The sequence below is a fragment of the Callospermophilus lateralis genome, chromosome 8, assembly GCF_048772815.1.
Source record: "Callospermophilus lateralis isolate mCalLat2 chromosome 8, mCalLat2.hap1, whole genome shotgun sequence".
Taxonomy (NCBI): Eukaryota; Metazoa; Chordata; class Mammalia; order Rodentia; family Sciuridae; genus Callospermophilus; species Callospermophilus lateralis.
Genome location: NC_135312.1, coordinates 113,259,624 through 113,331,416, shown reverse-complemented (window position 1 = coordinate 113,331,416; position 71,793 = coordinate 113,259,624). Strand labels below are relative to the sequence as shown.

The 71,793-nt window shown below is 43.9% G+C and overlaps 1 protein-coding gene across 2 annotated transcripts; it reads right to left on the bottom strand.

Annotated features, from left to right (window-relative positions):
* Positions 1 to 23,866: 23,866 nt before the first annotated feature.
* Positions 23,867 to 66,186, bottom strand: Tmem154 (transmembrane protein 154). 2 transcript variants are annotated; one of them, XM_076864918.2, is made up of 7 exons: positions 66,119 to 66,186; positions 45,768 to 46,019; positions 45,638 to 45,676; positions 39,616 to 39,643; positions 38,398 to 38,483; positions 36,330 to 36,387; positions 23,867 to 25,016 (listed from the first exon to the last, which is right to left on the bottom strand). In XM_076864918.2, exons 1-7 carry the CDS (start codon positions 66,174 to 66,176, stop codon positions 25,001 to 25,003), a joined length of 537 nt encoding a protein of 178 aa, XP_076721033.2. In that variant the 5' UTR covers positions 66,177 to 66,186; the 3' UTR covers positions 23,867 to 25,000. The 2 variants fall into 2 exon arrangements, with proteins under 2 accessions (XP_076721033.2, XP_076721034.2); XM_076864919.2 differs by lacking the exon at positions 66,119 to 66,186 and adding an exon at positions 52,582 to 52,611.
* Positions 66,187 to 71,793: the final 5,607 nt, after the last annotated feature.

The following is a 71,793-nucleotide window of genomic DNA, read 5'->3' as shown; positions in this document are numbered from 1 at the left end:
ACCATGGACTGAACCTATGAAATCATAAGCCCCAAATAAACTCTTCCTCCTCTAAATTATTCTTATCCCACATTTTAGTCACGGCGACAAAAAACTAACGTGCGTCTCTTACTGACCCTTGTGGGCAGTGTAGGCAGGCCAGGCAAGGGGCCTACAGGACAGGCTGCTGCCTAGTGAGTGGATTGTTCCTGGCTCACTCCCTCCTACTTCGGGAAGCCCCTATTAATGGAAAGTTCCTGTATAAATGGGTCTCCAGGCATGACTTGCAGATTCTGTGTTGTGAAAAGGGAGTGCCTTGTCCTTGGGGCCATATTGTCCTTCATTATCCTGCTCTAAGCAAACACCCATCCCTCCTACCTAGCCACCTCACACCTGTGGAACTGCTTACCTCCACATTTGGAGAAGGTTGGGAAGTCGGCTATCATTAGGAGAGGGCCCCTGCAGGGAGGTTGGGGGAACCCCTGGCTGGCAAGAATCCTGCTCTGTGCTTTGCTGTCCCCGGGGCTCACCAGATGCCCAGCCCTCAGTGAAGGTTCAGTACACAAGGACCTCTGTCCTTGTCTCCACCTGCTAATTTCTGCAGGGGCCAACTCTAACTAACAAGGGGGTAGGGTGTCCCTGCAGTGACATTAGAGCTTATACAGAACAGCTCTGGGACAAAGGCTAGAGAGAGGACCCTGGAGGCTTAAAACACTGGGTCCACATCTGTTGGAGCTGCCCTTTCCTCCCCAACCTGCTAAACCTCTGAAGGAGAATGACCCAATCTCTGCAGGGCACAGCTGGCCACAGAGAGGAAAGGCCCAACACCCAGCCCAGGTCCTCTGTCCATTCAGACGGCCCACACTGCTCCTGCAGGCTAGCCGGAGGTCCAGGCTCCCGCTGTGAAGGATGGCCTGTGGCAACCAAGGATGACATTCCAAGCCACTTCATTTTCAAAAGGGCAAAAACAAATCAACAGCCCTTCCTTTTATCTGGCAGGGCATTTTCTTCTCGCAGCGGCTCTTAGCAACGGCTCCATCCCTCCTGATTAGTGCTGCCATTAGAGAAATGATTCCTCAGCACAGTGAGTCATCTCAGCGCCTGACAACTGCAACCATTCCAGATGGCGAGAACATCAGTGACCATAATGGCCCTTCCTGTCAGGGCTCGCTGCAGATTGTTCTCGGAACCACAGGGGACAGACGCGGGCTTGTAGCCTGGAGAGATTTACAAAGTAATGCCACTCGCTCCGCAAGCCACACGTGGAAATCAGTCGCCCTTCTTTACAGTCACAACTGGCACAAGAAGCAGAGAAGGAAAAGACGGGTGCGACCCAGCGAATCGCCAAGTAAGAAATGAGAATCAGGTGCTCAGACTATCCCCAGGACCCAGCTGTCAGCGGGAAAGCCCTGAGTGGGCTTCTTACATGTTGTCACCTAGCGAGACTTGCAGGCCCCGGAGGAACAGAGAGGCGTCCAATGCATATGTCATTCAGTGCAAAAAAAAAGAAAAAAAAAAGGTGACTTCAGCTGCTCACGGAGATGCTGAAAAGGTCCGGTATCTTTGCATCTGGGATTTTCCAGGAAAGCTCTGCTAAGTCAAAGGAAAACAAAGCCAATTTGTAGGATTTGTGGAAATGACTTCAAGGAGCTGGTTAAATGAAGCCGTTTTCCCCCACCTGAGTATCTGGCTCCTTCAGAGGGCTGTACTAAGCACAGCTGAAATTTATTTTGCCAATTTTGAGGCTTACATTATAAAAAATAATCCTGGGCAAAATCTCATCATCATTATGGCAAAGTGAGGCGCTCATTTCACAACGGTTGTTTAAAGTTAATGGTAAATCAGCTGAGCAGCCACTAAAAAGATGATGTATTGGCTTAATTCCGTGTTGTTACAGAGAAACCATCTGAGTTAATACATACATGGAGATGTTGGCAGACGGCTCCTTTTGGTGATAATATTCATTTTTATGAATGGCTCATTTATTTTTTATATGTTTCTCTTTACCCCTGCCCTCATTTCTCGCCTCTGGGTCCCAGGACTCGGAAGGTGGAAAGGGAAGGATAGTTTTGCATTTTAATGGAAAGAAGGAGAAGCCTGCTGCTTTGGACCTCACCAAAGAGGTGAAAAATTGAGAAGAAGGGGCGGGAGAAAGATCAGAAAAAAAAAACTCAGGGGCAGAAATGAGTTTCAGAGGTGCCAGTCAGCTGGTTGTTTACTGAGTCTACACCTTGTGTGTTGTCCTCGGTGTCTTTGTTTCAAATCCAGGCAGTGAGTTATCTGCTCACCTCCTGCAGGAGGAAACTTTGTATGCATGGGACGTTTTATCCCTTTCATCTAATCAGCTGAAGAATAAGAGCATATTCACTTGAGGGAAAAAAAAAATTACATTTCAGGAAAATATGCCAGACTTTGTGTGTGTGTGTGTGTGTGTGTGTGTGTGTGTGTGTGTGTGTGTGATGGAATCCGGGGCTTTAAGTGTGCTGTGGCACTCTACCTCTGTGCTACACCCCGGCCCTGTAGAGCTTGTCAAAGGGTGGAGGGAAGCTGGCCACGGCTGGATTGCTCATTCCACTTGCCATCGTATGTTTACAGTCAGGTCCCAAAGGGTGTGACTGCCACTGCTTTGCAGTCCCTGTATTTGCTCTGCCCACCAGGCCACCTGGTTTCCCACGGTTTCTGGCTGTCTACTGAGCAGAATGGGTGGGAGCCCATTCTTGTTCATCCCCAGCGCCCTTATTTCCCCAGGGCTATCTCTCCCTCCACACAGCCTTCCTTGAGAAGAAGGTACAAATGGGATAACTGGGAAAAGGATCGTGAATATTTTGGGGGTCACAGGCCACAGCTGAGGGAGGTCTGAGGCCCCTCAAACATATGAGAGGCAGAGGAGCAAAGTGGAAGGGACTTCAGCTCCAGAGGTGAACTGCCCTGCCTGGGACCCTGGGTCTTCTGCCTGCTGGATGTGCGGCCCTCCGTGGGCTACTTAACTTCTTTATGCTTCAGTTTTGGGGAAATGAGTCCAATAAAAATACCCACCTCGTCGTCTGATCATGAGGTTGAAATGGGTGCGTGCAGGTGAATCACCCAGAGCATTGCCTGGGGCTATGTGGCCTGAATGTTTGTTTCTTCCTAAAGTTTATACTGAACCCTAATCACCAAGATGGTGGTATTAGACGATGGCGGGGCCTCAGGAGGGCCCCTCCCTTAGGAAAGGGATTCTGCTCATGCCAGTGGCAACCCCTGGTTTTGCCCGCGTGTTGCTGGTTTCGCGGGCACGCGGTGTGCCAGGGTTATGGAGTCTTGAAGGCTTGTGCTGAGATTCCAGAGGAGAGCCTGGGAGAGCAGGCAGCATGTGGCAGAGGTCGGAGTCACTGCAGGCAGCTCCTGACAGGGCCATGCGTGAAACTGAGAGCGAAGCCGACACTGGAGACTACAGGAAGTTGGAGATGCCAGGAATGGGGAGCGCTGGCCAAGGGGAGCTGCTGGAAGCGAGTAGAGCCAGCCCAAGAGAGTAGCCGCAGACTGCAGCCAGCAAGGCTGTAGCCCTGGGGCTCCCCAGCCCTTTGGAGCTCATCTCTAGCCACCGTGCGCCCCAGATGCTGGACGTGGAACTGCAGGATGGGGGGTTTGCTCTGCTGGGCTTCCATCTTACTCTGATCCGATTCTTCCTTATTGTTTTCCTATTCTAAGCTTTTGGAATGGGAATGTTTACCCTGGGCCATTGTCTCTTGGAAGTGTGTCACTTGTTCTATTCGTTTTTCCAGAGGCTTACAGCTGAGTTTCTCTTGAGTCTCAGAGGACACTTTGGACTTGGACGTTTGAACAACAGCTGGGACTGTTGAGACTTTGGGGACTTCTAGAGATGGGCTGAATGCATTTTGCCTTTTGAGATGAAAATGGGCCTTTGGGGCAGGAGCAGAATGCTGCAGTTTGGATCTGAAATGTCTCCCAGAGGCCCGCGTGTGAAAGGCTTGGTCCCCAACCTGCTGTGATACTGGGAGGTGATAAAACCTTAAAGAAGTGGGGCCTAGGAGCTGGGGATGTGGTTCAGTGGAAAAGTGCTTGCCTGGTATGTGTGAGGCCCTGGGGTGGATCCCTGGTACTATCAAAAAAAAAAGAGAGGTGGGGCCTACTGGGAGGAAGTTAGGTCACGGGTTTATAATCTTGAAAGGGACTATTGAACTCTGGTCCCTTCCTGTCTCTCTTTGCTTCCCAGCTAACATGAGACAAACAGGTCTCTTCTATAATGTATTCCTGCCATGATGTATTGTGCCCCTATAGGCCCAAACAATGGCCAAGTGACCATGAACTGAAACTGTGAGCCAAAATGAACCTTTCCTCCTTTTAAGTTGATTACCGCGGGTATTTTGTCACAGTGACAGAAAGCTTACTACTACAGTGCCCTTATAAAAGAGACCCCTGAGAACTAGTTGCCTCCTTCCACCCTACAAGGAGAAAGCAAGAAGGTACCATTTAAGACACAAATTAAGTTTTACCTACTGATATTATTTCAATGTCCTGTACTCAAGCAGTCCCCAGTTAAAACACTAAAAAAAAAAAAAAAAAGCACAACTGTACCCATCACCCTACACTGTGTTAGAAATAAGAAGACCTCATCAGGGGAAATTAAGCATGTCCACCTCTCCTCAGCTCCATAATGAAGGGGGAAATTGTCCCTAAATACTGAGGGAAAATGGTTGATGAAGGTTTTCCCACTGTTTGAAACTGAAAAGGGCTCCTCTTCCAGGGTTCAAGGTCAACCATGGCTCCACTGAGGGCGGTGTCACATCGAGTCTTTGGGGATTCCGTGGCATTGTGCAGGGGCTGCTCCAAGAGCCCAGTGGGTCACAGCAACTCCACCACTAGGAGACTCACACTTAATGGATGAGACACTCACTCATAGGGAGCAGTCAGATAACACACAAGGCAGCCTCTGATCAGGTTCCCAGCGTGGGGCCGAGAAGGGATTGCACAGAGCGCAAGGAGAGAGGCCATGCAAACAGTTCAGCTCTGCTAATCGCCGAGGTACTTGCCCTTGAACCTCTTTTCTTGAGGATAATAGGGTTCTTTCTTATTTCTTGACCTTCTCCTCCCTGTCTTCCTCATTCTTCTCCCTTTTCTAGAATGTACATGTTCTAGAAGAAGATACAGAATACTGGAGCTGGATAAAAGCTATGAGTGATTTTCTGAAGCTGGGATCCTCAGACTCCCCGGTTGAGAATTACCTGGGGGTTACCCATCAAAAGTGCTGATTCTTCAGCAGAAACCCAGGTGACTGAATCAGCCTCTGGGAAGGTGACCTGGACTTCTTAAGAAGTTGCTTTGTTTTTAAAAGTCATCTTTTTAAGAAGCTGCTCCAATACTTTCCATGTGTACTTTTTGCATGAGGATTATTGACTTGGGAAGAATTTAATCCAGTCTCCTTATTGTACAGAGGGGAAAGCTAAAGCCCCAGAGAAATGAAGCCGCCTTCCCCCAGTCACCCAGCTGGTTGGTGGCAGAAGCCTAACCCCGCAGCAGTGCTCTCACGGCCGAGGGCTTCGGGCTTTCTGGATGTGAAACCTTCACACAGGCCAATACTGAGTTCCGTTTCCTCTCCAGCTGGCGGACAGTCCAGGCTACATCAACTGGGGACTTATTGCCACATTTTACAACAGGCGTAAATCCCACATTTCCAAATAAAACCAGAATCCAGTTTATACCCAATGAAAATAAATTAATTTTAATGAGGATCTCACTTAGAGTGTTTACAGAGTTTTGCAGGTTTCATCTGGTAATTTAAGACTGTTTTACTTTGAATGTTGATATTGAAGGAATGAAGTATTTTTTAAGACAATACGGAAAAGACCATAAATATAACTATATCCTAGTTTTAAAAATTCCACCAAAAAGACTAATTACAACATGAAACCATTTACAGAGGCAAAGACTAAACAATAATAGATAAATGGGAACATGCCAGAGGTAGAGGAGGAAGGGGTGGGGGAGATGCAGATAGAGTACAGTTATCTGTGTTTTCCTTCAAATTTGGATGTCTTTTAAAGTGGCATCAGCATTAGTCATCAAGGTGCCTGTACTTGAAGGCCAGAGCCCATGGCTACTGTCTACTTTAGACTGTCCCTCAGTGGTAAGCTCCCTGCCAGGAATGGGAGAGGGATTTGATGCCCAGAAGGTAGAAGAGGGAGATAAGGGATGTATGAGGACACGTGAAGGTGAGAGGAGGAAAATGAAATCCAGGAGGAAGCCTGCGTCTAGCTATCCTTGATAGGACTGGTGCGCTTAGAAGAGGATCCAATGTCTGGAAGGAGCGTGGTGTGGTTTGGCAGGAAGGCCACAATGAGTCCAAGGAAGTACAGTTGCTTGGAGGGTAAATATGGAAAGCTAGAGTAATGGGTTATAAAGGGACACTAGTGCCTATCTATCCTGTTTTATAGCTGCTACCAAGTGCGTTTGGGTGTGGAATGTCTCCCAAAGGCTCATGGGTTGAAAGATTGGTTGCCAGATGGTGAGGCCTCTTGGAGGTAGAGGAACTTTAAGGAGGGAGGGCCTAGTTGAAAGAGGTGGGTCATTGGGAGTATGCCTTGAAGGGTATACTGTGTCCCTGATCCCTCCTCCCTCCCTTCCCCCCCTCCCAGCTGCCACAATGAGAAACATCATGCTATGCATGGTCTTCTGCCTCACCATAGGCCTGTCAGAACTGGGCAAAGTGACAGTGGATTGGCTGAAACCATGAGCCAAAATAAACCTTTCCTCCTTTACATTGATTTTTCTCAGGCATTTTATCACAGTGATGGTACGTCAACTAACAAGACAAGCAAACAGCAAAACCATCTAAGATGGTCAGTTGCCTGTTCTAATTTCATTCATTCATGTCTCGTATGTTCCCTGATTCAATTGTTTCAGAACTATCTGTTGCTTTCTAAAAATGATAATCGTATGACCACTATTTATGGCCTCTGAACATACTCCACCACTACTCTGTGCCATTCTCCATGACTCAGTGACTGAGGCACATAGAAGCTGTGTGTCCTTGCCCAAGGAGACATAGCTGGGACTCAAACCCTGCTCCATTCCAGACTGTCCTTTGAGTCACTGGAGTGCTCCATAGAGTCAGCCCGTGTTCAGGCATGTTCAGGGGGACAGGCTACAAATCCTCCCCACAGTCTTTTCCATCACTTCATCAAGGTGATGTGAGTCTGGCTTGGGAGGTGATGTCAGCCCAGTCTCTTTGTTTCTATGAGTCAAGTCTCTGTAACAGGAAAAAGGCAAGTGATTGCTGGGATTGCTGGCTGCTCTGAAATTCCTCCTGCCCTGGATCGGACCATTCTTTCTACCTGGGGGAAATCTTTATGTACTTATTTTTTTCATGGTAACATGCTGACTTTTTGTCTATTCCACAAGTTTCTTTGTCTTTTTAAAATGTGTTATTTTTAGATATACACTAGAGTAGAGTGTCTGTTGACGCGTAATACGTGCCTGGAGTAGAGCTTACTCTAATCAGGACCCTGTTCTTGTGGTTGTAATGGACTTTCACTGGTTGTGTATTCACACATGAGCTTGGGAAAGTGATGTCCAATCCATTCTCCTCTCTCTCCCATTCCCCTCCCTCTCTCTTCCCTTTCTCCTTTGTCTAATCCAGTGACCTTTTATTCTTCCCTCCCAGGGGGTACTAGAATAAGCCATTGCCCATGTGATAGCCATTATTTTTAAAAATTTTTTTTAGTTGTTGTGGACTTTATTTTTATGTGGTGCTGAGGATGGAACCCAGTGCCTCATGCATGCTAAGAGAGCGCTCTACCACTGAGCCACACCCCAGGGCCTGATAGCCATTATTTTTTACCAGCAGAATCTCTGAGTTTGTTCAGGGTAGCAATGGATCCTCCTAGAGGATGCATTTTTCAGTTTTCCTTGAAGCAAGATGCACCCCTTTTCTAAGTTTTGGCCAGTGCACTATCAGGCCTTTAGGCAAGTCTATTTCACATTTTCCGTCTCCCTTCCTGCTGCCAGCAATACAGATTTGGTGACGAGACCTCTGGCAGCCATCTTGGGCCAAATAAGACTTTGAGGATAGAATCCACATACTCAGGATGACAGTGTAGAGACAGGATGGTTCTCAGATCACCATAGAGCCACCCTACCAGCCCTTAACTTTCTTTTCCACAAGACAGAAATAAATCCTTTCATATTTAAGTCTATTCTTTGGGGCTTCTTTTTTTTTCTCTACATGCAGACAAACTAATTCTTACTGATGTACCTTCAAACTCTTTCCCTTTCTCTGGCTGTACCATTTCCCTTAAATTGTGGTATTAAATACACTGTGGTCTGCCTGACAAATTGATGACCTGCTGGCGCTTCCAAATCAAAATGTGCAATGCTGCGTTCATAAGCAGCCCTGGAAAATGGTGTGTCCTGTGTTTGCTGTTGCTGTAAATGGCGACACCACTTTTCTTGTCACTAGAGATCAGAAATCTCATATTATCTTTCGATCTCTTATTCAATCAGTTCCCAAACCCTAGGGGTTCTCCATTCATTGATCTAGCATTTGGAGAGTGTATTATCTCCAGAGAGGACTGCGGCCGGAGGTTCAAGGGTAAGCCAAGTAGATATTTATCTGTTCTCATGAAGCTTCCAATCAAGACAGGCGTTCATTAAGTAATCACACAAACCAACATAAAATTGCAACTGTGCCAAGCACTGCAAACAGAGCGCTGAGAACGTATAGGGGGGGTCAAGGAGGACCTCAACTGAGCTGTCACAGGGAGGATGGAGGAGACCCAACGTGACCAAGAGTCGAGGGTGTGGGATGGTGGCTGTCATTTCAGGGAACAGCATGTGAGAAGGAAAAAGAAGGACAGGCAGCATGTTTCCAGGAGTTAAGGAGGATCTTGGCCGAAGCACCAGGAGCCACAAGAGATCCGGGAGACAAAGGAAGGATCCAGATCATGGTAATGATTTTGAGTTTCATTTTAAGAGAAGTGGTGTCGCTTGAGCATCCATGGCTGTGTGTGTGAGCTGTGCGCATCTCAGCCGAGTGAGGGGACAGGTCTGGCACCGCGCTCTGACCGGGCTGTGGGACACGAGAGTGCTTTTCCTCTCGCTCTGCCTCTGATCCCACACAGCACCTGAGATGGGTGTGACTTGTCACGATGTCGATCAATCTGCTGACACAGGACATCACCAAGCAAGACTCCACCCTTGAAACCTTATCCCCTGCCTTATTTGGTGAAGAACATTCTATCAAAACTCCTTTGTTGTTCCCCCTATAAAAATAAAGAGATTCCGGGTGCGCGCTCTCTTTTCCAGCGTGGAAGCTGACCTTTAAGGTCACAGAGCAGTCCTGTCCTCGATGTGAAAATTACTTCTGTGGCCTGTGCTTTTTCCCTGTTTTCTTAGCCTAATGTTGCAGCCAGCTCTTCTGAACCCAGCTCATCTCATCAGCGTGGGTTGCTGGCGAGACAGTGGGAGGGTATTCCAAGGGGGTTCAGTGGTAAAGAGAGGAGGGCAGTGGCCGATCATCTCTGCGGTGCCCTTCTTATTTCTCCTCCCCTCTTCTCTTGGTTCCCTCTGCCGTGGCCTCTGTCCCTGGTAGGTGCCTTCTCTTTCTGAAACTCACTCTCCAAGCACTGAGGATCCTTCTTCCAAATCCCAGCGCTGATCAATTTGTTCCCATTCCCAAAGGCTTTCAAGAACCTCCATTTCCTCCTAAATGAAATCCACCTTCTTGAGCCAGAGTTCAAGGCCTCCACAGTGTGGCCCTGGAAGCCCATGGGACCCTCACCAGATCCCAGCCACCCTCCCTCGCCTGCATGCTTCAGCCAAACCGTGCCACCCTGTGCCGGCCTAGGTCTTTCCTTGTGCTCTTCCTAGGACTGGAATACCATTTTCTTAAATGACCATTTGTCCATGGAGACTCTCTCTGCAAACCAAATTGCCCTCCCCCACCCAGAGTCATTCTTCCTCCTGTGTGTCGCTGAACAGTCTCTGTGCTCCCCAGGGGGAAGCCTGTCTCTTCTTGAAGACTGATCTCCCCGGCTGGGGCTGCAGCTCAGTGGTGGAGCACTTGCCTATCATGCTTTGGGTTTGATTCTTAGCACCACATAAAAAATAAATAAAGGTATTGTGTCCGTCTATAACTAATAAAAATAGCTTCTTGACAAAAAGATCTTGGCTTCCTTTCAGCACCCAACTATTCCTCTCCTTAGAACCGGGGACTCAATCAATGTCAACCAAAGCAAATGAATGATACTCAGATAAGTTGGTGAGTAGCATCCCTGGTCACATTGTATAATTTTTGTTTTTTAAACTGAGGATTGAACCCAGGGATGCTTAACCACTGAGCCAGATCCCTAGCCCTTTTTATTTTTTATTTTGAGACAGGATCTCACTAAGTTGCTCAGGGCCTGGCTAAATTGCTGAGGCTGGCCTTGAACTTGCAATCCTCCTGTCCTCAGTCTCCTGAGCCACTTACATAATTCTTCCATAGTTGATGGATGTCAGTGGTACACTGAAGGTGACCTGGGTAACATGCAAGCTAATTTTGGACATAAACTACTTCAGTTCAAATCCCAGCTCTACCTCGTGCCGTGAACAAGTTACCTCATCTCTCTGTGCCTCAGTTTCTCTGTCTGCACAATGGAGATGACAAGGTGCGTGTAACTTGAGTTAATGCACAGAAAGCATGTTGAAAAGTGCCTGTCCTAGAGTGAGTACTGACTAAAGGTCTTCGTCATCGTCCAGGGTTCCCGTCACTGTGTAAGAATGCCACTGTGACTCAGTCTCTTACTAGGCGGTGCCTGGGGCTGGACTTCTGGGCAGCATGATCTCTGCACAGTGTTCAGTGGAGGAGCTTCCCATCAGCTCTAACAAATGAACTTGTGTCCTTCTTAGTCCACCAGCTTCCTGTGTGTGCTGTGTAAACCAGTGAACTGTGAACTCTGTAGGTGCAGAGACCATAATGATGACAACTGGCACTATGTAGTCCTTACACTTGGCATTTACTGTTCAGAGTATTCATAGAGATTGACTCATGAAGTTTTTTTAAAAAATGTTACAAGGGAACTAGAGCACAGAGAGGTTAGGCAACCTGCCCAGAGGTATACAGCAACCTTTGAACCAGCTCCAGCCCTTATGAACATTTTTTTCTTTTTCTATGCTATTTCTCCTCCTCTCCATATCTCTGACATCTGATACAGAACAGGCACTTGGTTAATGTTTGCTGAGTGATGAATCCCAGTGGCATCTTTAGGGTGGCCTACTAGTACTTTCTTTGTCCATCTTTAGGATGGCCTACTAGTACTTTTTTTTTTTTCCCACAATGTGTTTTTTGACACAATACCTTTATTTTATTTATTCATTTATTTTTATATGGTGCTGAGGATGGAACCCAGTGCCTCACACATGCTAGGCAAGCGCTCTACCCACTGAGCTGCAATCCCAGCCCTGTCCAGGACCTCTGATTGGCTTCCTTGCCCACTGATCCACCTCACCCTCCAATAGCAGCTGGTCAACTGTTTCCGATCCTTTCAGGAAATGCTGCGTGTGTGTGCCCCCACCCCCCTTCAGGAAACACCCCCCTAACACCCAGCTGTGCCCCCCCAGCCAGCCCTCTTCTTACTTTCCCTTCCTTAGAGAGAGAGAGTCAGAGACACTGGGGCACTCTTAAAAATGGAAATTTCTTTGCAGGCTGGTGAAATTAAAAATTGATTTTTAAAATTTTAACCGGACTTTATTTTCAAAAACTTTTTTACTCTGAAAGATGTACATGTTAATTGTAGAGATTTGGCAACTGTAGAAGTGCACTGGGAAAAGAACTGAGTGTAAAGCATATTTTTGCTTCCTATTCAAAATATTCTTTCGTGTTAAATGATCCTTACCAAAAAAAAAAAAAAAAAAAAAAGAAAGGAACTCAAGGGATCAGACCTTATATGTTATGGGGAGAGAAAATATCTCTAATTCTCCCTGCCTCCATCCACCTTCTCAGAGTGTTGACGATTGCCTTAACCTTCTTCTCTCCTGTTCAAAATGTGGAATTGAGCCTCAGTTAAATACAGAGGCACAGAAGCTTCCCCGATTCTCCCATAGTTCCTGAAAGAAAAAGGGCCTACTATATCCAACGCAGCCTGGGTTACAAGAATGCAGGAAGAAAAAAACACACATTCCATAATATGAAGCAAATCTTCAGAGGTTTCCTATATTCCCTTTCCGAATCATTTCTTTTTCCTACCAAAAAAAAAAGTCCTGGTCACATACATACAAATATATTTATTTGTTTTGCAAATAAATTTCAAAAGCATGTATGCCAGAAGAGAATTAGACCTAAAATCAGGATTTTTCTGTTTTGGTTCTTAATTTTCTGTCTGGGGCACTCTTAAAATTAATGTATTTAAATGTAATTAAAATGTATCTACTCTCTTCCTTAAAAAAAATTACAAAGGCAATAGGTGTATACTGTAGAACATTTGAAAAACATTAAAAATATACAGGTTAGAACCAGGTACTGCGGCACACACCTGTAGTCCCAGTGGCTCAGGAAGCTGAGGCAATAGGATCACAAATTCCTGTATCAAAAAAAAAAAAAAAAAATTACAGAAGGAAATGAAAAGCATCAGTAAATCTACCATGCAAAGTACCTGGCCCATTCTCAAATTCTCACTCTCTGGATGTGGATGAATGGGAAGGAAAGGAGGAACATTTGTAGAGATGGGGACCTCTGTGCTTGGCTGGTCCCCAATGCCAGACATCTGCTCATGACATTCTGATTCCCTTTAGAAACAATTCCCCCCACAACCAACCACCCAACCACCTAACCACCTAGCCTTCTAGCCACCCACTCAGCCACCCACTCTTCATGAGGAAAATGTCAGTCCTAGTCAGTTGAATATTCATTTCCCAGGGCTAGGCATTGTCTTAGTGCATTTTCTGTTGCTAAAACAAACTACCAGAAACTGGGTAATTTATAAAGAAAAAGGCTTTATTTTCTTCACAGTTCTGGAGGTCAGGTAGTCCAAAAACATGGTGCCAACATCTGCTTGGCTTCTGGTGATAGCCTCATGCTACTTGCAACATGGTAGAAATGTGAGCACATGCAAAAGAAGTGAAACATGAGTGACAGGCTTGCTTTCCAACACCTCACTCTCAGGTTAGGGTTACATCTAATCCTGCTTGAACAGAAACTCACTCATATAAGAAAAGCATTAATCCATTAATGAGGGCTCCACCCCCAAGACACACACACCTCCTAACATTGCTGCATTGAAGAATTAAGCCTCAATATGAGTTTTGGTGGGGACAAACCATAGGAGGCATAAAACCCAGGTAGTCTAATTGATTTCCTCCCAGGGAACTTTTATCCAATGGATCCAGGGAGAAGGCAGGTCCCTTCTACTCTGGTGGTAAAGATGGAAAGCTCCCTGCGTCTGCTAGATGCTGCCGTAGTTACAGTCATGCAGAGAAAGTCAGTCTCACATTATGAAGAAAAAACAAAACAAAACAAAAACCTAGAGAATCCCTTATTGTGTCTGAGTCTCTAGTCTGGTTGTTCCTTGTTGCAGGTGTGCTGGGTACTGGCTGGAACTTTTAGCCTTTCCCAATTTGGCTACATGAACACATAAGTTTATTAGTTTGAGTTGGACATTTTCTCACTGAAACCAAAACAAATCACCCAGCTGACACGGAAGGAAGAGAAAGTTAGGAAGTGTATTTTTTTAGGAAATACATTTTCTCAAAGGAAAGTGTTGGGCCTTTGGATATGGCCAAAGGTATAGGAGGCAACCCCCCTTACCTCGGGGGACCCCGTTATCTCCCATCCCTTGCAAAGCCCTGGTAGGAGTCAGGAGGGTGCCTTGCTGCTGTGGAAGCATTGGTCCCAGCAAAGGGTCTGTTATCTACGTGTCTTTCTGGAACTGGGTGGCCCAACAAACATGGAGGGTGGGCTACTTTGGCAAGGAGAAGATGCTAGATAAAGTGTCTTCCACCTTTCCACTCTTAGGCTGGGCTGACCACTGTTCCCAGTGCATCCAGCCACCAGCTAAGGCGACTCCAGGTAGCTCAGCTCCATGGAAACCACCCTTTCCAGTCTGCCTCTGTCTAACTCTTGCCTTTAATTTCTGTCCCACAGCTTAACCCCTCTCCTGCCCTCTTGGCTTTAACAACTAATCTTAGTTTTTCCTCTTTTGTCAGAGAACCTCCTAAGAACTCTCATCCTTCCACCCTGGCTCTCCCTGCTCCACTTAGAACATAAATCCTGACCCTTATTCATTTGGCTGCTTCTCCACAATACTCCATTCCAGCTACCTGAAGGCACTGGTTTGGACAGTGCCAGCAAAGACAAAGGACAGAGGTCCATTTGGAATGGAGCCATGGTGAATTATTGTGATAGACGTCTTCCCAATTTGAGCAAATTGTATCTTCCCGTCACCATAAAAACATACCTGAGGAATCAACTTAGAGAAAAGACTTATTTTGTCTCAGTCTCACTGTTTTGGAACTTTTAGGGACTGATTGGCCCCGCTGCTTTGGGCCTGTGGTGAGGCAGTAGGTCATGGCGGGAGCACTTGGCCGAGTGGAACTGCTCATCTCATGCCCAGGAGGCAAAAGCAAGTAAGGAGAGAGGCCAGGGTCCCATCATCCAGATCTTGTGCACATCCTCAATGTCCCAAGACCTTCCTGCCTGGCCCCGCCTCCTAGAGGTCCTGCCACCTCCCAATAGCATCTCCCAGGGGACCAGATCTTTAATACATGGGCCTTTGGGGGCAGTTAAGATCCAAGTTATGAGGGTAAAAAGCAGTCAGTTGTCACTTATAACACTCTGGAGGTATTTCTGTGTAGTTCCACGGAGGTAAGACGTGGGCTTCTGGTTACCACCCCACCCCACCAGCTGGCTTGGTGGCCTTCATGCTACATTCAGTGATGGCTGGGGAACATCTCAGGGACGATTTATGATGTTTTAAAAATTTTACTCATCTTTCTTCTTCCCCAGACAAGAAACAATCCTTGTCTTGTGCTTGTAATCATCACTTTAAATGGATTCTTTTCTCTTCTTTATACTGGGGATTGAACCCAGGGGCACTTAACCACTGAGCCACATCCCCAGCCTTTTTTTTCAGTGTTATGGTTTATATATGGTGTCCCCGAAAAGCTCATGAGTGAGACAATGCAAGAAGACTTGGGAGAGACATGATTGGGTTCTAGCACTAACCTAATCAGTGAATCAACCCTTGATGGGATTAACAGTGCTGACTGGAGGCAGATGGGGTGTGGCTGGAGGGGTGGTTCAGTGGGGAATAGCTATCAGGTATATACTCTGTATCGGAGGACAGTGGAGTTTCTCTCTGCTTACTGATCGCCATATGAGCTGCTTCCCTCTGCCACATTCTTACGCCATGATGTTCTGCCTCACCTCAAGCCGCAAGGAACAGAGCTTGCAGTCTACGGATTGAGACCTCTGAAACCATGAGCCCCTAATTAAACTTCTCCCCCTCTATAGTTGTGCTGGTCGGGTCTTTTAGTCAACAGCAATGAAAGAGCTGACTAAAACAGTATACATATTTAAATTAGAGACAGGGTCTCACTGAGTTGCTTAGGGCCTCGTGAAATTGCTGAGGCTAACTTTGAATTCGTGATCCTCCTGTCTCAGCCTCCCAGGCTGCTAAGATTCTCTTTTTTAAAAATACACCTGTATTTTTTTTTTTTCTCTGTGGACCCTTCATAGGGCAAAAAAAGAGGAGCCCAGACCTGAGATAGAAAGAGCTGCTTCCAGACTTTTAATGACCTTCGGGCTCCTTCCCTAACACTCCTTTACTTTCCAAAGCGGGGCTGCTTTATATCCACCTTCTCTTGCTTGTTAGTTCAATTACCATCATTCTCTGCCTCCTTCCAAATTGTATTTGAGGTGGCTAAAAATAAAACACACACACAATGAGATAAAGATCCATTAGATAGAAGATGAGGAAAATGCAATTAAACCAGGACACTTGGAAGAAAGTTGTGATAGAAAATGTTTGGTTTCTGCAGTCAACAACAGTAATAACTGATTAAGTATTTAGGTAACAGTGACTCTTTGCACTTTATTTATTTATTTTTAAATATTTATTTTTTAGTTTTCGGTAGACACAACATCTTTGTTTGTATGTGGTGCTGAGGATCGAACCTGGGCCGCACGCATGCCAGGCGAGCGTGCTACCACTTGAGCCACATCCCCAGCCCGACTCTTTGCACTTTAAATGGTCCATATCTCCACGGTGATCGCACCCACTAATGTGAAACACTTCAAGGAACAAAGAGGAGTGAAGACCCCACCCTTTTGGTGCTCACGAAAGTCCCCTGCTCCCATTTGAACCTCATGTGCAAAGAGTGCTCATAAATTCCTATGTGTTTGATCCACCTCATTCTGTGCCAAAGTTCATGGCTCATGTAGTTGGTAAACTAGTTATACTGCTTAGCATGTATTATTGGACCAGGGAAGTATGTCCAAGCCAAAGACAGCCACACGGGCATTGGACTCAGAAATCCAGTGGACATCTCAGGTTACTTGATAAGAGATTGCCTAATATGTTTCCTTCATCTTCATGAAGATACACCAATTTTGTCAGATCATACTTTCTAAAGTTGCCTGCAACAACTCCCTGTGGACCTTCACATTCCTCCCATTGACTGGAGGGCTGTATGCCCTCTCCCCTTTGAACCTGGGTAGGACTTGGAAACTCCCTCAAACAACACAGTATGGCAGAGCAATGTTATAGGACTTCTAAGTCTTCTTCCTTGTACTTGGAAGTACAAGCTCTTGGAAACGGGCTCCAATACTCTGAAGATGCCCCAGAGTCCGTGGGGAGAGGATCATATGGTAAGAACCAAAGCCTCTGGCCCACAGACCTGGCTGGGCTCCTATCTGACAACCAGCACATGACAGAGCCATCTGATAGTGCAACCCCAGCCCGAGTCGAGCTGCAGGCTGAAGGCATGTGGAGGAGAATGCCCCATTCCCACTCAACCCCACCCAAACCGCAGATTCATGAGCAAAATAACTGACTTTCGTGGTTTTCAGCTTCAAAGTTTTGAGGTGGTTTGTTAGACGGCAACAGATGGCTGACACGTCAATCCCTTGGCATCTTCCGTCTTGGGAAGTACAAATGCCAGTGCAAACTGGATGCTGTGGTGCACGCCTATAATCTCAGAGGCTAGGAAGGCTGAGGCAGGAGAATGGCAGGTTCAAAGCCAGCCTCAGCAATTTAGCGAGGCACTAAGAAACTTAGGTGCTGTCTCTCTCTAAAAAAAAAAAAAAAAAGGCAGGGAGTGGGGCTGGGGATGTGGCTGAGTGGTTAAGTGCCCCTGAGTTCAATCCTTGGTACCAAAAAAAAAAAAAAAAAAGGTTGGGTTCATCCAGAAATGGGCCACTTGAGCTCAGGCCAAAACAGCTTCTCCTTGTCTCCACAAGTCCTATGTTCATCCCAGGCTCAGGAATTCCGAGAGCCAAAATGACTGTGCTATGAAAGAGGTGCTATTTCATACTACTTTAAATGCTTGAAAATTCTAGCCCTGAACACCTGCTCCTGAGAGCATCTTGGCGTGCCTTGCTGTTGCACTCTTAAAGAGGACAACTCACATCCTCTTTTCTCTGCTCTAGAAATAGGGGATTTTATTTTATTCTTTAAGTATTTATTTTTAAGATGGACACCATATTTTTATTTATTTTATTTGTTTTTATGTGGTGCTGACGATCAAACCCAGTGCCTCACATGTGCAAGGCAAGCACTCTACCGCTGAGCTATAACCCCAGCCCCGCATTTTATTTTTTCCTCCAATCCCCAAAGCCCTCCCTGTACCTAGATCCATAAACTAAGGTGATTGCTTTTCCCCCCTTATTACTGTGACTCCAAATCCTGGTTTTTTTTTTTTTTTTTTTTTGGTCCGGGAAAGGAACGCAGGGGCCCTTGACCACTGAGCCACATCCCCAGCCCTTTTGTGTATTTTACTTAGAGACAGGGTCTCACTGAGTTGCTTAGGGCCTCCCTAAATTGCTAAGGCTGGCTTTGAACTCCTGATCCTCCTGCCTCAGCCTCCTGAGCTGCTGGGATTGCAGGCGTGCACGTGCATCTGGCAAGCCCTGGCTTTTTTCATAGTGTGATCTACCCTTTCTTCGGGCTTGGGGTTCTGCCCTCACTGCCATCTTGCAGCCTCTGTTACTTCTTATCTTAGGCTGTGCCAGCTCCCAGGCCTCCTTGACAAGACCAACACCTACTTAAATGTTTTCCTACAGCTGACTGTTGAGGAGGCAGTGCAGCCCAGTGGTAAGCAGCAGGCGCCTCCCAGTTGGAGAAGCAAGGAACAAGCTCATGCGTTCTCTAAACCTACCTTATAAATATAATGAGGCTTCAGATGAGATGAACTCCATTGGCCAGGATGGCTATCTCATCAGACACCTGCTTTGTGAAACAAGCAGAATCCCTATTGTTGGACATGATCATGCACCAACCTAGAGACCTCTGTTCCCTGCGGTCTTGCAGATCCGTTGGCCAATGACATGTGGGCAGAATTGTTTCACCGGGTTGGAAGAAAATCTCCCTAGAAGCAGCTGACCTAGTTGGGAGGCTCCTCCTTGGGCTCCTCCTTCCCCTTCCTGTGAAAATCATGCTGGAGTGGCAACTACCACCTGGATCATGCGGTGACCCTGAGGACAGAAGCCCTACGCTAATGCAAGTGGGGGATGGTTAGAAGGATCCTAGGTCCAAGGTGGCACGGAACTACCTTGGGATCAGCTCACCTTAGTACTTTTTCATGTGTGAGAAATGTTACTTCAAAAAACTTTATTTTTTGTCTCTAGGATTGGAGGCTGAATTTAATTCCTAATTGAGACATATGATAAATGCTAGTCAAGGGCCGGGGCCGAGGCTCAGTGGTAGAGCGCTCGCCTAGCATGCGTGAGCACTTGGATCCTCAGCACCACATACAAATAAAATTTAAAAATAAAGATATTGTGTCCACCTATAACTAAAAAATAAATAAAAATAAAAAATAAATGCTAGTCAGGATTATTGTTCTCTCTTGGCATCTTTTCTCTATGGGACTGTCCGCTCTTGGAGTCCAGCCATCTCCAGGCTGATGTGTCCCACCAGTTAGTTCTGGTTAAAATAAGAAGGAAACACGCTGCGTGGTAGATTCTAGGGGTATGCTGAAGCCATAACTGATGAGGCTTGTCTTTAGTTGGGACCTGTAGAAGGAATCTCCCTGCCCAATGTCATTGTCAGTGTGCTGGCTGGTCTCTGTGACCTGAGAGAACATGTCCTACTCAAGGACGTCTCCACCTTAACTACATGCCATGAATCTGCCACTCAGCCTTGCTCTGTTATGATGCTGAGTTGTAGAAGATGAAGTTAGAACGAAAAGCACAAAGAAAAGTTAGTGGTTAGGAAAAAGAGAAGCTTTCATCTCTAAGATTTGGTTGTTATTTTTATTTAATTTTATTTTTTGATATTGGAGATTGAACCCAGGGGTGCTTAACCACTGAGTCACATCCTCAGCCCTTTGTAATATTTTATTTAGGGATAGGGTCTCGCTGAGTTGCTTAGGGCCTCACTAAGTTGCTGAGGCTGGCTTTCAATTGGTAATCCTCCTTCCTTGGCCTCCAGAGCTGCTGGGATTATAGGTGTGCACCACCACGCCTGGCTGATTTTGTCATTCTTACTGAAAATATTTTTTAAAACCAAATATAAACAATTACAATTTCAGTCTTCCATTTAATAATGTTTTGTAAGGAAAATAAAGAGAAGAAGAAGAATATCTAGAAATGCAGGAAATTCACTTAATTTTTAGGCTAGAAAATTTTGTATGAAGCAAGTTCAATTCTATATAAATTTTTTGAATTGGTATTGTTTCGTTTACTTAAAAAGGGATATGGATCAAAACAGTGCAATTATGAATGTATCAATTCTTTTTATAATCACAGAAATTAAGTTACGAATTTTCCCTTTGGAAAGATGCATAATTCACCCCTTTTTCTTAGTAAACAAATAGTCAGCAAGTATCTTACCTTCAAATAAACTTTTGTTCTGAATATTGGTATTCATCAATTACAATGAAATGAATGTAGGAGGTATTCTTTCTTCCTATCTTATAGAGCTTTTTCAATTAAATTTAGAAATGGTTTTTAAATTACCATTGCTGAGTGAACAATTTAACATATTAATGTGTATATGATTATTTATTTTGATTTAATCAGTCTTGATATTTGTAAAAATCAGTTCCAATTGTAACCATGGGACAATTCTTGTATGTGGTTCACAGGCTAGAATTTATACATCGCTAGGATTAAGCTAAGGAGCTAATATTACATCTGTTGATCTAACTGACCCTCTGAAGAAATACTTTTTATTGCTTATAAGAGGAAAGAGAAAAACACAGTATTTTTAAACATTATTTTGTTAATCTTAAATGCAAGACATATGTGTATTTTTTTTCTCTACCAGGGATTCAACCCAGCAGTGGTCACCACTGAGCAACATCCCCAGCCCAGTTTTTATTTTTTATTTAGAGACAGGATCTCACTAAGTTGCTTACAGCCTCACTAAATTGAGGAGGCTGGCTTTGAATTTGCAACAGTCCTGACTCAGCCGCCAGAGATGCCAGGTGTGGGCCACCATGTGTATTAAATTCTTACTGATCTACAGGATCTTTCTCAACTTGTTGAATATTTATAAATCCTCTTCTTCTGACACCTGTCATTATTAAACATGTTCCTGCTACTAGTTATAATTTTAGGGGTTTCATCTAAGTCAGAGTAATACAGTGATTACTTTTTTTTTTTAAAGAGCGAGAGCGAGAGAGAGAGAGAGAGAGAATTTTTTTTTAATGTTTATTTTTTAGCCCTCGGCAGACACAACATCCTTGTTTGTATGTGGTGCTGAGGATCGAACCCGGGCCGCACGCATGCCAGGCGAGCGGGCTACCGCTTGAGCCACATCCCCAGCCCCAGTGATTACTTTTAACTGATTTTTACACTGGAAAAGATGTTGCTGACTGTTCATAATAGAAGCATATCATTCGTTCATTAAGTCTTTCAACACAGACAAAAGAAATTACCTCTGTGAAGAATATGCTTTTTGCGAAAGTCACTTATTGATAAGACCAAAAGACAATGATGATGATGCCATGTGAATTGAGAAATACAGTTATCCGAGCCCTCTGCACCAACTGAAGTCCATCCATAAATAAACAAAAAGCCTTTGATCATCTTAAACAGGTCAACACTGTACAACTCGGACATTAAAATCATGTTATCTTAAGCACTTTGGTTTAGGAATTTACCTTCTTAAAATATCATTTCAAAAAGAGCTCAAAGCATGTTTGGAGTTCATAAAAAGCCTAATTATATGAATTGCTATCTCAGGAGCACGACATTGCTATTTAGAAAAGATAATAAGACAAAAAAAAGCAAAACGAAATACCAGGTGCCTACAAACAACAATCCCCAAGAGGGCTAGAAGGAAAACCTAATTTTGATAGCAGACATGACGGTATCAAGGCAATGCCAAAGTGTACATCAAAATGCAAAAACAAAAACGAGGCAGGCAATTGGTGGTTTCGGTTATACAGTTACAAATAACCAACTAGATGGTCCTCACTAATACACAGGAACTCTTGTGGTCATTGTAGGTCACAGAAACGTGGCCATAAGAGAAGCTGCTTTGGACTATGTGTTGTAGCTGTTAAAAGGAAACCCCAGAATTCATGGTGAGTGACTTCTGATTATGATAAAGTCAAGTATTAACTGAATTCAGTATAAATTTTTTATTTGTTCTTTTTAATTCTACATGAGAATAGGGTAGATTTTGACATATCGTACACACATGGAGCATATCAGTAAAATATGCTTCATTTTTGTGGTTGTACATGATGTGGAATTCACTGGTCGTGTATCCTATACTAACTTAGGAAAATTATGTCCAGTTCACTCCACCGTCTTTGCCATTCCCATCCCCCTGAATCCAGTACAAAACTTTGATGTTTTCCCCACAATGAGAATTTCAGGGCTGAGGCTGCGGCTCAGTCGTAGAGCATCTGCCTATTATCAAGTGCAAGGCCCTGGGTTCAATCTCCAGCACTGGAGAGAAAAATTAGAGAATCTCAGCAGTGATTTTCCAGTGGGAAACCATGTCTTATCACTCCAGTAAATTCAGAATATGCACTAATATGCACAAAAGATGAAATTAACATCTATTCAACATAGACCTTTCTCAGAGCTGATCTAAATTGATGGTTCATACAATCAAAATAAAGGAATAAACAGACACAATTTTCTTAAGGCGCCCACTTATGTTGACATAATTTCTGTTGTTAGAGCTGTGGAAGTCGGAAGAGGCCTCTGCTACCTCTGCTATATCAAGGGTGCATTTGGGTACCAAAGTCCTTCCCAGGGGGGAGAATCAGAGTATTGGGACAGGAGTCATATATAGATTTTTTACATATTCATGAAAACAAGTTTCCTGAGGAGTTCAATTAGGCAATGTTGTTAGCATAGTTTGCACAAAATGACCCCAGAATGCTGGAAAACTTACATATCTTTAAAATATTTTAAAGTCAGACTTTGTTCTTATTGGCTATCCAATTAGAGCAAATGAATGACTTTTTTTTTTTTTTACAAGCAATAATCTGAAACATAAAATTAAGTTTGGGGTTAACAGCAATTCTTGGAATTGTTAAGGATACACATTGATTGAATAGTAATAAAGAGATGCAGGGTGCTAGGATTAATGGCTTGAATACTTTACCAGAAGAACCTCTTTTTTAAAAAGTGCCTCACACATTGTGCAATTATAGAGGTCAGTACATTTCTCAGATATACACTCAATTACATGTTGCTGAAGTGTGTATCTTCTGGAATCTGAAGTTATTTAAAATGCCAAATTTTGAGAAGTGTTTTTTATCATCTCATAAGATTTTGCTTCATCCAAGTGAGATTCCAGGATCTGTTATACTTCTCAGAACTTCTCAGTTCATTATTTGATAGGGTTCAATTAAGGTTAGAGGACTGAGGGCCCAGCAAAGATCTTAGATGCCTAAAGAGAGCAAAAAGCAAATTGAATCTCTTCTAAGATTCCAACTGTTCATGAGAAACAAACTTGAAGTAACAACGCTAAGCAGAAAATAGACAAGTTGTGTGATGATCTGGAAAACAGCAATGTTGGCATAAATATCTGAGAATCACCATGGACCATAAGTTGATTATGAGTATGCAAAACAGCAACGAAAACAAAAAGTCACATAGGATGTGCTAATGAGAGGATGACAGACAAATCTATTAAGTTATAACCCACAAAGACTGTCTTTTATCAAGGCACTGCATGGTCCCAGGACACATGACTTCAGTGCTCAAACAAACCAGACACTGGTGCCTCATTGTATAGAGACCTCGCTGGCTTGGAACCCTGCCTTTAAAATTATCTGCATAGGGTTGGGCGAGTTGGTGCACACCTGTATTCCCAGGGGTTCAGGAGGCTGAGGCAGGAGGATCATGAGTTCAAAGTCAGCCTCAGCAACTAAGCAAGACCCTGAGCAACTCAGCAAGACCCTGTCTCTAAATAAAATATAAAAAAGGGCTGGGGATGTGGCTCAGTGTTTAAGTGCCCTGGGTTCCATCCCTGGAACCAAAAGTAAAAATAAAAATCTGCATAGCTCTAAAGGCAAAAAATTTGTTAAAGGAACCCTAAAAGTCAGGTGTGGAGGAGTTTCACTTTGCATTAAGGCAGCCTTTCAGACACAGACCCCAAATTCAGCAGCAAAAGTTTGGTTACCCTCAAATCTCCTTTCAGTTTACATGCTGTTAGCAAAATAAGTAAAGTTTTCATTCTTGGTTTCTTTCCTGGAATAAAATATCAAATGTCCTAGGAGAGCTGAGGCCTCTCAATTTGCTAGATTGCTTTTCAGAGGTCAGAATGAGAACACTAAGGATTAGATGGAGATGATTTTATGTGATGAGGGAATGGCCAATGAGCCCTTCTCCATTTTCCACCATTGCTTTCAGCAACAGGTTGTCCATAAATACCGCCTAGAATGTCATCTCTGAGGGACTGATAGTGACCTCGTGGAGAACGGTGCTGGGGACAGGAGGTTGGTCCCGGCTCAGCAGGAAAGCAGGCTGTGCGCGATGAGTAACACCAGCCTCAGGTACAACTATTTCCTGTTCCTCATCTGTTTGTTTCAAATAACCTCAACGATCTCGGGGAAGAAGAAGGGTGACAGATGTCCCCACCTGCCCATAGATCACAGATAAGGGGGAGAGCTCTAGGGGAACGTTCCAAGTAGAGGTGATCTTAGCTGAGGAGCAAAGTGAGGGTTTGGTTCTTTCTCTGGAGATTCTGAGAAGTTCCCAAGGGTCATTTGGATGTGGCCAAGTCAAGTCTACAAGTCACCTGATGACCATGGACTCTCTCACTGCATCTTCTTGGCAGGTAGAAATGTGCTTTCCAACCCTTGGGACAGTGGAGACATTGAAGCGCTTGCCTGCTGTGTTTGATGTCTTTTCCACGACATAAGTGTCCCTGAGGACAGCTCCTGTTGAACGCCATTGACCTATCAGAGGACTTGAACAATGACAGGACACTATCCAAAGTGGTTAGGTAATAAGGTGACTCAGAAGGAAACCAGAGATAAAGCAGCTTCCTGATGAGAACCCTGAGGGATGAAGCAGACAGGCGAGGAGGACCTAGCAAGGGTGGCCAGAGCGAGGGCAGCTGCAAGCCGGCTGCCAGGAGGGGTGCCCACCCATCAGAAGCCAAGGTGTCACAGGACTCCTCCAGCCCGGGAGCAGGGCTGGACAGCAGCCAGGCCTTTCCCAGCGCCTCTCAATCGTTCTTTCTTCCGTGTCCAGGTGTTGCCATCGTCAGAGGAGTGGGTGGTAAAAGGAACAGCAGAAGGTTCTGCATCTACATCGATGTGAGATTTATTTAAGTTCATCTTCCTCCTTGGTGGGCAGGACGGATGGGCTTCCCCAGTGGCCACTCCTCTTGGACAACATCAGCACCTTTCAGGTTTAGGATTCATTGTCACTGTTAAAATGAAACAAAATAAAGCAGAACTGTAGTATATTTTTAAGAAGCAACGCAAAGGTGCAGAAGTAACTCAAGAGAGCATTAACACCAGGCATGGTGGTGCACACTTGTAATCCCAGCGGCATGGGAGGCAGAGGCAGGAGGATCGTGAGTTCAAAGCCAGCCTCAGCAACTCAGCAAGGCCCTAAGCAACTGAGTAAGACCCTATCAAAATAAAATACAAAAAAAGGTTGGGGACGTGGCTCAGTGGTTAAGCACCCTTGAGTTAAACACCCAGTACCAAAACAAAACAAAACAAAAAACACTCACATTCAGGTAGCCAACATTGTCCAGCTTACAATTTCTGAAACAAAGGTCAGTTTGAATTTTGTATTTGATCCCTGAGGAGGAAATCCATGAATGCCAAGAAATAATCCCCAGCTCTCATTCTAATATCCCTCCCCAGCACTTACGCAGAGAGAACCAGATGGAGTTGGGGTTCCCCCCTTTAATTAAATCTAATCCTATTCTCTATGAATAGATGCCAAAATATCTTTTTTTTTTTCTCTTTAAATTCCATGTGTTGTTTTCCCTCAAGAGTTTGTGGCCCTGGCAGGTTTTCAATAGCCCATTTTGTACACACCCACAGAGGATCTGGAGGTGCCCATTCAGCATCATTTAGAATTCAATCATCGGGTATTTTAGGGTGTGAGTAGATATAAATTATGGAGTTGGTATTTGAACCTGACGGTGTTATTGGCTAATCTGTGCTTTTGTTTCGAACTTGGCTATCTCTGCCAGATATCTGGCTTCTCAGCTTTTTCCCAGCGGGTTCCCAGGAGGACTGCACCTCCACACAAGTCTCCTGGAAAGCAGGCTGAAGTAGCTTCCTCCCCACTTCTTTTTTTTTTTAGTTTTGTACCCCTTCACTCAAATTCTAGCATGTCTCTATTTGAAGTCAACTCTGTCTCCAAGAAAGTACTTGAGCAATAATTATCAACAGAGCTGGTGTCTCCCGAGCTCACAGGTGTGTTTGGCCTGCCATGGATGAGATTGTTCCGACTCCCACTTCAGTGATCCCAGTAAAACACTGAGTGGTAGCCAGGCATGGTGACACAGCTGTGGTCTCAGGTACTCAGGATGCTCACTTGAGCCAAGGAGTTCAATGCCAGTCTAGGCAACATTATGAGACCCCATCACCAATTAAAAAAAAAACAAAATGTTTCCAAAAAGGACTTTAAAACACCAGATCAATTGATGAATTTGATCCTCAGCACCCTTCTCCACCCGAAAACAAATTGTTGTTTTTCTTTTTAATCTGAAGACCAACCCTTTCTTATTTTCTTTACTTCTTATTTTATTTACTGTGGTTTTCAAAGTCACTCTGAACAACTCTTCAATAGGGAAAGGAGGTTTCATTTCTTGGAAACTGGGTGGTAGCAGGATAGTATTTCTAAGATGCAGGAGTACCTCACTGCAGAACAGAAGTTCCTGAATTCTGGGGCCTTATCTTGACATTTCAGCCACTCTAAGCAGAGTTTAGTACAAAGCTGGAAAGCAACCGGTAAAGCCATCTTTTGTCCACATCTCTGATCTCTGTCCAGCTGTTACGATCAAAGTGATTTTTTAATTTAATTACTATAAAACCAGTCCATATTCATTGTTGAAAAATAGAAAATACAAGAAGCAAAATAAAAATACCAACCATGTCATGATAGCTAATACTTGGTATTTATTCTTCCAAACGGTGATAATATATGTAACAGATATATGTATATATGTATATACATAGTCCTTTCGGGTACAAAGTTAAGATCATGTTATTCATATTGTTCTGTAATCTGCTTTTCCTACTTTCATTCACATAAAAATATCTTTGCTTGCTAATCCAACACCTGGGGCTAGAAGTATATGGCTCAGTGGTAAAGTGCTTATCTAACGTGTGCAAAGCCCTGGTCTTGATCCCCAACATCACATTCCATAGTCCTACGACATCCACCCTCACCCCAATATTTTTTTTTGACATTTCCTTAGTGTTAAACTTTTAGGTTATTTTCAATTTTTATTGAAACTACACTCTCAAATACACCTTTTTTAATATTTATTTTTTAATTGTAGGTATAATAAAATTGTACAATACCCTTATTTTATTTTTATGTGGTGCTTAGGATCAAACCCAGTGCTTCGTGCATGCTAGGCAAGCGCTCTACCTCTGAGCCACAACTCTAGTCCCCCAAATACACTTCTAATTATTGCCTTTGCATAAATCTCTAGGAGAGGAACTGCAGGTCAAGGTATGTGCGGTATTTAAGATTTTTATGGCCTTTACTCCCTTCCCTAGAAATTGTGTAAAATTTATATTCTCCCAACACTTCTCTTTAGGGAAATGTCCTTTGCCCCCATCCTCTCCAACACTAGATATTATTATTTTCATTTTCTTAAGTCTAATAAGTGAAATTGGTACTATATCTTCCTTTTCATTACTTTCATTTACTATTTTATTACTAGGAACAATAAATATGTTTTCCATTAGTTGGTAATTTCAATTTCTTTTGCTCACTTGCTTATTAATAGTCTTTGCTCATATTTAAAATAGGACTATTATCTTTTTATTGGTTTGGGTATTAAGAATAATAATTTTCATTCATATAGACTGCAAAACGTTTATATTTTGTTCTTATTTTATTTACTGTGGTTTTCAAAGTACAGAAATTTTGAGTTTTTAATGCAGATAAATCTATTCTTTCCTAAGAAAGCTTTCGACTTACCTGTCATTCTTTCAAACTAATCCCATCCTTTAAGTTATATAAAATTGACCTACTTTTTTTCTGGATTTTTTTCCCTTTTTAACATTTACACTTATCTGTAATTTTAGCATAACATGTAAGGTAGAGTTCCAAATTTTCCCCCAATGTTAGCCATCTCCAGACTATTTAATGTATAACACCGTGAAATGTTATCTTTATGATATATTAAGTGTTTACATATACTTAAGGGGCTGCTTCTGAATTTTCTATTCTATTTCATTAATAATTCTGATTTAGTTCCAGGTAGACACTGTCTTAATTATTGCCATGTTCCTAATGAACCTCCCTGACACTTCCTACTCCATCTCACGATTGCTCTTTTTTTTCTTCTTTTTAGAATCATCTGGCTACTTGTGGGCAGGTATTCTTCTAGATAGGTCCACTGGGATTTTTAAGAGATGAGTTGAATTTAAAATGATAATTTTCACATTGTTATCTTTCATTCAGGGACACAGTATGCCTCTCCATTCATTCAAATTTCTTATGTCCCTCAGTAAAAATTTAAGGGTTGGGGGTGAAGCTCAGGGGCAGAACATGTGCTTAGCATGCACAAGGCCCAGGTTCCATCAGCAGCATAAATAAATAAATAAATACTTAATTTTTTTTTATATTACCCCATGCATTCTGTTACTGTTGTTGTTATCTCTGGGTGGTTCATAAAGTGTGTGGCTTTCGTGATAGTATTAACGTTGGAATGTTAAATAGGTGGCTTTTTTAAGCATGAGAGCACAGGGTCAGATGGCCATGAGATCAGTCACATCGTGCTGTGTGACTTACCCTTAGTTTTCTGGTTTCATCTCATCTGCAAAATAAAACAAGACAAAACAAAACCAAACCTAATAACACCATGCACCCCATAGTGTTGTTAGGATGAATAATGAGGGGTGGGGCGTGGCTTAGTGGTACAGCACTTGTTCAGCACAATCTAAGGCCCTGGGTTCAACCCTCGGCACCACACACACATGCGCAGAGAATAAATGAGGAAATGCCGACCTGACACCCAGCCACATGAACTTGTGCTGGTTATTCTTATTTTTCATGTCTTCCACTAGCAAATGTTTGTGGGTAAAGCATTAGCTTATCAAAGGCCTTAAGAAACCATCTTCCAAAACATGCTTTAAATTTCTAAGGAGAAGTACTTTCTGTGACACTGCTGTTTACTATGGTGCTTACTGATGCAGCTCTGTGGACCATGATCAGAGTGACATGGCCCCAAATGGGTACAGGTTGCTTCATCGTGGTACATCGAGTCACTCCCAGACTGTAGCAACTCTCTCTGGTGGTACGATGGCCATCGTCAGGATTGCTAGTGAGCAGCAGCCTGGAATCTGGCCCAGCACCTGAGTCTGGAGACATTCTCTGTCTCTCTCTCTCTCTCTCTCTCCCTCTCCTTTATTTAGTTAGAGGTGTTCCCCTGCTGTCTTTGTGGTTATTTATCGTCATTTTTAACGCCAGCAGATTCTAGAGTTCCCTGTTAAAAATATCTTGGCAAACCGCCACACAATTGCAACAAATAAAATAAGCCATCCTACTTAAAACCCATGGGACTTGGGTGCTAATGCAGTGCTAATGCAGAGTGGTTTTAGCAACTTATCTATGACAGTGACATTAATGAGTAATTTGTGTAAGAGTGTTATATAGATATTTTAGGAACATGGAACACCTTTTCCAAAAGCCTATACAGTAATAGGCTGACAAACCGTAATAACAAATTGAGTTGATTAGAAAGTATTGCCATGTTATCTTTAGGAAGACATTGAACTGGCAAGCTACCAGTTAAATGAGATCCAACTCAAATACCTTGAGTCATAACTGCTCCTTTGTGGCAGTCAGGATCAGATAAGTCATCTTTGTTCTCCTGACCAGTCTGTCTTGTAACAGTCCTTCTTTATGACCACAGCTAATGTACCCTATCTCCAAAGACGGCAATAAGCCTCCACTCAACCTTTCTCCTGCTGTGAGGCTAACTCCGATTTTGTAGAGTGCACGGTTCACTTTGGCACAAAGTCACATAACAATTAGATCAGGCTCCCTTTCTCATCATCACTATAATGTCCCTTCTCTTTCCCGCAAGAGGCTTGGCTACGGGCAATTAGAGATTGTGCTTCTGGCTACCCTTGGAGCCAGGCTTAGAATGAGTTTAGGACACAGAGATCATGCCCACAGTATAGACATAATCTGGGCTGCTATTCAAGCAATGCTGTGGTTTTCAAACTTTAGTACAACCTCCCTCGCGCCCCCACCTCCCCCACCCCACCCCACCCCACCCCACCCCACATATTTGTACATATGCCCCGCCCCTCAACCCACAGGATAATAAACTGTTACTTTGTATCTCTCACAACACCAAGCTCAGATTTGAGGGAAACTTGTTGGCACTTAATACTTGTTGAAATATACTTTTAAATAATTTTTGAGGGACTAGGGAAGGAAAGAGGAAAGAAACTCATTAAAAAAAACCAAAAAACAAAACCAAAAAACTGGAAGTGCCCTAAGAGATCTACTTGAACAGAGAGGCCAATTTTTTTTTTTTTTTTTTTTGCACAAAACTGCTGTTTTCTCACAATCAGTGGCTAAGTTTCGTTAATGACTATACCCCATGGTTGGACATGTCACTCACCAAATACGGTCATGTGTTCCCCTCAAGGTGGCTGGCTTTATTGCTGCTAAGTGTTCTTTTCTTTAAATCTAGAATTTATCTTTTGATTAATGTAATCCCTTTAATTTTAATTAAGAAAAGAATGAAAACTCAGTTTTAAGAGAAATTCTTCTTTAGATCCAGCTTTATGACAAACTTATATGTGAACATGAACAAGTCACTCAACCCCTTGGAGTTCCAGATTTACTCAGATGATTTTTGTTTTTTGGTAGGGGATTGAACTCAGGGGTGCTTAACCACTCAACCACATCCCCACCCCTTTTTTTGTATTTTATATAGAGACAGGGTCTCACTGAGTTGCTTAGTGCCTCACTAAGTTGCTGAGGTTGGCTTTGAACTTTTGATCCTCTTGTCTTAGTCTCCCAAGCCACCAGGATTATAGTTGTGCACCACCACACCTGGCTTCTGATGATTTCATTTTTAACTGGTTGTCTTGGCACAATGAAGACAGTGTCAGGCATGTATTACCCAGGCCAGCCTTGAACTTATGGGCTCAAATGATCCTCTTTTCTCAGCCTCCAAAGCAGCAGAGGTTAGAGACTTGCACTACCACACCTGGCTTGATCAACAAATATCTTTTGAAAAACTATACAATTGTACTGTTTCAAAAATACACAAAGAGAAGAAATTCACAAAGTCTCTGTTCAACTAACCTGGACTCTTTCTAAAAATGTGTGTGTGTGTGTGTGTGTGTGTGTGTGTGTGTGGCGCTGGGGATTGAACCCAGGGCCTTGTGCATGTGAGGCAAGCACTCTATCAACTGAGCTATATATAGCCCCCCAATTTTTTTTATTAATGAATATTTTATTGTTGAGAGCTTTGGCTTTGGGAATAGGGGGTTATAAACTTGTTTTCTTCTAGAAGTTTAAACAATGAAATATGTTCTTTTCTAAACACTTTAGGTGTCAAACTGTGACTATAGAATTTTAAGAGAACAAAAATTTTTGTTCTGGTTCAAACCTCAACATTGGATGCTTTTTAATTTTTTATTTGTTCTTTTTAGATATACATGAAGGTAGAGTGTATTTTGACATATTCTACATACATGAAATATAACATAGGGTCCCATTCTTGTGGTTGTACATGATGTGGCGTTTCACTGGTCGTGGATTCATATATGAACAGAGGAAAGTTATGTCTGATTCATTCTACTGTCTTTCCTATTTCCATTCCCTCTCCCTTCCCTTCATTCCCCTTTGTCCCTGAGAAATACTGAAGTTAGCTGGGCAAGGTGGTGCACGCCTATAATCCCAGCTGTGATCCCAGCTGAGGAAGGAGGATCATCACAAGTTCAAAGCCAACCTCAGCAACTTAGGCCTTAAGCAATATAGCAAGGCCCTGTCTCTAAATAAAATATAAAAAGGGATTGGGATGTGGCTCAGTGGTTAAATGCTCCTGGGTTCAATCCCAATACCAATAAATAAATAAGTAAATATTGAAGTGACCCATTTTTATAATGCCACTGAATTTAGAAACATGAATAACAGAACAAACAGAATTTTTATTATATAAGAACAGGAATACTGTTAGGTCCTTTCTCTGACTCAGTTCATTTCTTAGGTAACAAGATGTAGGCCTGGGTTATAGAAAATGCTATATAAGGGGCTGGGGTTGTGGCTCAGTGGTACAGTGCTTGCCTAGCATGAGGTTCCATCCTGGGTTCGATCCTCAGCACCACATTAAAAAATTTAAATAAACAAAATAAAGGTATGTGTCCACCTACAACTAAAAAAATTTATAAATGCTATGTAAATGTCTTACTGTTTTTGTTATTACTGTGCTTTCAAAATTATAAACCCACTTTAAAGCACCCAAATCTAATTCTTTCCCTAATCTTCATCAACATTGTTGCTCAAGTAAAAACCATCACTATGGTCAAGAGCTAGGCAAGGAAAGAAGATGGGCTCTTGGATAATATTTGTGATTTTTTTTTTTTTTTTTGGTCTGGTTTTTCATCTAAAGGTGCAGTGACAGAAAAAAAAAACGAAACTTTCAGAAAATTAACTAGAAATACCTCAGAGGAAAAAAAAAAAAAAAAAGAGGCTGGCTAGGCCATAAGGTCATGATAAAAGGTAGTCTACCTTTCCTGTTTGTACCACCATTTGGAAGCATTTGGGAAGGTGTTGTGAGGGTGGGGTAAGCCAATGAGGGAGTGTGTTTTCTATAACGAATTCTAGCAAGCAATCATAATATCAATGGAATAGTTCTGGTTTTTGTTATTGTTAGCAGTGCTTTAAAAAGTCAGCAATGAAATTATCTTCAATTGTAGGGCTGACCTCTGCCATTGACCACCTCTGACCTCTATGAACACCACAACACTAGTCCTTTGTACAATGTAAGGTACAGACCAGGGGAAATGCTAATGAGAATACAGAATTTCCCCCCTACCCTACAACTCCTTTATTGTGTTTTTCTTAAAACAAAACAAAACAAAACAAAACATGAAAACCTTGGTATAAATTTCCCATACTATTGTGTATATATCTGGTCTTTATTAAAACTCCTGTGCTAGGGCTGGGGGTGTCGCTGAGTGACAGCGCTCTTGCCTGGTGTGCATCAGGCCTTGGGTTCCATCCCTAGGACTGGAAGAAAAAAAATCCTATGTTAATTTGGGATTCCATAGCTTAATAAAAGGTTCATTCAATGACAACAAGGGCTGGCCAATGGATAATGGGGAAAGTTCTGAAAGATCTGAGATTATGAGTCCTAACAAAAAAGAAGGGTTAAAGTCTGTACGCAGTGTGGCATAGTAGGTACTGGATGCCCATCAGAGCCATTCCTTTTCCCAGAAGCACAGGGAAGTGCAAGTGTAACAGAGGTCCTAGGTCAGGGGTTCTTTGGAGCATCATGGAAGGCTGAACCCTGTAAATGGATTCCAGAGGTCTTCACTTGTCAGGTAAATTTCCACTACATACAATCTTTATTGACGGTTACCCACTTTCTGAAGCATTAAATTCACCTGTACACTGCTTAATGAAGAGGCAGGATGATTCAGAGAGGTAAATGCCAGCAGGGGACTTTGGGTGACAATGATGTGTCAGCGTAGGCTTATTGATTATAACAAATGCATCAGGCATCACGTTGGAGGGGGAATGTTGCTAACAGGGCGTTTGCATGTGGGAGGGCAAAGGATGGATGGGAATTCTCTGTACTTTCTGCTCCATTTTGCTATGAACCTAAAATAGCTCAAAAAATATTTAAATAAAAACAGCCAACAGGGGAGGAGAACGACTGCTATGGCAGAAAAAGAATTTGTTTCATTTGCATAGTTCTTTAAAACTTACATAGTTGGCCAAGTGAGGTGGCACATATCTGTGATCTCAGCGGCTGTGGAGGCAGAGACAGGAGGATGGCGAGTTCAAAGCCAGCTTCAGCAATCTAGTGAGGCCCTAAGCAACTCAGTGAGACCCTGTCTCTAAACAAGATGTTAAAAAGGGTTGGGGATGTTGCTCAGTAGTTAAGGCCCCTGAGTTCAACCCCAGGTACCAAAACCAAAAACAAACCACCTTACATAATTGTTTCAGTCTCTCACATGATGCTATGAAACTAGAAGAACAGGTGTCTATATTTCCATTTTTCAAGATGAGGAGATGGACGCTCAAGAGCTAATGAAACTTGTCTTGGTGTAAAGAACAAATGAACATAAAAGTCAGGTCTTAAAAACCAGGCCTCTCATTCAAAGTCCAGTGACCATGGTGCTTCTCACCCAGATCTCTGATGATCCACAAGCTCTAGAGGAAAAACTCAGATCTTATTCCTGTTTCATATTGGATAGTCAAAGTAAAGGTTTTATTGATTATCAATGTAAGCAAGACATTGGAAGAAAGAAATGTAAGTAAAACTATGACAGAAAAGAAAGATTATCCAAACTATATGGCACTAATACCCTTTCCAGAGCTCTAGACATGGATAGACTTTGCTTTACGGTATCATAGACCCCTTTCAGCAATCAGAAAGTGACTGCAGCCCAGAGCCCTGGGACTTGGCTGCTCCACGTTCTAGAAATGCTGGTACTGGTTTCACAGAGAGGGAAAGAGGGGACGGCCTGACAGCTGTCCTGTGTAGTCCATCCCATGAAAAATAATAATTTCATACACAGCAGTTCTCCAAACCAGTTAAGGCTTTTTGCCTTACAGGCAGAAATGAACAACGGTTCATTTCAGGGAACAAAATTCTCAGTATTCCAAAGAGCTGATTTTTAAGAAGCTTTCACCACCACAGAATTCGGTAAGGCTAAGCTGCTTCCATGTTGCCAATCATGTGAAAGAACAGGAGGCAGGTATGTAAAAACCACTGACATTTCACATCATTAGAGAGTACACATCAGTGATGCTATAATAAGGTATTTACAGAGTTTGGGTGTTGACCTGAGCCCTATACCAGGCATGTGTAGTGGCTCGTTTTTTAGATAAGCTAAAAATATCCCTTTGTAATGTCCTTGTCATACTCCCTGTGGCATTGTTTTTCCCCCTTTCTTTCATCTGTTAGTCCCTAGCCTGGAATCTCATTTAAATGAGATAGAATTTTTTTTTGAACCAGCAATGAATCTTAACACAGAAACACCCAGAGAGCTAACACTGACTTAAATCTACAATAAGAGGTAGACTTTGGTATCAAAGCTGAGGTTTACCAGAATAAGATTATGGTGGTGTGATGTGGAGAGAGAGAGAGGTGGGACAGTGAATTTTAGGTAACGTTCAGAAAAAAAGATCCAAAGGACAAACATCGGACTGCCCCATTAGACTGTCTAGTAAACAGCCTTTGTTCGCAAGGCTCTGCCTTCCAGGATGGCCCAGGGACCTGTGACCGTGCTCTGGAAGCATTTACAACGACCTGCACAAGGCCGCTTATGATGATGGATGGCAAGGAGGAGGGTGGTATTTATCCAGCATGAAAGCTTTATTCTGTTTCTTCCGACAGAAATGTAGCATTCCCACTGCAGGCTCAAGTTCTCTGCCTTCTGATCATCCACAGATCATCCCTGCCAACAACCTGGTGCCCCCGGAGAGCTCTGCAAAGCTCGCTCACCAAGCCCCCAACTTGTTAAATAATGAATCCTATTTCCTTTTGAGTCCTCCCCACTTCCTGACCAGACAATCCTCTAATCAAAAACACCCAAACAGGGTCATTTCTGGCCTCATAGAGGATAATATAATTTCAACAAGATCATGGAGTGCTAATAAATTACACCCAAACCCCAATGCACTAAAATTTTCTATCAAGCAGAGCCACCTAGTGGTAGAACGGAATGTATATTTAAAATTTTCCATTTAATTTCTCTCCTGTAATAAGCCAGTCCAGGTGGATTGGATTTTTTTTTAATTTTTTTTAAGTGCTCCTTTTATTCATTCTTATTTACAGTTACCTGCTTTGAGAATGCCATCTCCATCTGTTGTCCTTATCAAACAGTTATCTATGCAAGGTAAACAACCCTAGAGTTATAATCAGAAAGTTTTATGACTAAAACAGAAGCCTCTCTGGAAGAAAATATCAATATTAATTCATTTCTAAAGATAAAGAGCCATTAGGATGTTTATTTTGTATTTTTCCAAAACAAAATTCACTTCTTTTCTCCATATACATATAACTCCATGTAAATTGCCATAACAAAATTGAGAAGTACGGCTGGGGTTGTGGCTCAGCGGTAGAGCGCTTGCCTATCATGTGCAAGGCCCTGGGTTCAATCCTCAGCACCACATAAAAATAAATAAATGAAATAAAGGTGTTGTGTCCCACTACAACTAAAAAGCAAATATAAAAAAAAAAATTGATAAGTGCAGCCAAGGTGAAGAAAAAGTGCTCCTCTGTGGTTTCTAGTCCCCTTCCTGCCATAAACATATGACCTGTGGTAGAAATTAGAAGTACCTTGGGTTGTGGTTTGATTCCTTTTCTTCTTTTAAAGTAGGTAAACATTCATAGTCGGCTAGAATAGAACAAAAGCAAACTCATTGTTAGTCACTGAAATTCTATTTTCTATCCCCAAAACTGACACACTTGAGCATCGAAATTGCCTTGATCTGTGTGGTTACCTGTGCAAAAATGATCTCACTCTAGGGAGTTTAGAGGTTAAAAGATTAATGGTGGCAAGGCTCCTGAAATGAAAAAAGCACTAATAACGCAGATTCGAGACTTGAGCTTGCCTCTGCCCCTATTGGAAAGGGCGTAATTCATCACTGCTTGGTTTTCATTCCCCGTGGAACCTCTGTGTTGTTCTAAAAGCCAGAATCTGCATCCTTCAGGCCTGACACTGGGATACAATGGCTGCACCCAGGTCCTGATGAGCATGCAGAATGATTTCAGTCAGACCACTCAGCAGAGAAGAGCAGGAAGGAAGGTGAGGAATGGCCACCTTTTTAGAATCAGCCAAGTTCTCTTCTATTACACCACTCTTATTTTTAAGAAAAAAAAAAAAAAAGAGAGAGAGAGAGAATTTCTCTGGATATACCCCTTATGTCTCAAAATAACTCTCCGCTTTCATTGACAAATTGATATCTTTTGGCAGTTTTCTGGTTTTAGTAAATGTGAGAGAATTATTATTTGTATTTCACAAAGTCTCAGGTGCGAAAGGAAATACAACAAAACGTTGAGAGAGATTGTCATTGGTACTGGAATCCTTCTTTCTACTTCTTTTTTTTTTTTTTTTTTTTTTGAATTTTCCAAATTCTACTATGTGTGCATACTATAAACAGGAACAAAAAATGTAATCACTTTAAGGACAAGGTCCATGACCTATATCCATCTTCAAATGCTTTATGGGGCCCTTTGTCCCTCAGTATGAAAAATTGTTGGAAATTATACAAGTTATTGAGTGCTTCTAATCTTTTGGAAAGCTCAACTAATTTTAATAACAAATTTCTGAATTTGAGAAAATTCCATTGTAGGGTGTTAAATCTGACAGACCCAGGGCATTTTTCTTAAAGATAAGTTAAAAATACAAATTATATGATATCATAAATAGTGGATTTCATCTGAGCAATTACATCTGAGCATTAAAATAATTTATTGATTTTTAGAGAAAAAATATTGATCATCATTTTAAGACCAATTATTGACTTAATGGGAAGTAAGGACCATACAGTACTATTATTGCCAGATACCCATTTTGGAAGTTGTTATATTTTATATTACCATCTATGTAAAAAAAATTTTAATATTTTTTTTAGTTATAGTTTGGCACAATACCTTTGTTTTTATTTGTTTATTTTTATGTGATGCTGAGGGTCGAACCCAGCACCTCGCACGTGCTAGGCAAGCACTCTATGGCCAAGCTACAACCCCAGGCCTCTATGTAGACATTTTTGCAGTAATGGAAGAATTCTAGATTCAGCCTAATATGTAGCCCCCTGGTTACTGATCACTCAAAATGTGATTACTAAAACTAAATTTTATTTGATCAATTTGAATAGTCATACATGGCTACCATTTATTGTATTGGACAGCATAGATCTCTGTAAAGTACATTTGATAGAGTTACTCTCATATACAAATCAAAATTATAGATTTCTAAATTCTATTATCCATAAGAAAATGCCAGATGCTTTTCCCGGATAATTTGTTCTCAGATTTCCTTGCTTGGAAAAAAAGACATGGAGTCCTTGGGTATATCTCAGTGATAGAAGTTGTGTAGCATGTGCAAGGCCCTGGTTCCATTCTCAGCACCACAAAACAGAAAAGAAAAAAATAAATGGTTTTCTGATTGAAAGAGGTCATTTCAACAACTTGTACGCAAATAAAAACAAGTTGCAATAATCCATGTAATAATTACACTGGATATTTAAGGATCTAACAGGCCTAAGTTAATTATCTACATGCATTAGATAGATAGTAGTATTTGGGCTCTGTCACACTCCAGAATTGATTCAAGTATTTATTTAAAGTTATTGCAGCCTTCTATTACTAGAAAAGAAAGCAAAAGCTTTTGGTTTCCACCTACCATTTCTATTCATGCTGTTCATCCATTTATCCAGTTCTTCCATCTCTATTTCCATGACAGATGGTGTGTCTTCCTCGAAAATAGGGCTAGAGAGAGACAGCAAAAGGATTGTTGTGGGGTGGCGGGGAGGGTGGTGGGTTGCGCCTCATTCTGAGAGTCTAGAACGACAATCTGATGAAATTGGACTTGATTCAGTGTCTGCCACTCCAGGTTAGCCTGGGGTGACCCTGCTCAAGAGTATTGAGCTCTAACGGGAAGAAATGCGAAACAAACTCACTTCTATCCCTGATCCCAAACGGGAAGGCCCACAGGCCCAGGGAGTGGGCTAGAAAGGGAACCCGGGGGTCTGGAGGTCTGCAGGCCTCCTCAGACCACGTTTAGAATTTCAGCTTCATTTCACTTCTCCTTCCTTGGGGTCTTGGGTCTGTGCCCAGTTCAAGAGATCACGGTCAAGGGGCAACTTTTATCACCTCTCCCTTCAATTCCCAGGCTTTCCTAACTAGGAGAAATGGAGCTGTTACTTTCAGAAATCCAACTGTCCCGGCTCCCCGGGGCCAGAGCGCAGGGCTAAGTGCAGAAACCCCAAGTGGGTGCAGATGGAGTCGCGGGAGGAAGGACTACCGCCCCAGCCACCGCGGAGGCGTGGAGCTGGGGAGAGGAAGTGAAGCTACTGGAGGGGGGGGAGTCGCCCTAGAACTCGGATCAGAGTGTCACCTCCCCCTCCCCCCCTCCCCCCCTTCCCCTTCCCCCTTCTCCCCTCCTCTCCCGCCCTGTCCTCGCTGGTCCCCGCGCAGCGCCAACTTTCTGCTTCCAAGGGCCCTCCTTCCGCAACACCAGGTCTAGTATCTTTCCGGGTGATAAATTTCTAATCAGAATCGATTAACCGACGTCCTTGACATACATCCAGGGTCAGAATATTGAACCACTATGCATTCGACATTGGTAGCAGTCAGAAAAAGAGTCTTTTTCTGAGCAGATGACAATGAAATACAGCAGCTCCCACCCGGCCTGCCGCAGAGACTGCTCTGGGTAAGATCTGGGGACGCGGGCGCACCCCGCCTGGCGCCGCTAGGGGCCGTCCGGGTCCCCGGGGGCCCGGGAAGTAGGAGAACCCTGCAAGGGCTTCGGAGCCCAGGAAAAGGCCGAGGGCTCTCCTGTCCCCTCCCTAGCTGTCCTCATCCAGGAGCGAGCTGGTTGGAGGAGGTGGGGAGGACTCACACTTTCAGGTTTTCACTTCCCAGTTCATCTAAAAGGAAAAAATATAAAGGTCAAGTTAGTTTTGTCCACCAGCATCAACAGCTGAAGTCACCTTTACAAAGCAATCCAAAAAAATTTTTAAGTAAATTACGTTTTTTAAAAAGATATTTCTTCGATGTTGTGGACCCTTATTTTATTCATATTTAAATGCGGTGCTGAGAATCGAACCCAGTGCCTGACACTGCTAGGCAAGCGCTCTACCACTGAGCCGAAACCTAACTCCAGTAAATTCCATTTTTAAAGGAGCAATAATTAACTTCCAGGGTGAACAAGTGCAGATTGCCATATTGACAGGAAGCCTAATGGGTGTGAAATCTGTTTTCTTTTGGGTAAGAATGCTCCCCAAGCTCACTTCAGATCAGAGGTATCTTGTATCTTTTTTATATCCACATGAAGAGGAAAACAGTGGTAAAGGAAAGAAAGGTAGGGTTCAGCTCCAGAGCTTGCTCCTTGACCACCCTCAATAAAATGTCCCAGTTCAAAACTCCAGGGCTTTATCTCCCATGGCACACATGCTGAACACTGCGCCACTGTCCTCTGTCCTGAAGCAGGATGTGGGTCACTCCATCAAAGGCTCCTCCTGAAACTGCGCTTTTACCCCAACTCTTTCAATGACTGGATCTAAGTTCTGAGCTTCAGTAACCTGCCCTCAGGGAGGCTGCTCCACCTCTATTTGAGAAGGACACATCTTTCAGTGTTCCCGAGGCTCAGCACCCTGCTTGCTTCCTCCATAGCATTGGTCACAATTTCTCATCCATGCATCTGCTTGGCTCTGTTTTGCCTGTCTCTCTCACTAGCCCACAGCTCCCCCAGGACAGAGATCATGTCTGTCCTGTTCACATCATCCCCAGCTCCTGTCCTGCTAACACAGTACCTGGCAAATGCCTAGTAAATATTTATTGAATCAATGAATAGTCTTAATCTTGATGGTTCATCCCTGGGGTTGAATTCACATCCAATCTGTTGGATGGCATTATCATGATAGACATCCAGCCCACCTGCTTTTGCTGCTGCTGATTGGGATAAAAGTCAGGGAAACAGTTTTAAAAACGTCTCTAATGAACATCAGATTCCAGATGAACATGTGGCAAGAACCACAGCCTGATGTCTGGGCCCAGGCTCTGTTTTGTTTGGCAGGGAGACCAGAGAAATGAAGCAACAATGTCAAATGAATGGATAGTGGATAGCGCCACCGTGTTTTTTATGAAGTGAGAACGATCAGAAAGAAAGCCACTCTGTAGAGGTCCACCCAATAGTCAGATGTTCCTGATCTTGGCAGTCAGAGGCCTGCTTTTATCTGGCCTACAGAAGTGCAGGTCCCAGCGAGGCAACACAACCAGCAGGCACCTGGAACAGACCTCCTGGCAGCCGTGCGCTGTGGTGGTTTCCTGCAGTTGGCAAGCATGAATGGCATTGCCAATCCAGGAAAGCCGGGCGCACATTTAAGTTTCATGCCATGACTGCCTGCTTTGGAGGGGCTGTTATATCCTCCTGCTCCCCAGTAGGAATCTGAAGCTTCCTGCAGGTACCTGACTCCTCAAAAAATAACTTGGAGACTGGGGAAAGGAAACTATCTGCATCTTATATGTTTTTATATATTCATCTCTATTCTAAAATTTACAGGCTTGTTCCTTAAGGGATTTTACTATAAATAAAGCCCCTAGGTGATTGAGTCTCCCCACGGGGAACCCATAAAAATCACCCTATTTTGTCCCTCCTTTTCTCCTCCTCTCTCTCTCTTTGCCTACCTACTTAATAACCCCCCCCCCCCCATTTCTCAGAGAGCATGTGTCTCCACAGCCCCACTGTTGTGGGCAATGGATTTATCTTTGTAATCCGGGTTCCCTGCAGGCTTGGAGGTGAGCAAAAGCTCACTTGCATGCAGATGATGGAAAAGTTAAAAAAAACCATTACCAAAGTGCTCCAGATGCACCAAATGCGAAGCTCCTATAATCAGTATTAAAAGAGAGCAAAAAGCCTTTTGTGGCCTCATCTTCCCTGCTCCAAGGCCATTACCCCTGCCCCAGCCGCCATGGCAACAGAAAAACATCTGGGAGAGTAAAACATTAAACCAGGAGGGAGACCAATTACTTGTCCTCAGCAATCAGGCCCTGCCCGCTCCACTCCACCTGGCCTACAGCTCTTTATTAATAGCCACCTATTCCCTTTGCAACCCAGAGGCAAATGCAGCTTTTAGCCCCCCTTCCTCTCCCCGCTGGATTCCATTTTCCCCTTAGAGTCCTTCCATTTCATATCCTCCTCCCCACCTTGTCCTCCTCCCTCACTTCCTGCATCACAACCACTTGGCCTGACAATACCCAACTCCTAGCTCCTCTCCTTTGTGAATGGGATGGTGGGATAATTTGGGTGTGGGCTGGGGACACAGGAGCTGCAAGAGACTCTGGCTTCCTTGTCTTATTTCCAAGCTGAGCAGTAAGCAAGTCTCTTTCCTGAGAGATTTACTGAGCAGGGCTGAACATCATGTAGCCGTTGTCGGTTCAAAGTGACAGTTTCCTGCCAGCTGCATCTCTTTCAAGACATCTACCCTCTCCCCCTGCCCCAAACACACACTCACAGCAAGGTACTTAATAAATGTTAAGTGGTAACAACTGCAAATGTAATGCCTGGAAGCCTAGGAAGAGGGATCGCAAAACACCGGGTTACTATGCAATATTTCCTTTTCCCCCCCGGAAATGAAAAGACAGGCTCAAAGGGAAAAAAAGGTAATTTAGGGGGTTTAGCTCAGTGGTAAAGCATTTGCCTAGCATGCATGAGGCCCTGGGTTCAATCCCCAGCACCACATAAAAAATAAAGAACAGAGGAGGGTGTTGTGGCTCAGTGATAGAGCACTTGTCTAGCACTTGTCTAGCACGGGTGAGGCACTGGATTCCATCCTCAGCATCATGTAAAAATAAATAAGTAAAATAAAGGTATTAAAAAAAAGGCAACAAGAAAATTTTAAAAAGTAATCTTGGACTAGCTCAGTGACAGAGCGTGTGCTTAGCCTGCTCAAAGTCAGCACCGAAACAAAACCAAGGGTATTTCCAATCAGATGAAGTATCCATTCTGAAAGGGTTGGTCACGTCCTCCCCAGGTGTCACCAGACCAGGGTCTATCATGTGAGGAAAGAACCAGTGTGCCCTGCCTACTTTCTGAGGGGACATCAAGTGTCCAGGTGCCCAGGCCTGCAACCGAGCACTCCTTGGGAACTATCCAAGCAAAATGCTGGTCTCTTTTGATTGAGTTTGACAGTTTTGTTTTTCCTGAAAAAAAAAAAATTAGTTATTTAAATATTCTTTTGTCTTAGACTTGTATTATAATGTTAAATAGAAATGGGTGGAGGAAGTGGTTGCTAACCATTTAGCATTCTGCTCAGAAGAGATATTTATGTTTATATTAAAGGTGTGGCTAATGAGTGAAAGAAAAAAAATCAAAAAGTTACCTTTATCAAAAAATTTTATGAGAAGCAGTTGGTTTGAATTTCTAAGTTTTCTATATTGTGTTTTCCTACAGTGAGAATATTTCAACTAAAAATGTGGTGCTGATTTGTAGTAGGGATAATGTGCCAATTTGCTTTTGCCTCTGACATCCTGTCATCAACTCATTCATTCAACAAACATATACTGAGCAGATAATATGTGTGGGTACCATATAGCTAAAGTGATAATAATAACATGTGAACATTTACTTAGAACTTATATCAGGCACTTTTTTCCTAAGTACTACATAGACACACAGATAGATAGAAGATAGAGGGAAATAGATGCATCCATTCATTTAATCATGATTCTATGTGGTAAGTATTGAATTTGCCTATTTTATGAATGAGGAAACTGAGAGAGATTACAGAGCTGGTCTTGCAAAAGCCAACCAAGGAGTGTGGTTCTACAATCTGTGCTCTCAACCGCAGTGCCACACTGTCAAACAGGAATAAGACAACTTCTTGGCTCTTTTGGACTTTAAGTAGAACACAATGTAGCAGGAAAGAAAGACAAAAACAAAAACACACACAAAAAAGGTCACTTGCTTATGATGACAACATGAGTACTGTGGACAGTAAGTGTGAACAAAGTGCTATGACAACTCAGAAGTGGTGATGCATTTTGCCTGGGGAATTTCTCGGTAAGAGCTTTAGCCCTGGGTACTGCAGAATGGGGTGGCCTTCTGCCAAACAGACAAGAAGGAAATTCCAGACAGAAGGCAGACGGCCGTCTGTCCGTCTGTCCGTGGTCCCCGGAAGTCAGGCTGTGATCTGGCAACAGCAAAAACTTAAAGTAGGGCTATAGGGTGGGAGGCCTGGGCCCTGACGGAGGATGAGGCCAGTTCTTGTGTGTAAATAGCCCTTGAACGGACAGACTTGCACGGTGCAGTTCAGTGAAAATCACTTTCTGAATCTAAAGCCTACAAACGTGACCCTTGACTAGACACCTCCCCTGTGCCCTTCCTTGGAGTCCATTAATTAAAGCCAACTGTGGGGCTATGGTTTGGGGCAGGAAGTTCTTACTTTGCCTGAGGTTGAACAGTGGGATCCAGCTCTGTGTCCATGTAGTCCCTGTTACTCTACTCCTGGAGGCTGAGAGGCAGAGGGATGGCTTAAGCCTGCAAGTTTGAGGCCAACCTGAATAACGGGAGGCCTATCTCAAAAAAAGAAGTGGGGTCCAGCCAGCTCTGCTGCCTCTTGCCTTATCTTTAGCTTCTGTAGAAACTCCCACTTGACCACTGTTATTAGGCCACCCTGTAATTTCAAGGGGTGAAGAAACTTGTATTTCCTGCTTCTAGGGTGTCTATTTTATGAGCCATGAAGGGAAATGCACTTTGGGGCTTCTCCCCAGCTCACATTTGCCTCATCTGCTGGCTTTGGAAATAGCTGTTATAGTTCCTGCAGAGAGCTAAGGGCTGCCCCCGTGCAGGGTCCGTGCAGGGTCCTGGGGGAAGCATTCAGGCCAAGGTCATGACCTCAAAGCCCCAGGTGCCCTGTTACTGGGCCAGAGGGACAGAGAGCAAGTTTTGCATATGACTCTGTATGTTATCAGGAAACCTCTTATTCCTTGAATAATTTCCAGAATGACTTTTAAAAGCTGAATTTAAGATCTGGGAAAGTAGCTCGTGGTAAAGCACTTGTAGGTATGTTTCCCAGAATCAGAAAAAGAAAAAAGGAGAAGAAAAAAAAAGCTTCAATTAAAAAAAAAAAAAATGAGTCAGCATCATTTTTACCAGCACAAGACCAAAGTACCCCAAGACTGCCTGGGACCTAAAACTACCCCCAAAGCTAGTATCTGATGATTCTATGCTAGACTTTCGGATCATGCTGCTGATCTTGGGAATTTTCTGTCTTGGTTTTCAGATTGATGTGAATAATCTTTAACTAGTCAGGAATCTCCTTGCAAAAGTTTCAGTGGGAACAAGAACACTGCTTCCCTGGGCCTTTTGTGATAAAGACCCCAAGGTCTCCAGCCTCCATCCCTAGCCCTAAATTGGCCCACTGCCTCACCTCCTGACCTTCTTCTCACCTGGTGGGAAACATCACACTGGCCTCTTGGCCAAGACTATACACCATCTGCACTGGACACCAAAATAGCAGTGCTATATTTTAAATTTCAAGGTAGACTGAAAACATGTCCTTAAAAGAAAAACAAAAAGGACATGGCATTAGTAACTGCTTAAATGTGTCATTGAAATGTATCACTTATCATCACATAGTGGTTTGTTCTTTTTTTTGGGTAGGGAGGCGGGGGTACCAGGTATTGAACTCAGGGGCACTCGACCACTGAGCCATATCCCCAGCCCTATTTTGTATTTTATTTAGGGTCTCACTGAGTTACTTCGTGCCTCACTTTTGTTGAGGCTGGCTTTGAACTCGCAACCCTCCTGCCTCAGCCTCCCCAGCCGCTGAGATTACAGGTGCTTTTGTTGCTTAATTTTGAAACATCTCACTTCCTTCTACCCCATCCCAAACCCTAAACGATGTCAGGAGAATACTCACATGTCTGTAAAGCACTTTGAGATCCTTGGCTAGAAGGCTCTGAGTAAAAGAAAAAAATGAGACTGTTTTATTGAATCCTCATTAACCTGTAAAGCAATTTTCTGAAAATAAGGATACACCAAATATTTACCTTGTTTAGTTCTCTTTCTTCTACAGTACCTCACAAGGAGTGCCACTAATAAAAGTAGGAGGACCGAGGAAATCAATGGGATCAACACCATTAATATAAACTCTAACTGATCTGTGTCCTCGGCGATGTGGGTAGAAGTCGTATTTTCAGGTACTATTTCTGTGGCTGTTGTAATCAACACACTTGAGGTGGTCTCTTCAGCTGTGGCTTCGTTTTCTGAGAATGTAGATGTATCTTCTGATTCACCATTACCTGTGGGGACATGCACAAAACTGAGATTGCCATGGAGACAAAGCTGGTATGTTATGGTTTCAATGATTTTTAAATTTACCCTAGATACATTTGGTGATAAACTTGATCCACTGCACTTGGCCTTCCAGTTCATGGTGATACCGTGTATTGATTTAACATAAATGGAGCTTGAGCTGTGAGTATATTGAACATGGAATCAGTGCCCAGAGATACACCTTCCATAAATGCAGGCAGTTTAGCTTTGACCAGACACTTTGGACACACTTCAGCCAAGGGTGTTGGAAGCTTTGTCCTGTCAAGGATAATTTCCCAAGCCAAGTGGTGTGACATTCCAGGTGATCGCCTATAGGGCATCATGATATTTTAATAAAATTTCTGAACAAATCTAAATGTATACATACTGAAAATTCAGTGAACGACATCTAACCCATTTAGATGTCAAGAAATGGGGCTGGGGACATGGCTCATCCGTAAAGCACTTGCCTAGAAAACTCTAAGGCCCTGGGTTAGATCTCCAGTAACGCCAAAAATAATTAAATGTAAACAGGTGTAAAGGAATTCACTCTGTGTCCTAATTTTTAGTAAAAGGTACTTATCAATAGGAAGGGATGTTGGGCTTTGGAGTGATTACTTAGGTTTCAACGTTAGGCCTTCCTTTCTGCAAAGTACCAAGTCTGCCCGTGACAAATCCTTCTGGACTCTAAATAAAAAATATGCTGCATATCTCATTTGTAAAGTAAGATTCTCCAGGGGAAGTTCCCTTGGAGAATAAGAAAACTCCACCAATACTTAAAGTTATTCAATAAAATGCGTCTGTGGGGCTTTCCTTACTGACAAGCAAGTTTATTCTGTTTGAACCCTGGATAGTATTGCTAGCCCAGCCTGTGGCAGGTCACAAAGACAGTGTACGTGGAATTTCTCTGCAAGGTGAAGGGTGAGATGCAAATGGAGAAGCCGGCTGCTTTAAGTCACACTCTATAGTACAGGTTAGACCATGACTCCACTGAATGACGGACCCAGAAACAGCAGAGACAATTCAATATGTTAGCCTTGTGATTCAGGTTAAATAACAATATTTGTTTGGTAACTATTATGAAAGGAGTGTTTGTGTGCACCCCCACCCCATTCATATATTAGCCTCAAGGCTTAATCCCCAATATGATGATGTCCCCAATATGATGGTGTCAGGTGGGGGCATTTAGGAAGTAGTTAAGTTTAATGAGGTCATGAGGGTGGGGCTCCCCAAATGGGATTAGTGCCCTTATAAGAAGAGGAAGGAGAGACCTGAGCCTTCATTCTGCCTGCTCTCTCTTTGCCCTATGAGGATTCAGTAACAGGACAGGCAGGAAGAGGGTTCTCACCAGACCCTGTCTCTGCCAGTACCTTGATTTTTAACTTCTCAGTTTCCAGAACTGTTTAAGCCACCCAGGCTCTGATATTTTGTTATGGCAGGTGAACTAAGACAGTCACAGTTAATTATTTTGGTTTTATAAACATTTCAGTCTCCCACTTTCATGTCCCAGTAGGAAGAACCAATCAAAAAAACAAATAAACTTTTAGCTTTCCCTACTGTCAAGGTAATAAAAAAAGAAGAAAAACAGAGTGTGAAGTTAAAAGCTTCATTTCTGTTCTGGGTCCTCTGAGATCCAATCTTTACCCCTCCAAGTGTGATCTTGGGCAACTTTCATGATCCTTTGGCCCCAGGATCTACCATTCAATGACAAACTTCAGAATATAACTTGATTCTGATTGAGAGTTTGGACTGGCATTTACCAAAGTGATTATCAAATGGATTCCCTGATCCTGTGGGAGACTGAATTCCCTGTGGCATATTTACATATGCACATAGCATGCTTTTTAAAGAATTCTTTCAGCATTTCCTTCCCTTTTCCATGTCTCCACTCTGCCTCTCAATCTCCTGCTTCTACTCTACTGATGTCCCCTATATCTTTATGATATCCAATCTTCTCTCCTCCTTTCCTTCAGTTTGCTCTAGCTTCCACATATGAGAGAAAACATTCAACCCTTGATTTTCTGTGTCTGGCTTATTTCCCTTAGCATGATGTTCTCCATTTCTATCCATTTACTAGCAAATGCCATAATTTTATTCTTCTTTGTGGCTGAGTAGAACTCCATTGTGTGTGTACATACACACACACACACACACATACACACACACACACACACTTCTTAATGCTTTCATCTATTGACAGGCATCTGGTTGATTCCCCTCACACTATGTTTTTCCTTGAATCGGAGAGGAAAGGAATGCTTGCAAATCATGAAGTTTGGCAATAAGGTGGAGAGCAAGAGAGGGAGCCTAGGAGGTAGCTTTCTGGCACTAGAGCAACATGAGCAAAAGATTTCCAGAAGCCTCAGCTTTGCCAGGGCTCTTGCCGAGGCTCTCACCCCAGATGCACTGCAAACAAAGCTTCCCAGAATGATAAGATCTTTTCTGTACCTCTCCAAGGGAGGCCGATGACGCTCCCATGGAACACTCAACCCTCTTTGAGTTCCCACTTGACCTATAGCCACAGGAAAAGAGAAAATAGGGAAGAAAATAAGTTAGCAGGAATAATGAGGACATTCAACAATTGGAAATGAAAGAGAAATGGAAAGAAGTGCCCCTGATGGTCCTGGGTTGGGTACATGTGTTTTCCAGCATGAGACCATGAAGGTCACAGGTGGCCCTTCATGGGATTGGGTAAAGGAGCCAGAGGTTCTCTCCATAATGCACATCCTCACATGTCTTCTACATGAAGCACCCCTTGTGCTCTGAGATTATTTTCTAGTGAATTTTTCCTTTTCTTTTTTTTTTTTGAGATGGGGTCTCACTATGTTGCCCAGGCCATCAAACACCTCCTGAGCAACTAGAGCTACACGTCCCACTTCTAGTGTCTATTTAAATAAATAAGAATCAACGGTTCATACCAATCTCTCTCATACCCTCATTTTATTTTTATTTTTCTTACAAGTCTTAATTTCTAGGGACTCCTATGACAACCTCCTTCACAGTTCTCCCTGCCCCATCAACCTGAACTCTGTGATAGTCTCAAAATAATGAACAACAGTACCTGGCATTGGTTGATTGCTTACTTCGTGATAGGTACTAGGATAAAGGTGTGTTGGTTGATTTGTTCTTCACAACTTTATTGAACACCTCGAATAGGGTGCCAAGAGTCAAATGAGGGCTCTGGTCATAGCTCTGTCACTTGGTTGTAGGAATTTGGAAAAATTCTTTAATCCCTTAATGACTTAATGCTCTGTTCGGTACAACAACAACAACAACAACAAAATATCACCTCTTGAGTCCCCAGTTTCCATCTAGTCCTAAACTCTGTTGATTCCAAAACGTTTACCTTGTTTTTTTTTAAAAAAAGATATTTTTTTAAGAGAGAGAGAGAGAGAGTTTTTTAATATTTATTTTTCAGTTATTGATGGACACAACATCTTTGTTGGTATGTGGTGCTGAGGATCGAACCCGGGCCGCATGCATGCCAGGCGAACGCGCTACCTCTTGAGCCACATCCCCAGCCCCAATTTACCTTGTTTTTAATCTAAAATTTTGGACATGTAAAATACTCGAGATACTAAGCTCAAAAAGGAAGTTTCTCTATCATCCTTTTCCTCCAAGTCCCTTGGTTTCCTTCCCCAGAGATAATTGCTCTTTCTGCTGCCTTCCAGAGAAACCCTATCACACTAGTAAGTATTATTTCCTGTTTTCTTTTCTTTTTTTTTTTTTAACACAAATTTATATACTGTCCTGAATCTTACTTTTTTCTCTTCCAATTTCATCTTGAAATTATTTCATGAGTGTATACAGAGAGCTTTCTTTGCCCCCTCCCCATTGTTTGGAGTTCTTTTTGATAGAAATTTAGGTTGTTCTTTTTGTATTTCCAAACCTTCTTCAATAACACTGTGAATCCTTCTGTTTGTACAAGGGCAAGTACAGGATACCTCAGAAGTGGGGAGGCAGGAGAGGCAGAGCTGGGCACAGCATCACACTACCCTCAGTAGTCTGACCTCAAGGCTTCTCCAAGAAAACCCTCACCCAGTGCTCGCTCGGGGGAACTGGCAGGATTCAGCCAAGGAAAGGCCAGATGTCCAAGGATCTGTGGGGTCAGAGGAAAGTGGAAACCACTGGGGATCAGCCCTAAGAGTCATAGACAGGGGAGTCGGAAAAGGGTCGGGGGGAGGGTCACAGAATGAAATCAGTAACCAGGAGTGGGTGGGTCAGCAAAGCCTCAGAGGTGAGATTTAGGAAAGAAATCAGAAGTGGATGAAATCAAGATGGAAACCAAAGGAAGAGCCAGGGGTCACACCAGCGGACATGAGTGGAACAAACAGACAGCAGCTCAGGAGACTTTCTCCTCAAGTATTGTAGCTGTTCTCCCGTGACCAGCAGGGTCACAGCACTTTTAACCCAGTGGACATGGGTTCCCCAGAAACCACCGTGCAGCCTCCCGAAGCCCTCGGGGCTCCAGCCTTTTCTAGTCAACATTTGCCAAGGCCCGTTTAGTCCATGGTGACTTCCTGTGCTCCCTCTGCTCCCTGGGTACAAGGCTTCTTCCAACCCCAGGGTCCGGCAGCACTGTGGAGGAAAGCAGGATTCCTCTAGTGATGGGCCCTGTGGGAGTTGCAGGGACATTTCTTGTGTTGATCCAGGGCCCCTTGGACACAGCCATGTTATCACTGAAGGCAGATAAGATCTGAATTCAGAAGAGCTGGGCTTGAGACCTGCTGTCAATCTCTAGCTGGGAGACCAGAGAAGACTCCTTTCCCTTCTAGAACCTTCCATTCCTTAAAAGACCCAAAAGTAAGCCTTCTGATCTGCCTCTCCCACAGTGTTAGCATGAAAGCAAAAGAAATAATAAATGTTAGGCAAGAATTCTCCGTTGAACTACATCCCAGACCATGTAATAATGAATGTGAAGATGCTTCCAAAGTCTTAAAGGGGCATGCACAGGCCAGGTGCTGGTCGATTTGTTATTTTTGCGTCTTACTCTTTTTCTTTCCCCATCTCTGTACGTGTCTGTTTCAGTTGTTCCCCGGAAGGTTCATCTGCCTGCTACTACTTCCTTATTTTATGTTTGAATCTTCTTATCTAAATCTGGATGTATTTCAGGGCACAAGGGGTGGGGCCTAGGGTGAAACTGGTGACACTGCTAGAGAGAGAGAGAGAGAGAGAGAGAGAGAGAGAGAGAGAGAGAGAGAGAGAGAGACCGAGGGTGAAGAGAGGGACTTTAGCCAACACAAGTGCAGGAGAGAAGAAGAAACCCACACACAGCCCTTGAAAAGCAGAAAGACCTTGCAAAGCTTGGCATTCGTGCCCCTGAACCTTGCATGTGACCCACCTGCCAAGTCAGGTGTGAGGGCTCAGGGCTGGTGGCCCTAAAGGTGCAGGTCCAACACATTGTCTCTCTTTTGGGTGGCCCACTCCTGGTTATCTCAAGTGACCTCAACACAAACTCTCCCAGGATTATTATTAGCATTACTAAGAGGTAATGGAAATGGTCATGTGACCTTGCATGCAACCTTCAAGACCTCCCCAGACTGTAAATCCTAAAGTCCCCAGATAATAAAGACTGCGCGGTGTGCAAGGCATTTACATATGCTTATTTACAATATTCATGCAAACACATCTGGGGCTCGTAGCTCATATATCTGGTGAGGACCCCTGAGACCCAGGGGCTCCAGCAGCCCAGCCACACAGAGCCCCCTTATCACTGATCTAAGCATCATCACTGCGTGGAAATGACTTTGCTTCTTTGTGACACAAACAGGCTCACTTCTCTTTTTTTTTTTTTTTTTTAAGTGGAAATGTGTAACCAAGGTCTTTATTTTGTTTTGTTTTGTTTTTTGACATCTGGTTTTATGTTTCATTTTTGGGCTTGTACTTTTTGGTGCCGAAACCTAGAAATGAAAAATATTTGTTTGTTGGTTTTGGGGGGTGCTGGGGATGAAACCCAGGGCCTCACACATGCTACCACAGAGCTACACTCCCAATTATTCTAATTTTTAAAATTAGACAGAGTGTTATATACTAACGGCCGGACTGTCAGGCTGCTAATGCAACATGAAATTAAGCCAAGGTGAGAGAATATTACTATAAACAGGATGTCAGGATGAATGTCGAACCTCAATCAGATACCCCATCTTTCATGTGTTAATTATATGAACTCTGTACACAAATTACGGAAACACTTATAATTTAGATGGTGAAATGAAACAGATCACGGCAGGTGTTAATTGTTCTCTCCTGCTCTGTGGAACAACGGACCATATATGTATTTCAAGAGGCTCAGGAACCAAATCCAAGAAGTCTGCCTACTCTTCCTTCTCCCCAGTAGCATTTTGGAAACTGGCTTTGATGTGGTCAGGACAAAACAGGAACAAATGGCCTTACCAGACTCACCAGGCACCCGCCTGTCAAGGGAGGACTGTTTGACAGACAAGGTAGAAGGTGACACCTCTGGGACACCCTTGCTCATGGACCACAGATGGCACCCGCGGAAGTGCTCTGCTCTTTCTCTAGACCACCTGGCTTCAAGACAGCACTAACCTATCATTTGTTGTTGGAAGTCACCTCCATCATGGACTTCTCTCTGTTCGTCTCCTCCACTGTCCTGGACTCTGTCCCGAGCATCTGGAACCCAGCCTACCGAGTTCAATCGGATCCCCATCTTTCATTTCAGTAGTCCTTCAGGTCACAGCTGTTTGTGGAGTGAATGACTGAAGGAAATGTGGAAGGGGGAGGTGGGTCAGGTAACATTGTTATCACACCTCTCACCCTATAATCAAGAATCTGAGCCAGGTGCTGTGGCGCACACCTGTAATCCCAGTGGCTCAGGAGGCTGAGGCAGAAGGATCTTGAGTTCAAAGCCAGCCTCAGCAACTTAGGGAGGCCCTAAGCAACTCAGCAAGACCTTGTCTCTAAATAAAATAAATTTTTTAAAAAAAGGGCTGGTGATGTGGCTCAGTGTTTAGTGCCCCTGGGTTCAATTTCTGGTACCCAAGTAAATAAATAAAAGAATCTGATACCTTCCTCACCTGATAACTTCCTTCCAGGAAATACAGCCCCCCCCCAAAAAAATCCTGGGGAATTAGAGGAATTGCTTAATGCAAAATTATGAGTCCCTAGTGATGAGATGTCATGTTTAGAGTTCCTTGGTGGGGGAACGGGACATTTCACAGGCCTGCCCCCACGTGAAGCTCAGGCCACTTGATCCCCCTGGGAGCAGGACTTGGAAGTGAAGGGGCTGCTCTTTTCACTGGAAGCTCAGTGCTCTATGTATGTGACAGGCTTTAATAAGGGAAAATAGTGACCTAATTTGTTTGTCCTGACATATTTCCTTGAAGAAGAAATGGTCAGAAAAATGGCCAGTGGAAAGCAGTGCAGGTTAATGGCCGACGTCAGGCACCGAGAGGGAGCTTAGGCCCTTTCTCTACAGCCATCAGACACCTACAGGTGACAATGCCTTATGACAACAGAACATTTAAAAATGTCTCTTTTATGCTCATTTTGAGGAGGGTTCTCTGGAAAAGCACCTTCATGCAGCAGTGGGTTCTGGGGATTTACCTGTGATGCTTTATATTACATATTTTTTTTTATCTCCATGTGTTGAAAAGCTCCCTATAATTGCAATTCAATATTCTGGCCTTGCACAGTGGCACATGTCTGTCATCCCAGTGCTCGGGAGGCTGAGGCAGGAGGATCAGGAGTTCAAAGCCAGCCTCAGCAACTTAGCGAGGACCTGAACAACTTAGTGAAAACCTGTCTCAAAATAGAAAGGGCTGAGGACCTGGCTCAGGGATTAAATGCCCCTGGGTTCAATACCTGGTACCCATTCCCCCCCCCAAAAAAATACACAAAACACAACAACAACAACAACAAAATCTTGTTCTGCCACGAAGGAGATGTTGTTTATTTCTTTAAACATTTTATACTTACTTATTATTTATTTACTTATAGGGAAAGCTTGCTCAATTTTAATCAGATTTTTCCAGATCCTAAGATGTCTCTTGTTGGAAGTTATTGATGTGGGGAAGCTGCATTTTGGGCCCTTTGACTTCACCTTTCCTGCACTGAAATCCTAGCTCGTAGACTTGACAGTTTAAAAAAAAAAAAGTATTTTTATGGGTCAGAGAACATACACATTTTAAAACCTTAAAACAAAATTGTTCCCACCATCGGTAGAATAAAAAGACCTGAAAGTGCTTTGAAATGGAGCTGGGGGTCATTAAATGATAGTTATCATTGCTCACCTGAGTACTTTTCTACTTTTTGTATATTTCTATCTTTTATTTGAATAACCAGTTTCAAAATGACTCCAGAATATCCCCCCAAGGCCCATGTGTTAATTTGGTCCCTAGCCTGTGGCGCTATAGGAGGGTGGTGGACCTTAAGAGGTGGGGCCTAGGGAGAGGTCTTTAGGTCACTGAGGGGTATCTTTGAAGGGACTGTGGGACCTCGGTCTCTTCTTTTCCTCCTTCAGTTCCCAGCCATGAAGTGAGTGGCTTTGCTCTGCCTGATACTTCCTGCCATGATGCGCTGTCCCCCACAGACCCCCAACAACAGAGGCCAAGGGCTCCTGGACTGAAACTTTCATATCATGAGTCAAAGCAGACCTTGACCTTTATAAGCTGATTGTCTCAGGTAGTTGGTCCAGGTGTGGAAAGCTGGCCAACTTCTGAAGAACTTGAAAACAAGTGCTCCCGGCCCACGCCCTAGCCTGGCCTGGCCTGCCAGGAGACCCTGGCAGAGGGAGACACTGCCCACCTCATTCTAGAAATCAGGGAACTTCTGTCCCCATGTCACAGTCCTCATTCAGCTCAGCAGAGGCTCAGCTTTTCCAGAAAAAACAACTGTAGGACAGCACAGCAGGAAATGGCAGGTGTGTGGGCTGAACGGTGAGAACAGGAGAGCAGAAAGAGATAAGGTCCACCACATCAGTGGTCCACACACCCCACCCGGAGCCCAGGAGGAACCAGGGAGAGGATGGAGGCCCACCTGTCCCCCAAGGTCCCCGTGACCCCAGGGCTGCAGCACCAGCCTCTGTGGTAGCAGAGGACAAGAGTTAGTTTATGGTTTGAAGTTTTCTTACAAGAGGCTTAAGAAGGAAGGAAGTTGCTGAGGTCTTAAGAGTGGTGCGGTGGCGCACGCCTGTAATCCCAGCTGCTCTGGAAGCTGAGGCAGGAGAATCACAAGTTCAAAGCCAGCCTCAACAACTTAGTGAGGCTAAATAAAATACAAAAAGGTCTGGGGGTGTGACTTAGTATTTAAACATCCCTGGGTTCAATCCCTGGTACCAAAAAAAGAAAGAAAGAAAGAAAAAAAAAAAAAAGAAGCCTAAGAGGAGATAAGGGGAATATTAGATCAGTCAGCAAAGACCTGCCCAGGTCCCTAAGGTTGGCTGGCTTCTGATCCTGCTTAACCTTTAAGGAGCATCAGTCCTGCCCTTCCACCTGGACAGGAGAACAGGCCTCCTGTGCTCTGAAGTTCACGCTGCTGCTTGAGCTACTGCCCTTGCGCTGTTCTCACTCTGTCAACCTCTTCTTTGTATTTATGAATTCCCTCTAACGATTCTGCTCATTGAGTTTTTATTGTGATTCTTACGCTAATAGATTCTTTAATCTACTTTTATTTATTTTTCTTTAATCTACTTTAATCTATTTTTTTTCAGTGATAGTTTCTTTGCTTGTTATTTTGAATTGTTGATCTAGAACTCAATCTAAATATTTGTCTAATTCATATGTACCCAGCTACATAATCAATATGTCTATAGTCAGTAGGTCTATGATCTGATTCATGGATAAACAGAGAGATGATCTTTGCTTGAAAAAAGATAATCATAATCCTAAATGGAGTTACTAAATTAAATACAAGATGTTCAGTTAAATTTGAATATCAGACAAGCAATGAGTGATTTTTAGTGTAAGTATGTCTCGTACATTACCTGTGTGGGTCCCAGAGGTGTACTGACTTGCATGGGACACGCTTATACTACAGAAAAGCATTGTTTATTTGTAACTTACAGACCCCGTATCTAGTTACCCTGTATCTTACTTGCTACATCTGGCAGTCTTACTCAGAAAACAACTCAGTAAACAAGCTTGATCTTCAGAAAGGAATAAATTCATTTTTAAATTAACGAACTTAGTGCTGTTGGTGACAAAGACAACATCATGTCAGCCAACCTTAGCAGTCACTGGATTCCTTTTTCTGGAAATGACAATGGAGTGGGGAAGTAGGAAATTCGAGTTCTATGAAATGTAGAAAAAATTCAAAACCAGATGAATTGGTTTGACTTTAAGGAAAAGAAACAGAGCAAAGACAACAGCCAGGCCCCCATTCTAGGAGCGAACTCTTGTTTATATTCACCTTCTTCCATTGGCTCAGGAAACGTTTCTGTGCGAACTCACCAACGAAGAGAGATTGTCTCATTTGTTTTCTGTTACATCAAGTTTATCTCTTTTTCAAGTTTTTAAATCCGCTTTGACTGGCTTGAAAACTAGTGTCTATGGAACTTGGAGTCCCTTTGTTTCCCTTCAACAATTCTCCCCCAATGCACGTAAATTTCTGTCCCTTTTGCAAGTTATCCTGCCGTTGAACGCATATTTCTGGGTCTTCCATGTTTTGAGAAGAAGGTGTGTAAGGACGCTTTCTCTGAAGCGACATAGTATTTTTCTACAGAAAAGTGGAGGGGACGATAATTGTTTTCATTTGAAGAGACAGAAGTGAACCACCTTTAATTCATACATTAAAATATTTGGGGGCTGGGATTGTGGCTCAGTCAGTGGTAGAGAACTTGCCTCGCCGGTGTGAGGTACCAGGTTTGATCCTCAGTACCACATAAAAATAAATAAATAAAGGTATGTGTCCATCTGCAACTAAAAAATATTTAAAAAATTAAAAAATCTGGAATTAGTTCACATCTCGAAATGAAATTATCAAAGTGGATTAAGTAAATATCACATTGATTCAGGTATTACTATAATTTGATTTCATTATTTCAACAAATATAATCTTGTCTTGAAGATAAGATGAATTTCATGTCATTTGTTTATTGTGCCAGTCAGTCTCCACACTTGTGTGGGGACCCATGGCATACCAGCATTATTCTAAATCCTGAGATAGAGGGGTGAACGGGACCAGGCCCCTAGCTCCCAGGGAAATGACTAAGTCAGGACGATGGCACGTAAATCAATAAATATAACCCAGACTAATAAACGCCATAATACTTATGTACACGGAGCATCATGAGGGTGTGGAAGAGAACCTGCTGCATCTGGGGCTGGGATTCAGGAAGTCGTCACAGAGGAGTGGACCACTGAACTGGATCTCAGGGGTGCATCAAGCAAAGATGACAGAGACGAGTGCTGCAGTCGGGGACCCAGCACATAAAAAGGCCCAGGGGCCTGACGGCCTGGTATGTTCAAGCTGTCACATCGTAGGGCACATAATGGGACGTGGCCATGGTTAAGAGAGACAGGAACTCAACTCCAGCTGGTAAGACGGTGGTCATGAGGCCAAGGGGTTTGGAATCTGTCCTAAGAAAATAAAAAACCCTAAAGGGATAAGTACAGGAGGAAAAGGATGTCATTGGTCCTACAGCAAGATCACCCTGGAAGTTGTGTGAAATGGAGGTGAGATTGGCGGCAAAGATGTGGGTTAAGAAGTTAGCCCAGGTGAAGGTAAGGAGGGTCTAAACGAGAGGAGCAGAGAATGAACTCTGTGTTGGACACGCTCAGCGTCAGAGTCCTGTGACAGAGCCAAGGAGAGCTGGGTGGAGAGAGCTGACTGGAGGTGATGATTTGGGAACTGTCTGCCCAAGCGTGAGATTAAAGCCATGAAAGTGGATAGAAGGGCCCGGGAATAGCATAAGGAATGAGAAAGAAAAGAGGAACATGAAATGAGCAGCTGAAGAAAATCCTTCACAGCCCCAAGCTGAAAAGGAGCAACCAGAGCCATCAGAGGAGACCTAGGAGAAAATGACACATCGGGTCCAAGGAAGAGGAGAATGGCAATGATTGAGTCAGTCTGGTCAGTGCTACAGGGAAATGCAGAAAAGGACAGAAATGGCTCCTTTGGGTGTAGCTGTCAGGAGGCATCATGCCCCAGATGGAGCAATCTGGGTGCTGCACCTGAGGCAGGAACCACATTGCAATGGATTTAGAGACGGATAGAGCCAGGCATGGAGGTGCACTCCTGTAATCCCAGGAGCTCGAGAGGCTGAGGCAAGAGGATTGCAAGTTCAAAGCCAGCCTCGACAATTTAGTGAGGCCCTAAGCAATTTAGTGAGACTCTGTCTCTAAATACAAACAAGTAAAAAGGACTAGGCATATGGCTCAGTGATTAAGCACCCCTGGGTTGAGTCCCCAGTACAAAATAACACACACACACACACACACACACACACACACACCAATTAGCAGAGGACCCACCACCTAAATATTGTAAGTTTTCCATATTGATTAGAGTAGCAATGGCAAACTTTTTCTTAAAGGGCCAGAGAGTAAACATTTCAGATTTTGTGGGTCAAGAAGCAAAATACAAGCCAGGATGCAAGTATTTATTTATATAACTATAAAATTATAACCATTTACAAATGTAAAGAATATTCATGACTTTAGGTAGAACCAGAAAAAAACAGAAGCTGGCTGGGTTTGGCTACTGGGTCTTAGATGGCTAAAGCTTGGACTACAACCTTTTTTTCTGAAAGGATTTCAAGTTCAAAGCCAGCCTCAGCAATTTAGTGAGGCCCTAAGGAAATTAGCAAGACTTTTTTTCTCAAAATTTAAAAATATATAAAAAGGCCTGGGGATGTGGCTCAGTGGTTAAGCACACTGGGTTCAATCCCTGGTACAAAACAAAACCTTTAAAATAAATATGATTATTCTATGCATAATAATCTCTTTAAAAAGTATTTTTTGAGGTAAGGGTCTTGCTATATTGCCTAAGCTAGTCTCAAACTCCTGGGCTTTAGTGGTCCTCCAGCCTCAGCCTCCTAAGCATCTGGGACCACAGGTGTGTGCTGTCATTTCCTGCTTGTGTATAATTATTTTCCTTCGACTTTTTTGTCAACATTATTTTTGCGACTGATCCATCTTGATACTTGTGGCTCTAGTTCATCAATTTTACCTGCTCTTAGACCAAAGTGGGGCAGGGCAGGGGGATAAGAGGGGGATGGAGGAGGGATGGGAAAAGGGAAAATAGTGGCATGAACCTCACCAGAATGTCCTGTTACAAATATGAATATACCACAGGGAATCTCACCTCATGTATATCCACAAGGAACTGATAGAAAACAACTAAAAAACCCTAAATAAATAGAAGATCAGTAGAACAGAGGGAAGGGAACAGGGAAGGAAGGAGGGAAGGAAAAGGAAAAGTACAGGGGACTGACTTAGAGCAAATTGTATCCCCTGCTTGTATAATTACGCAAATGAACGCTGATGCTACCTATGACTTTTAAAATGAATCAAAAAACTCTTATAAGAGTAATTGCATAGACTATATAAATTCCAAAATTTGATTTTTGTTTCCATTTTACAGATGGGAAAACTTGGGTTTGAAATAGTTGAAATTATACCCAGGGTCACTGATGTGTTCCTGATCCCATGTTGAGTCTTTTCCAGAAAGAAGAGAGAAGATCACATCAATAACACTCAGGGTGCTATTTTTTCAGTTTGTTCAATGAATCTAGAAGTCTTTTTTTAACCATAAATACATGCATAATTTTTATATAATACCCAAAATCATGACATATGGATGAGCATATTGCACAGTAGTATACATGTGCTACATGCTGTTTTGTGAAAATATATATCTCAACTGCCAAAAAACATATCTTTTTTACCTGCTTTGGTGTCTCATCCTATAACTGTACAAAGTCTTATTTTTCCTCCTTCTGTGAATGGACATTTAGGTTGCTTTCTCTCCCCACCCCGAGTTTTTACAAATGATGCTATAATCAACGTTCTTGGCCACGTCTCTTTGCTGTACATTTTTGAGTGATCCAGGAGTCAATTCTTGGGATTGTGGAGTAAAACTGTCTTCGGGTTACTAGATATTTCTAAATTATGCTCCAAAATAGTTGTATAGAAAAATTTCCTTTTGCAGTAATCTGATATACTTGAGAGCCTGAAAATTCTCCCAGTGTGCTACACCTAGAAACATTACTTGAAATATAAGAAGGGACCTTTTAAATGCATAAAGAAATCACAAGAAAGCCAGGAAATGGCCCAGAAAATGGGGGCGGGGGAGAAAGAAATAAAAAGAAGTTTGTAGAGGAAATGAAAAGCCATATCACCTAGTGGGGATTTCCCAAAATAAAGATTTGGGCCACCAGGGGCCTAAGAAATCACATAATGCTTTGGGGAGGCTCCTATTCATCTACCAGGTGAAAAGCTAAAGTTAAAACCCCAGGTCATGTGTTTTATTTTTAAAGCTGCTACAATGGCCTTGGCAAAGGTCAGAGTTAGGGGAGGTGATCTTGCCACCTGTGGAACCCACCCAGGGCCCTCTGTGACAGTTTCTTTTATTTTCTTCCTCCTTCCCTTCTCAGAGCTGGGGATGGGACCCAGGGCCTCATGCCTGCTGGGCCAGCTCTCTCCCACTGGGCTACGACCTTGACCCTCTCTGATTTTCCCTATTCTGCTGTCTCCTTGTCATTGGCAAAGGCTCCAGTCTCCTGGGTCCCACCTCTGGTTACCGGGTTGGCTCCATTGCCGGGTCTAGTTCTGCTCACACTCATGCTGAGGCTCTGGTACCTCCTCATGCAGCCCTTGGAGGCTGATCCCTTAATGCCTTCCCCCTTCCCAGTCCCGCTCTCGGCTGAGGTTAAGCCTAAGCTTCAGTCATGAGCTCTCCTCAGGCCTGGCACCTCCCTGTCACCACTTCTTCCAAATCCTCGTTCACGGTGGCAAGACAGGAGTTCTACTAGATAAGAACTGGAGCTGAGAGCACTTGCCAATAGCTCAGTGGTGGGATCAGAGGGCTTGGGGTTCAAGGAGATAAGATGAGCCATCTTCTGTGTGCCAGGTTTTACCCTCGGTGCCCCCAAAGATTCCATGAGTGCAAGTGAACAGAGACAACAAGCAGCAAGGTTAGGTCTACACACACTGCAGAGGAAAGTCATCAAAGTGTCAGGCGCCGTGGTGCACGCCTGTAATCCCAGAAGCTCGGGAGGCTGAGGCAGGAGGATCACGAATTCAAAGCCAGCCTCAGCAAAAGTGAGACCTAAACAACTCAGTGAGACCTTGTCTCTAAATAAAATACAAAATAGGACTGGGATGTGGCTCAGTGGTCAAGCACCCCCTGAGTTCAATCCTTGGTATATAAAAAAAGAAAGTCATCAATGAGATGACAAGAGCTTAAAATACAAATATTTTTTCAAAAAGGAATAAATAACCAAGGTTAAAAAACAAAGCTGAACTTTATTTTTTAAAAGGATAGACTTTCTAGAAATGCAAAATAGGATCATCAACATCCAAAGGCCAATGGATGGTTTAAGCAACAGTGTTGCACTGAATCACCCCCCCCACCCTCTCCACCCGGCCCGCAGTTCCTGTTTCTCCACACCTTTGCCAACATTTGAGGGTGATGCAAATGATACACAGGCAGGCAAGTTGCAGGTTGCGTACAGAACTGAGCTCATCCATCCAACAGGGTGCCTCTTCTCTGTTCCTGGGATTCAAAACTGTAGACACAGGAGGACTTTAAACCTCACTCCCTCTCTGCCTCTGTGTTTTTCTTGTGATTTTTATTTTTATTATTCGTATTATTCTGTCTTGTTTTTTGACAGGTTGTTTCAGCGTTCTGTGTGGTTTCTTCCGTCTTTGTCCCTGAGTGCACTTGGTCCTTGGGGTCAGTTCCCACAGTAGCTCTGCTTGACATAGCCACTCTCTCTCCCCCAGGTCCCCACCCCCTGAAGCCTCTTACCTAGTGGCTTTGGCAATCTGCTTTTCCTGCTTCTGGTCTTCCCTAAACTAATCCCCAGATTCTCCGATTGCTCACTCTGCACTATTTGGGCTCCTCCCTTCCCGGTTGGCTGCTCAAGGTTTAACCCAGCGTTCACCATCCCTTTCCCTGTCAATCAGTCCCCAACCCAACGCAAACAAATGTAACCCTATTATTAAAATGCCGTAACTGTGAAACTGGGCCAACAGCTAGGTGATACATCTATAGCAAGGAAAGTACCAGAGCCATGGTTTCCCAAATCCACTAGACATCAAGCCTGGCAGAACAGGAAAACCCCAAGGTAGTATGGTATGTGGCTAGAGCAGGGATTTCTGAGGAAGAATTTTACTTAGGTCCACTACTTAGCTGTGTGATCTTGGGCAAGTCCCTCAGCCTCTCCTTGCTTCTTCTACTTTCTCCCATGTAAAACAGGGAGAACAGAGTCCACCTTACACGGTTGTTTGAAAATTAAATGAGTTAGTTTATGTAGTGTTTAGAACAGCATCTGACATATAACAAGCATTGTAATGTTACCTATCAGTCTTATTAACACTTGAAATTGGGACTGTCTCAGGAAATAGCAGATGGCAGTCCTAATCATTGAGGTGAGATATCAGATTCTACGGTGTAGGAAAGTGCAACTCCGGTTATGCAGCTGGTGTGTTCTTCTGCTTTTCCCTCCCTCTCAAGGTTCATGCAGTAATTGTGTGGATCTCACTCTTCTGAAACAGAACAGGGACTCTTCCCGTCCTTCCCGTGTTCGCCTCTGGCCATCAGAACAGTCACCGACACCTTCTGCCTCGTGCTCTTTAGCTCTCCTTTCTGTAACCGCCTCTGCTTGTGGCAGCTAATAAGTCCCATGTGGTTGGTGTCTGGGAAGTTCCTTTAGTTTGCTGACCGTGTGAAGCTGACATGGACAGGGTACAGCGTGAAGAACAGAGATAGGAGCGCCTCCCCCCACTGCACGGCAGAGTGTGGCCCTGGGCTTGAACTTCCTGAGGATCCTTCACTGGCCAAGACGTGTTGGCCCAGAGCTTTTTAAACCATGATCATCTATTTGGTCAAAATCCCAGAAAAGCTGTTTCCTTATTTGTCTTCTGGTGAGCTCCAAGTGGATTATTTCACTTGGGATAGTCCTCAGTTCCTGCATCGGGCTGTCTGTCCACTCAAAGAGAAGAGATATTGACTCAAAGGTCTCATGCTGGTCTCATGCAACTGCAGTGTCATATAATGTGGCCTGTTTGTTGTTAACAAATGCTGAACTTGGGATATATCTCAAAATACAGATGCAAGGTGAGACTCTGGCTGGTCAGTAGATTGGATTCTTCTACCAAAAATCCCCAGATGACTTCTTGTGACACTTATAAACTGACTCATATCCTGAAGTCTCAGCCACCATTAGCTCTCAAGCATAGACACTAATTAATTTTAAAATTAAGCCTTAGTTTGGAATAGCCTTTCCTTTGATTAATGTCAAAATAATAAGCTTTTATTAAGCAGCTTTTTCAAGTGGGCATTTTTGCATTTTTCATACACAGGGCATCCAGGCAGGGCCAGTTAGCATATTCAATCATGTAGCCGATCCCTGCCGTCTACTGAAATGCAGATTTCATCTTTGACTTCTTCTATTCCAACACTACCTGTTTTCAAGAATTCATCAGTTTTCAGTGATCTGCTTCATATCCAGTCTACGGATGATGTTAGCATTTACAGCAACTATTGAGTTCCTAATTTATGCCAAGCTCTTGTAGGACTTGGGGACAGCCAAAAATAAATTAAAGGGTCTGAAGGAACAGCTCAGTGGTGGAGCACAAGCTTAGCACAGGAGAGGCCTTGGATTTGATGCCCAGCACCAAGTTATCATAATAACAATAATAATTATTTTTAAAAACATGAACTAAAGAGGATTTTCCTTGAAGGTGCTCCCCGTCTGGTGGAAGGAGATATGGATATGTACAAAATTAGGGTTCCAAGCAATTATCTGTGTTAACAGAAGTTCAGGACCATGGAAATGTGACAGGGGATAAAACAGAGCTCCAGGGCAGGGACTGTGAACAGAGACATCGTGAAGGAGGTCATAGCTGAGCCTGTCATCCCCAAGGCTCTGGAGGCTGGGGCAGGAGGATCCCAAGTTCAAAGCCAGCCTCAGCAACTAAGGGAGGCCCTGTCTCAATGTCTCAAAATAAAAAGGGCTGGGGATGGGGCTCAGTGGTTAGGAGCCCCTGGGTTCAATTCCTGGTACAAAAAAAAAAAAAAAAAGTGATATTTAATCTGAGCCTTTTAAAGTTATAGAGTAATTGTGCTCCTCTTTTAGCATCTCCTGAACTACAGACACCGCCATTCAATCATTTTTAAGAGCTCAAGAAAATACTCAGGCATAGCCAAGCACAGTGGCTCATGCCTGTAATCTCAGAGGTTTGGGAAGCTGAGGCAGGAAGATCATGAGTTCAAAGCCAGCCTCAGCAAAAAGTGAAGTGCTAAACAACTCATTGAGACCCTGTCTCAAAATAAAAAGGGCTAGGGATGTGATGTGGCTCAGTGATTGAGCACCCCTGGGTTCAATTTCTGGTACTACTACTACTACTAATAATAATAATAATAATGGAAAATACTCAGGCAAGGCTAAATATTACTCTCAGGGAGCATTGAGAGGCACATAAATATGCAGAGGTGGCATGGCTAAGTTCTGCTCCTCTAAGCAATGAGCAACAGCCTCCTAGGAACTGGTCCAGAGGTCTCGGCAGCAGAGAGAGTGATTGGTCTCTGGAGGAAGTGAAAAGAACGCTGGGGTAGAAGTCAGAAGCGTTGACTGGTAGCAGGACTTAGTCATCTCACCTTCTGTCACTTGTTTGCTCTCTGTCCCCACAGTATGGCTTGATCTTGCTACTAGTGATCAGCTTCATACCCTTTCCAGGGATGATTTAGTGTTTAGCAACAATTATTGAGTTCCTTATTTAGGCTGAGCCCTTACAGAGTTTGGGGAAGTCAAAGATGAACTAAAGAGGGTTTCCCCTTTAGTTCACTCCTAGAGGTGCCCAGGGCTCCTTCATGTTCCCCTGCAGCCTCAAAATCTTGTGTGTAAAACAACACCTTGATCCCAAACTCATTTTGAGCCACTTATGCCAGTCCCAACCAAACATCCTTCCAGTAAACATGCTGAGCCTTTGCTTGCAGCCTTTCGCCTCAGATGTCTGGGGACACACCTGGAGAGCACCCAGTTGTGGGGCTGGGAAGGAGGGGTGCTGACAGCTAGCCTCAAAGTCAGTGGCTGATGTCTGGTCCTATTTAAAGAACTATAGCTTGAGAACTTCCCTTCTGCTTCAAATACTGCTGTACTCTAGCAGCAGTCGGTATCCATCGACAGAAACCCTGGGCAGCCAGCTTATGTACCAAGGGCGGGTCAAACAGAACCTTAAGAAGCAATGGAGACTGATCTTGCCTGTTGTAGCAACTGTCAAGTGTACATCAATAGCTACTTTTAGCATAACATATTGAGATTTAATATTTTATCTTTTCCAATTCTTTTACTTGGCTACGATCATTACTTTTTCAAACAAACCATCATTAGTAACAATCAATGCAAGAAAATATCCCCGGAAGTAACAAGACCAAAGAAAAGCAGATGAAAGAACTTTCTCCATGTGTTAGAGAGTGGGTGCATGATAAGTCCTCAGATAATTTCCTGTTTACATTTTTTTTTCCAACTTTTGGTATGCTTTCCAGTAATAAATTTCCATAGCCCAGTTTTTCCAAGAGCGTTTGGAACCTGCAGACCTCTCAGCCCACGCTACTAAAAGCGAATTCACTTTTCCTGGGTTGCAGCCGACTGAAACGTTCTTTTCCACGAACTGCCAAAAAGTTTATGGTTTTCTTAATATGCCCATTAAAGTCGGTCAATTACAGGGACCCACCCATCTCGCAAGAGGCTTGGATCCAGTGAGGACTGGGGCGCGATTTGACGGCTGCAGTGACAGCGAAGTCCACCCTCCACCCGAGCCCTGCGCGGGACAGTTAATTTTCTCCACTTTGGTAACAGAAAGGATTCGGTTTTCTGGGCGTGACCCACCCCTGCAGAGTCCAGTAGCTGCCGGCACCCACAAGCCCTTCCGATCCTCCTTCCCCGCTGGAGGTCGCTTACCCTGGCCGACGGGGACGAGTCCCAGGGCGAAGACCAGGGCGGCGCGGGCGGCGGTCATGTCAGCGAGCCTCGGTGCGGTCAGGATGCGGCGCTGCGCCCCGACCTCCCTCCAGCGCGCACATTTCCTGTTTCCTGCTTGTTTGGGTCGGTGCTCACTTGAAGGAGAGGTGTTTGCCTGTTTTTTAGGAAGTGATGTAACTGCAGGAGCCTGTCCGACCAGCAAGGATTGCAAAAGAGAAGTTGCTCACCCAGCACTGATTCAGTGAGCACCCCTCCCCGGCCCGTGCGAGTCCCAGTTTTCAACTTTTGAAAATGCCCCCTTGGAAACCGTGTCCTGTGGCTTAGATGTCCTTCAGGATCTGGGACTGGGGGACCTGGACCACATGCGTTCTGGGTTTGTGATTTTTTTCCATATCCCGCCTGGGAGTCTTTGGGACTGCCTAGAACCTAGGACAGCTCTGTCCAGTGAATCTGCGCTGGTGGAAATGCAAACCCGGCGCTGTCCAGGTCAGTAGTCACCAGCCGCACTGCGCTGCTACTGAGCGCTTGAAATGAGCCTAGTGCAAACTGAATTTTTTATTATAATTTATTTAATATTTTTGTAGTTTTAGATGGACAGCATGGCTTTGTTTTATTTGTTTATTTTTATGTGGTGCGAGGGTCAAACCCAGTGCCTCACATGTGCAAGGCAAGAACTCTACCACTGAGCTACAGCCCCAACACTATTTTATTTATTTTTAAATTAATTTAAACAACTCAATGGTTTCGGTCTTGGAGAGCATAGGCCCAGAGGACAGGGACCATTTCACCATTAGAAAACTGCCACACAGATTCTCTAACCAGCTCATCTCCCTCCCTCTGCTCTCAGGCCCATCTGGAGGCAAGACATGAGGCTACAGGCACGCTCAAGGTAGTACTCTGCTGGCTCAAGGTAGTACTCTGCTGGCTCAAGGTAGTACTCTGCTGGCTGGGGCTAACCCATCATTCAGAAGATCTACTTCCAGAGGCCAAGATAATGTCGGGCAGGAAAGGGAATCTGCATATCACCCTTCTTCCTTCTTGCATTCACTATAAATTTCTCAGAAGTTGTTCACATCAAGCAAAATGGGACTGGATCAGATTAGACTGAGAATGGAAATCCCACCCCACAGAAACGAAGCAGGAAGCAATGTCTGTTGCATACACTGTAGAGATCAGAGTATGTTCAAGTTTGTTCAAGTTTTTGTTTTGTAGTTATTGTTTTGTGGTAGTGGAGACTGAACCCAATGTGCTCTACCACTGTGCTACATCCCCAGCCTTTTTTTTTTTTTTTTTTTTTTTGAGACAGGGTCTCACTAAGTTGCTGAGGCTGGCCTCAAACTTGCAATCCTCCTGCTTCAGCCTCTCAAGTACCTGGGATTACAGACATGCACCAGTGTGCCCAGCATGTACTAGGTTTTTGTATGCTATCTGAAGTCTTTCTCATGGTTCAGGTTTAGGGCCTAAGCATCACTGACTACAGTCTCCTAATCATGTTTGCTGCTGTGCAGAGAGAAAGGAGTAGGGTCAAGGCCTGGGACTCATCTCACCTCTGAACCCTTCCATGCACCATGCAGATTACCATCTGGATTCTTCCTTCCTTCCTTCCTTCCTTCCTTCCTTCCTTCCTTCCTTCCTTCCTTCCTTCCCTCCTCTTTCTTTCTTTTTCTTTTCCTTTCTTTTCCCTCCCTCCCTCCCTCCTCCCCTCCCTCCTGCCCTCCTTTCCTTCCTTCCTTCTTTCTTTCTTTCGCACTGGAATTGAACCCTAGTGCTTACCCACTGAGCCACATCCCCAACCCTTCTTATTTTTTGAGACAGGATCTCAAAAAGTTGCTTAGGGCCTTGCTAAATTGATTTGACTGGCCTTGAATTTGTGATGCTCTTGGCTCAGCCTCCAGAGCCACTGGGATTATAGGTGTGCACCACCACACCTGGAGAGGCACAACCAGAGAGTCACTTTATCTTCAGTGATCTGAATGGTGTAAATGCAGAAGATAACTGGAATTCCTCAGACAGGGTCACAGCCAAGAACTTTTTCTTTAGTGTATGGCTGTTTTTCAATGTCATAGTCATGTTTATCTTAGTTCTTATCTACAGGAAATAGGTTGGTGATTCATGTAATTGATGAGTTTGTTCATGGATTATTTAAGTTTATTATTAATGTATTGGCAGTTAAGTAACTCCTGATAAACTTGCTTTTACATATGCATTTAAGTTTTAAATTGGCAGTTAAGTGAACCTTTTTTTCACTTTAGAAGATAACACAGAACAGCAGAAGGAAATAGACGAGTTCAAAACTGGATGACTGATTTGAAAACAACAGGCAAAGAACTATTCACTGAACTCTTGTGAGCATGTGAATACACCACTGGCTTCCAGACCCTCTAGCACTGAGCTCAGGAGGCAGTTACTCCTGCAGCAGCAAGCATTTCTCCACACGCATGCAAGACAGAAGGCCTAGGCTCAGGGAGTTCTTTCCTTTTATCATTTCCAAACTAAAGCATTGTTGCTTCAAGGCTTGAGACATGTATTTGGCAAAAGGAAGGTTGCCAGCTTTGGGTTCTTCCTTGTTAAAACTACAGCTTGCTGGGGAAGTTTTTGCAGTTGGGTATCTGGGGCTGGACCTCAGCCTGTCTTATTGTGCAGTCCTCCCTCTGAGCCCCAGGGAATGGCCAAACAGCTCGTTGGAGTTTTAACAAGTGTGCTTTGCGTTGCTTCTAAGCAGCACAACCCTAAATCAGTTAGAATGGTGTACAAAATAAACTGAAGCCACAGAGAAATCCTGCACAGGCATGTAATTTTCTTTTGACCCCAGTGTTTGCTAAGACCCTTAGCTTGATAAAGCTGATCTTAAGGGAAAGAAAATTACCATCATTGATCAGAAAACGGTAACACCCCAGCGATCTATCTGCTGCAGTTAAAATCACAGGGAGACTGTATGGCAGGGAAAGGGCTATTTACCTCTGTTTGTTCTAATTTTACCAACCATCAATTTTGGCAAGTGGCTGCTCGACTTCAGATGAAATCCTGAAACACTTGTGGCAGGAAGTCAGAGCCTTGGTGCCACAGGGAGGCATAAGGAGCCTCAGAGCCAGGGACCTGCACAGAGGCAGGGTAAGATCTCCTTGGTGCTTGCCAGTGGCTTCCTGACAGCAGGAAAGGAGTATGGACATGCTCTGAGGCCTCATGGTGCTCAGGAGGGAGGACAGGGAGAGAAACCAGTCCTAGGGGCATTGATCACTTTATCAGGAGGAGAATGTTTTTACCATCACTGTCCATACTGGCTCCGGGTTGAGCACGCCTGGGTTCAATTCCTGGCACATAAATAAATAAGAAAATAATAAAAGAAAATACTCAGGCAGGGTTAAATATTACTCCCAGGGAGAGTCCCCAGCTCCCGAGGTAGCATTGAGAGGCAGATAAAATATGCAGAAGTGATATGGCTAAGTTTTAATCCATGACTCTGTCATCCGATTCCTTCTCCCTTCGCTCTTGTCCCCTCTGCTCCCCCGGCTCCACGGACCCTAGAGGAGCACACCCAGAAGTCATAGGATCTCACAGTGGATGCCAACTCTCTTCCCTCCGTTCCACTTCCCATCGCCAGCGCTGAGCCGTGGGTGCCCACTCCCGCACATGCGCACACGCAGCTGCCTCTCATTCATGCACACTGTGGGAATAAATGAGGATGAGCAAAGGCTGTTTAATTCAGGGCCTGCTCCAGGGTGGGACACAGCTGCCACCACTTGCATTTTGCAGAGACCCAAAGGCAGGCAGGACTCACAGTAGATCCATGGGGAGGCTTCAGCTGGGCGGTGACAGTCACCCATCGGCGGGGGCCTAGCAGCAAGTTTGCCTGTGGGTTCCAGTAACCGTATTTGGCTTCTCTGAAATTAGAAGTGGGCATGGAAACGAGGGAAGCTGTCGGAGAGCGAGCCGATTCCTGCCTCCCAGGATCGGCTTCCTGGGCTGGCTACTGCAGATCACGGGTCCATGTTGGACTTTTTATGTATGAGCTGGCCACTGGCCGTGTGCAATGCAGTCACTCCACATCCACCCTCGTGCACACTCGCTCATAAAGTGGGCACACATCCTCCCCCACCCACCCCCACACACTCTAGGGCTTCTTTCACTGACTAAATGGCAGCTGGTGGTGACCGACAGCCCCTTGGGATTTGATTAACAGGTGGCACCTGAAAATCATTCTGAAGTCATAGGAAAGTGCACAGAGGAGGCAGACAAAGGTCTCAGGGACCAGGGACCGAAGGACTGCCCAGAGGGGGAGCACTGGCATGGCAGGGTGAGAATAAACCCCAGAGAGTACAGGAAGCTGCATCTGGGAGGGGGGTGGACAGACATCTCACGGCCTTTCAAGCTGAGCAGCTGAGCCTCCACAGCCAAATTCAGCCCACCTGCGCCCCTGGAGTCTGTCCCCGCCTCCTGGCTGCCGCCCCCCTCACATATTCCTTAGCTCTTCATTCAGAGAAACTGCTACCAAGTTGGGAGAATCCTAAGGGCTCTCCAGGGTATCTGCAGGAGGCCTGCCCAGCCACAGGATGGAAAGCATTGTCACTAGGAGCTAAGGTGGCACCAGGCAGGAGGTGGAAGTGCAGAAGGCCTGGTCTACAAGGCCCTTTGGGCGGGACCTGGGAAGAAGCCCAGTGTCAGCTCCTGGCTCTGGGCCTCCTCTGGTTGACGGGTCTCCCTGAGGCAGGTGGCTTCGGTGACTTGTTCTCTAGTCTACCCTCAGCATTTAAGAGAACGCTTAAGAAACAAATGAATAAGTGAATAAAGTTCCTTTAAGGGCGATTTTTGTTGTGCTGTGTGTGTGGTACTAGGGACTGAACCCGGGGCCTCACTCCTGCTAACCAAATGCTCTGCCATTGAGCTACCCCACCCCTGGGCAGTATTTTTTTAAAGTGGACTTTAGGAGGGGCACCTGCATCAGAGTTATTTGGGAGACCTTATTAAAATGCAGAGTCCTGGGCTCTACCCCGGAACTATCGGGTCAGAATCCCTGAAGCTGAGGCCCAGAACTCTGCATTTTTAATAATACTCAAGTAGATTTTTTTTTTTTTAAGAGAGCGTGAGAGAGGAGAGAGAGAGAGAGAGAAAGAGAGAGAATTTTTTTAATATTTATTTTTTAGTCATCGGCGGGCACAACATCTTTGTTTGTATGTGTTGCTGAGAATCGAACCTGGGCCGCACGCATGCCAGGCGAGCGCGCCACCACTTGAGCCACATCCCCAGCCCCTCAAGTAGATTTTCATACACAATTAAACCTGAAGAATCACCATTCAAGGGTTGTACTTTTAGCTCCTGGAATAGTATGTTCCTTTTCTCAAAAAGTGTTATGGTTTGGATATGAGGTGTCTCTCAAAAGCTCCTGTTAACTTAGGACGGTTCAGAAATAGAGTGATTAGATTATGAGAGCTCTAACCTGATTGGTCCATCCTAGTTTGAATGACTGGGTGGTAACTACAGGCAGGTGGGGCATGGCTGGAGGAGGTGGGTCACTGGGGGCATGCCCTGAAAGGGTGTGCCCTTCCTGCACACCCTTCCTCCTCCTACCCTCTCCTGACCCTGCCAGGAGCTGAGTAGCTTTCCTCTGCTGGGCGCTGTCCCCATGACTTACTGCCTTACCTTGGGCTCAAAGCAAT

What these genes read in the sequence shown, in the direction of transcription:
- Tmem154 (XM_076864918.2), bottom strand. Translation starts at nt 66,176, where the DNA reads ATGACCGCCGCCCGCGCCGCCCTGGTCTTCGCCCTGGGACTCGTCCCC. An exon ending in ACTCGTCCCCGTCGGCCAGG is followed by an intron (nt 46,020 to 66,118) that starts GTAAGCGACCTC and finishes ATGTCCCCACAG; the next exon opens with GTAATGGTGAATCAGAAGAT. An exon ending in GGAAGTGAAAACCTGAAAGT is followed by an intron (nt 38,484 to 39,615) that starts GTGAGTCCTCCC and finishes GTCTCTCTCTAG; the next exon opens with CCCTATTTTCGAGGAAGACA.